Raw genomic sequence first — 72,089 nt, forward strand, 5'->3', positions numbered from 1 at the left:
GAAAACTACGTTCTTTCATAAAAACATCCAAGGCCAACTTTGAGAGAAAAATCGCTAAGGACACTAAAGATAACCATAAAGCCTTCTTCAGCTATGTTAGAAACCTGGGCGGAAACCCTCAGATATGCTCAGAGTTGGTTCACAACAACAAAAAATACACTGAACCCACAGATATTGCCAACATTCTGGCTGACAGGTTCAGTGCAAATTTCTCCCCTCCTTCACCCCCAAAAGGAGAAATACTTATCCCAGCTGAATGTAATCTCCCTGTCATCTCAGATGTCCAAGTGAGAACCACCCTAAACAAAGCAAAAAACACAGCATCAATGGGACCTGACGGTATCCCGGGTTGCGTGTTACGTGAACTCCAAGAGGAGCTAAACCCACACATAAAAATGCTATTTTAACCTTAGCCTTACTTCGGGATATGTACCTGAACACTGGCGTACAGCAACAGTGGTCCCACTCCACAGGGGGGGGTGCCTCTACAGACCCTGGAAATTACCGCCCCATAAGCTTAACCAGCCTGGTCTGCAAAGCTATTGAAAGAATCATTATGGAACTCATAAACAGAGACATAGGGGACCTACAGACACTTGACCCCACCCAGTTCGGCTTTGTAAAGGGCAGATCCTGCCTTTTAAACCTGGTGGACTTTTTCGAAACAGTCACTAGAGCCATTGATGAGGGCAAAGCAGTCCATACAGCATACCTGGACTTGGCTAAGGCCTTCGACACAATACCCCACTCAGGCATCATAGATAAGCTCAACAGCTTAAAAGTAAACCCTTATGTCACTAGATGGTTGCAAACTGGCTAAAGGACAGAACCCATAAAGTTAAAATCGCTGGAGCAATGTCAGACTCAAAGCCAGTCACAAGTGGTGTCCCACAGGGATCTGTCCTGGGACCCCTCTTGTTCGGCATTTATTTCTCAGATGTTAAAGCAAACATGGGAAGGCTGTGGCTGACAAAGTTCGCAGATGACTGCAAACTAGGTGCCATAGTCGATACACCAGCAGACACACACATCCTACAAAAAGGCCTCACAGAAATGGACAACTGGTGCCGGAGCCACGGCCTTAAACTCAATGCCAAAAAATGTATAGTCATCCCCTTTGGGAAAAACAAAGTACCCACACATTATCACATAGACAGCAACCCACTGAGTATGGAAAAAGTAATCAGAGACCCAGGGACCCAAGTCGACAGCGACCTCTCATTTGACACCCACGTTGCCAAAGTGGTTAGAAAAACATTCTACCTTGCACACCTCATCATGAAGGGATTCACATCCAGATCCAAGGATGTCATTGTACCCCTATATTCCTCCCTCATCAGACCCATGATTGAGTAAAATGCCCCATTTGGTATGTACCTCACCCGGCATTTGCAACAGCTGGAGAGACCACAAAAGTACCTCACCAAGAGGATCAAGGGTCTCCAACATATGTCTTATTCTGCCAGACTAAAGAAACTTCTGCTCTATTCAGTAGCATACTGCCTGCTCAGAGGTGATCTCTGCCTGACGTACAAGGCCATGTCCAATCAGGATCTGATGGACATGCTCCACCTCAAAAAATCCAAATCCATCAGGACCATGAGAGCTAAAGACTTAAACCTCGGCACAAGTATGAATAGGACATGCTGGAGGGATAGATTCATAACCCAGAGGCTTCCCATGCTTTGGAACAAGATCCCAGTTCATATTAGGCAGAGCCCCTCACTGACTCTCTTCAAGAGAAATCTTGATGAGTGGATGGGAGATCGTAAGTTTACCCCAGGGGTCACATCTGTGTCACTGCTAGACAGGGGCACAGTAAACTAATTCTATTATATAAGGGGACCTTCATTGTGTCACTACTAGACAGAGGCACAGTATTCTAAATTTATTCTGTACATTTTTTGTACCATTTCATGGGGTGGCAAAAGCCACATCACTATGGCTAGGCTTACAAATGCCCCAGGGCAGATAGCCTAGTACTATACTATGAAACTATACTATGTCCTGTGCTTGAAGGGAGGGAGAGAGGTTGCTTGGTGGTAATGTTCCTTGTGGAAGTGAGGGACCACTAGAGCAGATAGCCAATTGCATGTCCTCTGCTGGTTCCACATGACAAGCATTTACAGGAATGTTAGGGCTTTGAACCACTCCCTAATGGCTGTCTAAATGATGGCCCTTCCTAATTGGCACTCACCTAAAATATTGGAGCACAAATGAGTTAATTGGCAAGGAGAGGATTGATGGTCAATAGGCAGTGAGGGCAAAGAGAAAAAAAAAACATACCTCATGTTACCATGACCCACTGTCACTATTTCAAACTAGCAGTATGAAACCATTACCCTACTGGTGGACGGAGACTGAATACTCAAGCTTCAGTTGCCCAAAGTTCAACTGTTAGTGAGTTGTGCCAGCAGTGATTCCCTTCTTGGGGGAATTTCCCCCCTTTCTGAGATGGTGTGACCGTGGAGTTGGTATATGTACGTTCAGGGGGTGTGGAGACCTGCCCCCCTGCTGCACCAGCAAAACACTTAAATGTTTTTTGGCAGGTTTTTTTTCAGCAAATGCAGTTTGGAGATTCCAGTTTTTGGTGCATTTGCTTTCATCCTCACAGATGAAGCATATGAAATTATTCATCATATGCCATTGAATAGTCATGGGCTTTTGGCTTTTGGTCCCAGTGAATCATAACAGAAAGCTGTGGTTATTTAGACTGGGTCATCCTGAGCTGAAAAGGATCACCAGCTCATGCTGCATATGCAGAAAAAGTTGGTACCATGAGTATATTCAGGTAAATACTCACACTGTCTGTCATTTAATATTTTTTTAATTAAAACGGAAAACAACTTAAAGATTATGTTCAGCATGTAAGCTATCTAAAATAAGTTAGCAGTGACTTTACATAAGAAAAAAATTAAAAATAAAATAATTTTCTTGGATAGCCATGGCCTCCCCCTGAAGCTGTGAGATTTGGACAGCCACGTGAATCACTACTATTATGATCTACCGGTGGAAGGGAGACCAGAAAGTAGCTCACAAGCTTTATTGAGTCCTTCCCCATTTTGGGGAGTAAAGTTATCACAGAACTAGTGAATGAAAGATTCCCCTTGAAACCCTGAAATAACATCAGCAGAGGGTGGGCCACTACTTACTTTACTACCTGGTATAGATCAGCATTAAGGCCATTGGGCTCTGAAGCTTTACCCTTAGACATTTTCAAAATGGCCATGTGTACCTCAGCCATAGACATTGGCACTGTCAATAAGTCAATTTATGACTCAGAAAGGAACAGAAAGTTGCATTTTGATAAGATCTCATCATTATGACATATCCAGTCTATACTGTCTTTTAAGTGGATCATGTTGACTCATTTCATTTGGTTAAGCTCTTTTGACTGGGTTAGTCCCACTGGGCCAGCATCCTCTTTTCATGACACACCTGAGGTGATATTCGTGCTAACTAGGGGGAAACTAGTCAGGACATCATGGAAATTCCCCTGCACTTTCACTTCCAGCATGGAGGTTGTTGAGAAGGATGCTGGAAGACCTAGTATAAAGCTACAACTGCTGTGGAGGAATATTCAAAAGGTTAAAAAAAAAAAAAAACATTTTCCTGGACAGTGTATCTCCAGGATATAAAGGCTTGTTGAGTGAAGTAGACATGGTAACCATTCAGTCAAGAGAGTTACTAGATGATGTACTTCAGGAAATAATGCTTTAAACTGAGCCAATAAACAACTCAATAGCATTGTGGAGAGATGCAATGGAGAGGCTCAGAGATGGTTAATAAGAAAGAGACAGTGGATCAGGAACACAAACTGAAAAGAGGCAATGATACCAGTGAAACGGTGAAGGACAAATGAGAAGTTGCAGAAAGTGTGGCAGTAAAAGAAAGAAAAAATGTGTCAGTGGCAACACAAACAGTAAATAGAAAAGAGATTGTGGCAAATGAAAGGCTTATTATACAGCGAAGGAAGAAGCTGTTGGCAACAACAAAATCAAAACTTAATGTTCCATTGTCAGTATGTGATATTTGGAACAATGTTATTATATAGGGCTCTGAATTTAAGGACATGTATCCTTCTGGGTAAGAAGTCTTTTTACATTTCTTTTAAAACTTTAAGGGAATAGAACAGTTTTTGAGGAATGTGAGAAAAAGAAAGATTGTTACCCCTGGAATAATTGCCTTTTCAACACAAAATATGTTTGATAAAAAGAAGATAACAATACAATTCTGATCTGATGACGTTGAGCATGAAGAACTGGAAAATTAATTAAAAACTGTATGTAAGAATGTAAACAGCTTTAAAAAGATAAAAGATGAAAGAGAGATGTGTACTGGGGTGGGAAGCAATGGCAATTTTAAAAAAGAAAGAAGGAGAAGTGAGGCATATGCCAAGTGCAATTACTGTTGCAGGTTGCAGATGAGTACTAAGATATTGGGAACAGATGAAAACGTGTTTGTGAATGTGTGTGCGTATTGTAACATTTGATTAGTGAATGTAACAAAAGGACTTGTGCACAGAGAATCAATCCCATACAGTAAAATGTATGTCACAATGTCATAAATACAAAAAGACAGGGCATTTTAGGATGGATTGTCAGAAAAAGGGAAGAATGAAATATAGAAGGCAAATAATGAAGTAAATGTTGAACAACTGTTAACTGTTGTTAATAACGATGAAAATGATGGCCATGATGATGACGAATCTGAGATGTTTGCTGAAGGAGGGGAGATTGAAACAAATGAAAATGATGATTTTGTGCAAGAAGGATACAGCTGAGAATGGTGGGGGGGTTAATGTGAATTTGTTGCAAAATAGGTTTAGTAACTTGCAGACTGAGGATAGTGATAAATAAAAAGAAGTGAAGGATTTCAGTAGGTAAAATGATTAGAGATAGAAAAAGGGTATTTAAAATCCCAGCCTTTAGATAAATAAAAAGAAAAAAGGGAATAATTAATAAAAAAAAAGTAGTATCTGTAAATGTAACGTCAGTATTCTGATGTTCGAGATTTTGACTTTTTGAAATTACATAGTGGACGCGAACTGTAATATAAGGAAGATAGAGCATAATATATCAAAATATGCGGTCAGAATGACAACGTTTAAAAGTTAGGGCAATTAGAAATTGGAAAAAAAAGGAAATTGACATATAAAAGAGCAATTTATAAAGCAGAAATTGATTATGCATATTTTTCAAATACATTATTAGAAATATAAATGTGGACATTGTAGGCATTTGTTCTTATCACTGTACATTATGGACACGTAAGAAGAAATGATGCTGTTATAAGTCAAGGGAAATGTATTAAGAAATAAAATAGGAAAAATTGTGACAATAATATATTAGAAAGAAAAATGACACATTATGGGAAGATCATACGCTGATGAGTTCTTATAGAACATAGTCTGAGTGATGGATTGAATACAAGAAAAAGTATAAATAAGTTTATATGGAAGTTGTGAAGGACTGCATAAAGAAAAGACAACAGTACAATTAATTAAGAAAATATGAATTAATTAGAAGGAAGGGGAGAGCTATATACAATAAGGAAAGGAAAATGTATGAAGAAAATAAAAAAGAATAGAATATTTAATAGCAAATATTAATAATGTGTATTTGCCCTATGCCTAACTCTGTGCCTTACCTTAGAAAAATCCTTTCCTTAACACTGCCACCATTCAAACTAATGATGTCTGCATTTGTGATGGGGATTTGGTGAGCAGATCACAAAAGGAACTGTTCCCTCCCAGTTCAGAAATATCAAGATACAGCATTACGGTCTGTCACTTTAGTAGAAGGTATATCACCCAGCCTGGCGTAAGATAAGTCCTTAGAGGCTAGACAATAATCAATATGGCTAGAATGACCTAAACTTGTAGTCTTAAAAGCAAAGCCTGAGTCTTCTAGAGGGAGGGCCCTCCATATATTCCACAACCCATAACCTTCAACCCCTGTAATACAGATGCTTGTGATTTAATCTGTCTTTCTGCAGTGAGAGTCATTATGTCTATCACTGAATTCAGAGTAAGGTTAAAATCCCCTCACACTACTATTGGAACATTGGGCCCCTAATGCATCATAAACTGCCAAAGCACCACAAACATTGTGAACGGCTATGTGGAGTCAGAATTATGGCTATGTTACTGCTTGGCCTCTCTGTGTCTTACAACTTGTCCAGGTTGCTGTTTCTTCTCTATCATATGCTAAAGATGGTTGTACAAAAGTACAAAAATGGCAACTCCAACTTTGACTTCTTATGCAGAGTTTTAACATAGTGACCATCCCAGAACCTCACCTGTCCAGATTTTTGCCTCATAATGTTGGTCTGTTCCTTATAAAACATGTAGTTTTCTGCCAAATCACTAAAGATTGAAGTCAATAAATAATGACAAACATTGGAGTTTAATCCAGAAAAAGAAGTGAATTCTGCTAAAGAACACTCAGCAGAACAAAAACAATGTAAATATTGGAAGAGTGTTGCACCACAAGTATTAGTATTTCATGTGAGTATTCAAAACTTGCTAAACAACCAAAATGGCGAAAAGACAGCTTCAAAACAATAGTTTCAATAACAAGCTTTTACCATGTTGAATCCACAATATATGAAATATAGAGCTTTGCTGTTGTAAAAGTCAAGTGGCGTTGTAATTCCACAGCTTTAAAACATGTGGATGTCATAAAAACAGATCCTACTTGGATCTGAAGAAGGCTTGAAAAAGCTGAAAGCGCTTGTCCATTGTTTACATCAGAAGGTTCTTCACTTTTATGTTTGTTTTTTTCTGTTTTTATGACATCCACATGTTTTAAAGCTGTGGAATTACAACGCCACTTGTCTTTTTGCCATTTTGGTTGTTTAGCAAGTTTTGAATACTCAGATGAAATACTAATACTTGTGGTGCAATGCTCTTCCAAACACTGGAGTTTCAGACTTCATATCCTTCCGAAAATCCATACTTAATGCAAAATATGTTATTATATCAACTTTCTAAGTTTATAAGAGCAACATGTAAAATCTGCCACTGATTTTTGGCCTTCATCTCCAATTATGTTTGACTTTGTCCAGATTGCTTATAGGTTCATAGGTAGGTACTAGGCTATCTGCCTGAAGGCATTTATAAGCCTAGCCAGAATGTGTAGGCTTACGCCACCCCCTTACATTAGTTCCCTGTGCCTCTGTCCAGAAGTGCCACTGAAGTGATCCCCGGGGTAAACTTTGTTTCCCATCCACTCGTCAAGGTTTCTCTTGAAGAGTGTTAGTGAGGAGCTCTGCCTAATGTAGATTGGAATCTTGTTCCAAAGCATGGGAAGTCTCTGGGACAGGAATCTATCCCTCCAGCACATCCTATTTATTGTTGTGGTAAGGTTTACATCCCTAGAGTGTGTGGCTCAAAGGGATATGGTTTTCTTTAGGTGGAGCATGTCCATCAATTCTGGGTTGGACATGGCCTTGTATGTCAGGCAGAGATCACCTCTGAGTAGGTGGTATGCAGCCGAGTACAGCTGGAGTTTCTTCAGTCAAGCTGCATAGGGCATCTGTTTGAGGCCAGTGATCCTCTTGGTGAGGTACTTCTGTGGTCTTTCCAGCTGTTGCAGGTGTCTTGTAAGGTACATCCCAAATGGGGCATTGTACTATATGATGGGTCTGATGAGTGATGAGTAGAAGGGCACAATGACCTCTTTTGATCTGGATGTGAACCCTTTTGTGAGTAGGTGGGCCACATAGAAGGATTTTCTAACCACTTTGGCAATGTTATTATCAAAGGAGAGATTACTATCTTCTTGGGTCCCCAGATCCCTTATTACGTCTTCCGTATTTAGGGGACTATCACCTATGTGGTAGTTTGTGGGTACATTGTTTTTTCCAAAGGGGATGACTATGCACTTTTTGGGATTTAGCTTGAGGCCATGATTTTGACACCAGGTATCTGTCTCAGTGAGACCCTTTTGATGGATGTTTGTCTCAGCCGGAGAGTCAATTATAGCCCCTAGTTTGCAGTTATCTGTGAACTTGGTCAGCCAAAGTCCTCCTGTGCTTGCCTGCACCTCTGAGAAGTATATGCCGAACAGGAGGTGTCCTAGGACTGAGCCCTGGGGAATGCCACTTGTAACCGGTTTAGAGTCGGACCTAGATCCCACAACTCTCATTATGTGGGTTCTGTCTATGAGCCAATTGGCAACCCATCTTGTGACGTAGGGGTTTATGTTCAGGCTGGTGAGCTTGTCTATAATACCAGAATGGGGAATGGTGATGAAGGCCATTTCATGGTCTAGGAAGGCTGTGTGTACCACCTTTTCCTTGTCTATAGCCTTGGTAACTGTCTCAAAAAAGTCCACCAGGTTTTGGAGGCATGATCTTTCCTTAACAAAGCTGAACTGGGTAGGGTCCAGTGTTTGGAGGTTCCCAATGTCTCTGTTAATGAGTTCCATGATGATGCGCTCCATAGCCTTGCAGACCAAGCTAGTAAGGTTTATAGGGCGATAGTTCCCAGGGTCTGTTGTGGCTCCACCTTTGTGGAGCAGAATAACTGCTGCTGTGTGCCACTCTATGGGTATGTAGCCTGCGGAGAGGCTGAGTTGGAACAGTGTGTTTAGGTGAGGGGTTAGTTTGTCTTTGAGCTCGATAGGGACGCAGCCTGGGACACCATCTGGTCCCATTGATGTGGTGTTTTTGGCTTTGGATAGGGCTGTTTTAACCTGAGTGTCTGTGGTTTCAGGGGCTCTACATTCTTTTGGTATGGTTATGAGCCCTTTTGGGGGGTGAGAGGGAGGTGAAGTTTGCACTGAACCTGTCTGCCAAGATGTTGGCAATATCGGTCGGTTCAGTGTATTTTGTGCCATTCTGCACTAACTCTGAGCAGATCTGAACATTGCCACTTAGATTCTTGACATAGCTAAAGAATACCTTGTGGTTATCTTTGGAGTCCTTGGTAATTTTTTTTCGAAGCTCGCCTTGGATGATTTTATGAGGGATCATAGTTTTTTTGCTGATACTGATCAGGGATGTTTTCCCTTCTTGGGATTTTACTCTTTTCTGTACTAGTTTCATCCTTCTATTGTATAGTTTGTTTATGGCAGGAGTCCACCAGACTGGTTTCCTTTTCTTGGAGGAGTGAGTCTTGGTTTTGCCTGGGATAGCATGATCCATGCATTCTTGTAGGTGCCTGCAGAATGCATTAGTAAAGGATTTTGCACAGCGTTATCCTTTAGCATGGGGGCTTTGAAACTTTCCACCTCGGTCTTAAGTAATGTGAAATTTGCTTCTGAAAAGTTTTTCATGGTGGTTTCCTTGTCCAGGGGTGGGGGTGGAATGTGAATATCCAAAGTGATTTGTTTATGGTCAGATCTAACCAGCAAGGGGTTGACCTCCAGTGTGGAACACCGGTCGCCCATGTTGGTCATGACCAGGTCCAATATGTTGTCACCTCTGGTGGGAGTGTTGACCAGTTGATCCAGGGTGTTTGAGTTTATAAATTCTAGGAAATGTTGGGCAAGGGAGTTAGTACTTGAGTAGTTCTCCCAGTTAATGTTTGGGTAGTTGAAATCACCCAATATTAGGGTGTTTGGTAGGACCTTCATGTTTCCCAGTGTTTCCAGAAACATGGAATGGGAGTCACTGGGACATGGTGTGTGATCTGTAGCAAGCTACAATTTGAATTGCAGTTTTGCCCATTGTTAGTTGCACGTGGATGATCTCTGAAGCTTCATGCTCTGCTACTAACCTGGAGGTGTGGGTACCCTTGATGAATATGGATACGCCCCAGCCTTTTATATTTCGGTCTGGGTTCTGTGGCCGAAATGTATGGTATGAGTTGCAGCCTGAGAGTGCTGGGGTGCTCTCTGGTGCCTTAAACCAGGTTTCTGTTACTGCACATATATCAATTATCTCCATACTGAGGAGTGCCTCGAGTGCGTGTATTTTGAGGTTTAGACTTCTGGCATTGAGCAGCATTACCCTCAGTTTTTTGTTACTCGTGCTATTTATGGCGGTGGATTTGTCTTTTGAGCCTTGTCTAAAAAAGGCACTATGGAGGTGGCAAGATCCTTGGCCAGTATTCAAAAACCTAAGGGTGACAGGTGCAAGCCATCTCTAGCGAAGCAGCGTGGCTTGTCGAGCACGTCATCCCAGGTGGACAGACACTGGACCCCCTTTAAATGACACCAGAAACTTAGCCAGTTATTGAAATTGATAATTTTTTCTTTATACCGTGGTATCATTCTTGGTGAGGGCAGGATGCTACTCAGGGTCAGGGTCATACCGGACTGGGCTACGTGATCAGAGAGCTCTTCCATGTCTCTTTTCATGAAGTCCAGGAAGGTACAGCTCAGGTCATTCACACCAACACGGACAATGACAGAGTCATATTTGTACTTGTTCTGGAGTGACCTGAGTGCTTGTGTTATGTGGCAGATCCTGGCACCCACAGGCAGCTAACAGTAACCTTCTCCTTATTCAGCCTAGTGAGAGGGACATCAGTGTGCCTGACTATAGAGTCACCTATTACTGGTATGTTGGGTATGTTATTTTGCTTTAATGGCTGTGATTGCGTGTCACACTGGTTTTATGAAGTATGTGTTTCATGGTTTGAGTTTTGGGGTGGAGATTGCTTGGATGTCTGCTTTGTAGGTCTCTGTTGCTTTTGCAGAATTTTATTTAGAGCTTCCGAGTATGTTTTTGTGTATTTATGTGTGTTTTTTGCCGGTGCTGGTTTGATGGGTCTATGTGAGACTGTTGGTGTGATGCAAGTATTTCCCTTCTGCACTTGACTGTCTGGTCCAGTCTTGGGTTGAGAGAGCTTAGACTCCAGTTTGGCTGTATAATTGCATCTCTCGCATGTATTAGTGTTTGGTGGTAGGAGGAAAGGGTTGTCTGTGCATGAGGCAGTTGTAACATTGCCTCAAAATGCCCAGATTCCCCAGTTGGACTGGAGAGTACATCTGAAACTGCCCTTTGGACATGCCTGGATAGGTACAGTGAACTGTTTTACTGAATGGCTGGTAAGGACGAATAGATAGCCTCGTCCTTCTGTACAGTATAGGGTGGTCTAGTGCTAGGGTTTATAAGTGCTTGCTATGTGTTTTGAGCAAGTATCGGGCTGAGAAATGAATGGCTTTAGTGATTAAGTTGAAAGTTTGTCTAGTTCCAAGGGAAAAATTGAAGAGGAGACTTTGTGGAGCTGGGAATAGTTATATCCTAACTAACCGGTGCTGCCCGGCATGCAAAACCAGGCAAATGCAGTTTTTATAGCAGGGAAATGAAAGAGATAGAAATTAGCCCAAAATGGCCAATAAACTACTAATTTCTGAGCTGAAACCACTCCTCCAGGGACAGATAGGCTGCTCAAAGCTCCCCCCTCTCTCGCAGGTGAACAGAGAAACTTCCTTCTATCCAAGTAAGGTATGGGCAAACACAGAGATTTGTAACACAGCCCTGAATTCAGCACTATCCTGAAAACTGGACTATACTAGCTTAGAAAGGTGGGGAACAAGTATATATATATATATATATATATATATATATATATATATTTTTTTTTTTTTTTTTTGAACAAAAAGCAGATACAATCAAAAAAAAACTTTAAATGCACAGAAAAGGATACTTATTGTTATATATCTCAGATCAGAGTTGTAGTCAATGCCCCTAGTAATAAAGTAGGAAGAAACACAAATACAGTGAAAGCAGATGAATAAAGTGCAATATATATATATATATATATATATATATATATATATATATATATATATATATATAGATAGATAGATAGATAAACAATAGAAAATGAACAGACTGATTTAAACAAGTTACCCAATTAACTAGAAAAAAGCTCAAAACTGAGCCCTGTTCCAGCAGTCTTCAATCAGACAAGTTCTAACTGCACACCTCTGCTACTAGGGTGCAGGGGAACCTTCTCCAAAAAAAGATGGGCTGGATCAGTGCTCAAGTTATACAAACAAAGCTAGATTCAGCAGGCCTGAATCTGGTCTATGCTACAGCAACAAGCTGCACCAATTTCAGAAAGAAACAGTTCAAATAAGCAGGCACAATAAGCCTGTGACCAGAAATTCCCAGTTTAGAAGGGCAGAATCCAGCCTCTCCTCCCACAAGAGTGCAGGCCACAAACCTTCTTAATGTAGAATAACTGGCCTGAAACCCAAGTGCTTAAACCAGAACTAATATACTATTAGAATAGCAGACACTGAGACTTCAATCAGCATTTCCAAGCTTAGAAGGATGTAAGCTACCTGTCCTGCCACAACAGTGCAGACCACAAAACTTCTTAATGTAAAACAACTGATATGAAGCCCAAGTGCTTAAACCAAAAGATTTAGAATAACAGTTGCAATTTAATCAGGCTGCTACCAAACAGTAATAAATGCAGCAGAATAAATAAAAATGAGTACTTTTAAGAAGAGGCAAAAGCCAAATAAAGTAGGAGGAAACACAAATACAGTAAAAGCAGATGAATAAATGCATTTTTTTGTTAGTAAAGTGCAAGGAGAGAGGAAGGAAAAACCTAAGTGGGTTGGCCTTCTCAAATCTTCTCTCTGTATTAAGTAGAGTGAACACTAGACTCAGGATATGATCTCATTGTACACGGTTAAGTGAGCAATGAGATGGACCCAGGAGGAGTGTTCAATTACAGGCTTACAGGAGGGGTGGGCAATTCTAGAGCCACTAACACCAAGACAAGAACAGGGAGGGTAGGTGGGGAACTAACTGCAGAGAGACACACAGCACACTATTCTGTGAAAACAATTCGGTAACAGAAAAAAATGAAATACCGTACTTTTAAAACTGCAAGTTTGTACTTAACAGAAGATTAAAATGCAATACTGCAAGTTTGCACTTAACTTCAGCTTCTTTTTTTTTTAAAACAAGTTTATTGTTTTTAACATACAAAATTAACTTCGGCTACTAATGCACATGACTGTAGCCAAGCAAGTCTCTCAGAAGTTGAGCATAAAGTGAATTCTCAAACTTTGTGGTTACCACTTAAAGTACAGAGGAAGCCCTCTAGGCTAACAGTTAAATATCAGATAACAAAGAAGTGAGAAGACCACCACCCCCTCTTATAGCAGAGAGACATACAGCACACTATTCTGTGAAAACAATTCGGTAACAGAGAAAATGAAATACAGTACTTTTAAAACTGCAAGTTTCTATTTAACAGAAGGCTAAAATACAATACTGCAAGTTTGCACTTAACTTCAGCTTCTAGTGCAGATGATTGTAGCCAAGCAAGTCTCTCAGAAGTTGACCATAAAATGAATTCTCAAACTTTGTGGCTAGCACTTAAAGTACAGAGGAAGCCCTCTAGGCTAACAGTTAAATATCAGATAACAAAGAAGTGAAAAGATCACCACCCCCTCTTATAGCAGAGAGACACACAGCAAACTATTCTTTGAAAACAATTAGGTAACAGAAAAACATGAAATACAGTACTTTTAAAACTGCAAGTTTGTACTTAACAGAAGACTAAAATACAATACTGCAAGTTTGCACTTAACTTCAGCTTAGAGTTTGGGAGGTATGCTCCAGAAACCCTTATGTATTGTAATGTTTACCTATTTTACATTCCTGTAAACATACCATTTCTATTTTCCTCTTTTTTCAGCCACTGCTTTAAATGTTTCTTTTTACTAGGAGATTTAAAGCCAATAACATTGAGCAAATAGCTTAACACTATAGCTAACTGATATATTAATTCCAGGTTAAACAGACTAGAGAAAGAACAGAATGCCAGCAGGTGTTGCTAGGCAAAAGAGTAAGCATGCTACAGTACATGTGCCAAAAAGTTAAGTGAGTGGATTCAGCGCTACCAGTTTCATGATTGCCTATTGTAGGATAACAGAGAAAGCAACAAATGCGATGTATACTCTCACACGTTATGCTTTTTGCCTTTAACAACTTTCATAGGTCTGCTGTCACCTTTGTTTGGATCAGAGCCAATGAACTATTCTCTGTTTTGTGTCTCAATGACAGGAGAGGAGAGCCTTTATATAGACTTTGCTTTGGCTGTCTTCATCTTGGTGTTCAGCTGCCTTATTGTCTGGGGTTGTGTCCATTTCTTCAGTACTTGGCAGCAATTACATTTGCTCAGGAATATTGGCTGAGGCATCCTCTGGGAATAGCTGACAGGGTGAAATCTTCTACTTTCTGGATTTAGGATTAGCAATGTGTGCTTCAACATTTTTGCTCATTGATGAGCTGAACTGACAATGGCAAATATGCTGAGACCACAGATCCTCTTGGAGCAATCTCCCCCCTTTTTGCCAGAGCAAAGGACTGATGCCCCTCCCCCTTTCCTGGACCAGGACAAAGGGCTACTTTGGTTAAAGAGAATTGTTCAGGACTTGCTTGTGCAGTGGGTTATTCCTTAGGAAACTGACTGCTGCCTTGGATGTATTAAATATGTTTGTTCATCTTGCCTTCATAGCAAATGAATGGATCAGCTAGATATTTAAAGTAAGAAGCCAGATTATTTTTAAAATGCAGCAATATTATTGAGGCAAAGGGTGTCTATTGATTGTACCAGGGGAAAAGTCAATGACCAAATATACTTTTTTAACTACACAGCAAGAAAGGGCTACTTCTCTATATAGTCTACAAAATTGTCCACCTTTTTCACAAAGTTCAGCAGCTTAAATATAACCTGCTTGAGGAGGACCTAGCTGGCCTTGAGGCTTATGAGCTCCCTATTCTTTGTCTGTAAAGGGGGAAACATGAGTGACTGGTACTCAAAGCATTCAACAATTGCTCCTATGAGAAAGCATTCAATTCACTACCTTCTATAATTCAACTAATCTCATTAGGCACAAGTTATTCCTCTTCTGACAATTTTCCAGTTACTCCAAGTTTCCTTTGGGTATCTCTGATGTCTATAGTCTCTTTATCTGAGCAGAGCTGCCTCACACCTGAGTAGCTTGCATGTTCACAGCTGATTCCAGGAATGTTGTCTTGGTCATTAATACCTCCAGTGGCTCTTTGCAAAGGGAATTTTCTGCCTTTATTACAGTGGCGTCATCTAGCATTCTGGCTACAAAAGATTTCAGGCTATTTAGTTTGTCTATTTCAATTAATGGTGTGAGGAGCACGAGCTCACCGGTATTGCTGTTTGTGTCCATATGACCTGATCTTGCAGCTGATGCTAGAATAGTTCAATGCTTGGTCACCGAAAAGGCCATGAGAAGAAGCTGGTCACTAGCCATTTCTAATTCATACTGTCTTCAGTACATCCAAACCTCATCAAAAAGGCATTTTAACTTTTAAAACTAGACCACAGAAGGAGCTCATAGAAGGCATTCATGACCCCCCTTTCCATATCCAAGCTCTAACTCTCCATCTGTATCACTGCTTAATTTATCCTTTGATGCCAACATAAAAACACACATAAATTAGCGCACACGTTTATATCTTACTGCAACTGTGAACCACTTAACCAAGTGTTGTCCTATTTATGCTATTATCACATGATGCCCCCACAAACTTTCCTAAAAGGAAGAGCCCACAGTTCAGCTATGTCAGTAATAAAGGGTTATTTTCTATCTTGTTTCAGTAGGGTATATTATTTCCTATCATACATTAGTCAGCTGCTGATGAACCATATTAAATGCCAGTTGCAAATCCCCTATTCCTCAGACCTATATATGTCTGATACAAAGTCATACTCATCCAGATAATACACAAATTACTAGTGTTTGTTTTAAGTGAGTACAGTCAAAACTTCATAAGTCCCATAAACAAAACAGGCCAAAAGAGAGACAATATTGCATGTTCTATAGGTTTCTGCTGCTGGCCATAGCATTCTCCTGGCAAGCTGGAATTTTTTAAGTGTTTCATGGGTTTTGAACCTTGAAGTGTTACCATTCCCATGTTTAATTCTAGTTCTAATGAGCTGAAAGTATTATTTTCTAGTGTGTTAAAATTGCAAAAGGCATGCAGATGATAAGCTATCCTGCAACAAATGTGTGCAAGAAAGTTTATGGTTAACAAAATGTGTGATTTGCTAATCAAATGCTATCTGCCTCCCCAAGTCCCCACCAACAAACATAGGCGTGCGCTCACGCTTACACACACACACACACACACACACACACACACACACACACACACACACACACACACACACACACACACACACACTGTCACCACTAAATGGCTATGTATTTTTATTTTCTACCGCTTTTGTTTTCGCAGTCCATTACAACCAGTATTCTATCCATCTTAACAAATACAACCATGATCCATAAATAAACTGAATTACAAAGCAAATCTGCACACAGTTCTAAGGCAACATGTTCTGTACATTTTGTACTATTTCTCCTTTGGGAAATATCTAGCAACAGTAGGCTTTTTCTAAGAAGTTACTTTGATATAGGTCAGTTTGTCACACAGCAGCGAAAACAAGTTAATATTTGACCACATCTTCCCTTACTGATCTATGTCAGATGCCTTTTATTTCATTCTGGAGCTAAAATGTTAACTGTCAACTGTTATTTACAAATGTGATCTGTTAAAGCTTTTACCACCTTATATTGCACTAGAAATTGTATGCATATGGCTATGCGCAGCTGAAGAATTATCCAAAGAGCCCAAACTTACATTAGCAAACATATTTACATCCTTAGTAGGAAATAAACTTTTAGGATTTTTTTTTTTTTACAAAGCACTATCGCTTTAAGCAAATTACAAAATTATCATTATTTGTTACTTGTTAACCAGTACTATATAATTTACCTTGCTTATCTCTCTCTCATGAGTGTTTAATCTTCATTTTTATTTTCACTGAACCTTGTGTCAGAATCATAAACACTAATGTTTTAGGAAGTAATGTGAACTTTTCAGGCACAAGTAAACTTCACAGCACAGTTGCTGTTTAATTACATTCTGTGGTGCATAATGCTATTAGAACAAGGAAGAATCCAGATCAAAATGCTAGGCAGGCATTTGTCAGCCCAGACTATGGACAAAGGGTACATTGTGATTTTTAAATGTAAGAAATGTCTTGAGCCATCTCCTTGGGAACCGACCCTCTGTTGCACATGATTATCTGATGCAGACAGAACAAGTGAAGCTTGCATGATTGCGGTGGCTTGATAATTAATTACGTTAGTGCAAATAAAAGAGTTCATAGACACAAATCACACAGTTTTTCCAACAGTGCATCATTAACATGGGCCTCCTCTGTGCTGGTATTCTGTCCTGCTATAGAATATTATATTCTGCATATATTTTTTTTTTATGAAAAGAAGCCGATCTCCAGCGCTGAAGTGCATAAATCTTTGTAGTGAATGAAGATTTCAGTATTAGCATAGTCACTGGCTGACAGTATTTCTCCAAGATAAAGTTACATGAGGCTTTCCAAGGCCATAGCATTTAAATGTCAGCACGAACGTTGGCTAACAGCGTGTCCTGATAAAGTTACATGAAGTTTTGGGGCAACATTCATGAATAACAAACACTTGAAAAAAATGGACAGCCATAGTCTAATTAAACTGCATGCATTGTAAATAGAGAACTGCACCTGACGAAGTTGTTAACTTTTGTTAACTTTCCCCAATTTTCATTAATTAAGAATTTCATACAAAACTATCCCCTCTTTGAAAATGGGCCTTTATCGAAAAGGTTAATCCATTTAAAAGCATACATAACATAAAATAAAATTAATTTAAGGTTGGGTGAGGTGGGTTCATAACAGTGCAGACTGTAAAAAGAAACACTGAAACCAAAACCACAAAAAAAAAAAAAAAAAAAAAAAAAAAAAACATACAAAGTATTACAAAATATAATGAAATGTACAAAACAATGATCCCAAACAGACCAAGCCACCTTTAAAACCAAAGGAATAGGTTTCAGCACCCTACACTAGGATTACTGCAGGCAGTCTCAGCAAACATATTTCAAGGAAGTGTATCTCCTGTTGCTGACTAGAAAGCTACTGAATATAATTTAGAAGTCAGAGTTGATTGGCAACACATTTTTATGACTATCCTTTGTTAACAGAATTTTGGGCAAAATTTCAATTTTTTGGTCAAGCATTGTGGTCAGATAAAGTTCAGCTAGTTTAACATTTAATCATATTCATTTCATCTCCTTATGTATTAGTATAAATCAATTACCATTTACTTTGTGCCTCTTAGCTGTTGCATTTAAAACAATAATTAAGAGTTGGAAAATGCATTTCACCTTTTTTTTCTGAATTTTTGAACATAACCACTATCATTTAAGCACATTAAATTAATGCTACTGCAGTTATAAATTTTAGGTTAAGGATATAATTTCTCTGTGATAATACTGTTGAAATATAAATATTTTTTCATAAATACATTTTAAAAAATCATAACAAAAAGTTTGTGCAAGACTTCTGGCAGAGAAGAGCCCATAGGAAAGATATTTGTTTGATTGCTCTGTCTCCACTTTACAAGATAAAACAAAACAGCTAGTAAAAAGGTCACACAGAAAAACCTCATAAGCAAAAATACCAAGTGGGCTCTGACAAATCAGAAACTTTACTATGTATAATACCTTAAACCTCCTTTGACAGACACCTATGGGAAATATACTAATTACACCTAAGGACATACAGGTGTTTCACCTGCATGGTTTCTGAACATTCCTGACATCTTCAAAACAATAAGGTAGCATATAAAGTGCAGTAACAAAACAAACTTCAAAATCACATTCCTGACATCTTATTTTTTCAAGTCTTTATTAAGGCATTCAGTCCAATAAAGCCAGAACAACAGGCTGTAGGCATGACACATTTTATCCCTTTTCATGGGCTTGTTAGTACAGCATATGTGGATTGTTTGGCCATTATCTGAAAACAATCAGTTTTAATAAAGCCTTCTATTGGGAATTCTTGCCACCTTCTAAGCATTGATTCACTACTTTTTGAATAAAAGTCGTTAATCACTTGAAGTGTTTCATTTTATGGTAGCTGATGTGTAGTTGTATTATATATGCAGATAAAGATGCATAGTAAGAAAGGGTTGACAACTTGCACTAGTGTCCCTAAGCCAGATGAATCCCCTGCTTCATTACAGATTGGAAAAGAAAAGCTATTGAAACTGAACACTGAAATGGAGCCTGATGCCACATAGCAAACAGACATTAACACAAATAGCCTCAATATTTACTAGGCCTGAGGCAAAAGTTGACATGTCTATCACAATGTATAATACAACTCCATGGTGCAGAGGGATAAACCCTCACTGTGACCCAGACAATCCATGTTCTACCAGCTGCACTGAAGCTGGATGGGGTGTATGGGGAGGGTGGGAGTGAGTGACCAATGTCAACTCAACTATCTGTGGGGGTGGTGGCAGCCAAGGCTCACTGTCATAGCAGCATTAATAGACTGTTGAGGTCCATGCTGCAAGTGGGTAAACCACTTAGCTGGAGGTTGTAGAAGTACACATGGACCTACTGATGCAGCAGTTACAGTGCACTCAAGGTTGCTGAGGGGCAGTGTGGGGCAGGACACACTGCCTGACCTCAGCAGCAATATGATGTTGCACCAGCATCTTCAATATACTCACCAGACCTGGATATGTGTTCCGTTGATCCTGGAGAGGCTAAAGCAGGTCCTGTAGGCCCGGTGAATGAGGAGATGAGCTGAGCTGATGGTTGTTGGTGCTCAGTTGCAGGGAAGTAAAAATATATCACAGTAGATGAGTTGAGCTAGAGAAAGTGCTTTTTGCCCACTCTGATGACATTCTTATCCTGCAAGGAAAAATATAGGATGTCAAAAGCTCCATCATTGAAAAACAGGCAAAAATTGAAGACTTGAAACAGAAAATCACAGAGCCTGAGGACAGATCCCATAGGAAAACTTGCGTTTCTTGGGCATTCTTGAAAACAAGAAGGGAAATGATTGTGCCAGTTTCATTCTAGCACAGCCAACCAACCATCTTGATAGAAGGGGCTCATAGAGTCTCAGAGGATCAGGTTCCATGTTATCCCAACAAATTATCAATAGCTTTGTCAGTTTTGCTCTCAGGTAGGAAATTCTGTCATTATTATGAAAGCTGAGTCTTTTCATGCAATATAATGGCAAAATAACTTATTGGGAGCAAGGCTTAGTACCAGGAGAAGGTGCAATGCATTTATGCCACTGCTGGGGATGTTTGGCATGCTTAAGCTGAAGTTCAAAATACTGCACCTAGCATTTTCAAAGTTTATCACTGGCATTGGCCATTCGGTCCTACATTCCCCTTACAGCCCATCCAACTTCAGTACTTCTATTCAAGCATCTGGGTTACAGTAAGGGCTTTATCCCTCTACAGGAGTTAATATATTTCTCAGCCTTGGCAAGGCTAAAAGGGAGAAAGCAGAGTGAATCAGATGATGACTAGCAGATGATCAACCAAATGAGAGAGAAGTGAAAGAAAAGCCACAGGGTCAAAGACAAGTGGAAAAGTCCTATGACCTCTCTCCCAGAGGAGAATGGCAGCTTGTGAAGAACACTCTGAGTGAAGTTGCATAGTAATAAGTTAGTAGCATTGCAAATATATGTGCAAGATTAATGGAAAAAGTCATTTGAGTTAGAAGTGCCTGCTTAAGTACACAATGATGGAGTTTCTCTAAAAGTTGTCTGTCATGATGTGAGAAGCTGACTGACTTCAAATACTTCATGTTACCTTACTACACTAAGTAAACATTCTGTCCTAAATGGTACATACCAGGAATTGTACCGTTAGGTTGGGCAAAGGGGGATGCTTAAGAAAATTGTGAAGTCTCAAATGAGACAAAGAAAAGTTGATTGGTAAGTTAGACACATGCAGCTTATCACTCCTTAGAGCTTCCTTACTAAAGGTGGAGTGTCAGATGGGTTTAGGGACATGGTTAAACAGGACCCTCACATGAAGCACTGGAGTAACTTGTTAGATGATGATGATTTTATGCCATTTTATGTCATGGGTAGAGAAGTTTGTCATTCCAGAGAGGGACTACTTAATTTATGAAACATGAGGGCGAAGTACAAAAATCTTACTAAGAAAGTGAGTGGACTGCTGGTTTGGGTGCACCTATTATATTATGATAGTATATAAAGGGGATCAAACCTTATCAAGGTTGATAAGGTAGCTTTCCTAAAGAGTAGTGATGAGACAGCATAAGACAATAAACATAGTCAGGAGTAAAGGAGAGGAAATATAACGTGCAACAGCAAGCTGAGTGATGGAAAAAAGTTTGTTTAATCCATAGTTTTGTGACAAAATTGAGACATTTTAAGATATTCACTTGGAAATGTTTCCAGAATTATTTTATACTCCCATGCAGCTAGCTGGGACTTTCCCAGATATTCCCAATACAGACTGGAGATGTCAAAATTTGGAGGTACAAAAATTGTGAGAGCACATTTTTTTCTTCTTTTTCTTAATAGTAATTCTCAAGTAGATACCTGCATCTGTTTTAATTCTCAGTGAGTTTCACAGCATATCATGGCTAAATGTTAATACAGATAAAACAGAACTCTTCCCAGTAAATCCATGAAAACAGATATGTAGTGTTATGCACTCTTCCCTTTGGATTGTACCTGATTTCCCTCAATACCCTAGTATACATTTTGTCCTCTTCTCCAACAGATTGTTGAAGATGAACCTTGAGCCTCTGTAGGAGTTTTTGAAAGGTGCACACATGGAGACACTTGCATCCGAGCCTGCTGGACAAAATTAACACCCTTAAAATGGTCTTTGTTCCCACTTGATATGTAAACTAGGCATATTCCTACCCCTATTCCTATTCCATAGGTCAAATGAAATTCTCAGGCTATCTTTAAACTTTATATGATAAAAGATGTAAAACCGCCTCCTCAGTTATGTTTTGTTTGCAGTGAGACAAGAGTTTGAATTTCGTATATGTCAAGCTGTTTCTCCTGTTATTCACTAATTGTCAATACTTGAAAGTTAAAAGTGGCTCACCCTTTCTATGGGTGCAGCTTGAAGACAATATTCTTTGAGGTAATTCCTTGCACCATACTGTCTTCTCTCTGGTATGAGCAGTTGCTTCATCAACATATTAAGCAATGGCATACATTGCAGTGTACAGTTATGGCCACAAAATTCAACTTTCCAGAATTTTGCAGGATGTATATATTTTGTCTTATACGTTTGGCCTCTTCCTTAAAAGAATTTGTGATTTTCAGGCAAATCTTTGAAGACTGAAGTCACCGAATAATGGCAGACATTTGAGTTTCATACTTAATAACATTTAGAAAAAGCATGCCAACACAAAACCTGTTATTATAAGAATTTTCTAGGTTTACAAGAGCAGTATTTAACATTTTTACCTGGCTTTTGGCCTTTGTCCCCACCACTCATTATTTTTGGCTTGTCCAGAATTCTTGTGCTAAGAGGTTGAGGGGTATGGTTATGGCTAAGAATGCTTTGAAGAGATGAGCTAATGGTTCAAATCTTTTAGGAGCTTTCACCCCTTTATTTAATCTCCTACCTTTTTAATAGACAATGAGAATGATGATCAGATTGGGTGGTGAAGGAAACAGTGATGCTCTTAGACTTTCGGGAGCCTACACATGGAGGTGGCACACCCACTATTTGATAAACTCATCGATTAAATATTGATTTCTATAAATGTCTGCCATTATAATACTGCAGCTTTCAAGTCATCTTTAATCTGTCTGTCTCAGGCTCAGCTGCTAGAGTAAGTTGCAACAAAATTATGAGGCAAAAGTTGTCAGACTGCCAAATGAAGCCACACACACTGTTGTAATGAATTTCTTAAACCCTGCATAACAGATGCTCTGAGGAAGCACTGTGAAACATACTTTATACTCAGTGTTGAATGTGCCGTCCCCATTCTGGGCCAGTAATCAAGGAGCCTGAATCCTCACCACTGACACTGAAGAGGGACATTCACTTGGAATACAAATGGACATATTCAGTATTTCCAGACGCAGACCTCTCTGCATCAAGCACAATTTCCCTTAAGAGCACATAGGGAACACAATTGGCCCAGGGTCTGGGTTTCTCTCTCTTTCACTCCCCAGTTCTGTAATAAGACTCCCCACTGGCACAGCTGCAGAGTTGCATCCTCTGCCAAGTGCTGAATGCACAAGCCAACTCATCCACTCTCTCTCTCTGTGAGACCAGTGCTTCATGTCCCTGCTCCAAGTAACTGACATACACACACTGTGAGATTTGATTTTCACACACACACACACACACACACACACACACACACACACACACACACACACCTGGGAAAGGCTGGCACAGATTTACCTACTGTGCCTCTTTCTGCCCAGACTATAAGGCAGTTATCACTGCCACCAAGCACTACAAAGCCAGCTACCTAAGGCTCTTACAAGGGTACCCAATTATACTGAGTGAAATTAATATTAATACAAATTGTAAAGCTGACCAAACAGCCAGGCTTCAGGAGTGGCCAGAGTTATCGCCAAATAAATATATGCAAATGCACTCAAAACTTAAATATTTTCTAAAAGGTCCAGTCACAATAAAAAGTTTAAATATATTTCATAATAAATAATAAAAGAACATGAAAATACTAAATATCTACAGTAAACACCAGAGTTTCAAACACAAGAAATATTAACAATAACACAGGTGGACAGGTTCACACAGTTACAGAAAAACAATACTTAACTAATCTCACTGTATTTTTCTGACTGATCTAATAAATACTATTCCCTGGTCACTTACTGGAGCAAGGCAAGATGAAGTAGGTGAGGGATCCTTCTATGTCAGGTTTCCAAAACACAGTGATAGGCTCTAGGCACTACTAACTGTTGTATTACCTCACACTGTAGCCCTCCCTCAGAGGTCCACTCTCCATACAGTAAACTTTTCTTCCAGTATACAGATTCCTCCTTTCCTTGAGAATTGGGTGCCTCCTTAGCTGCCTCTCCCAAGCCTTGTAATGTAGGGTTTAAGAGCTGAACCTATCTCAGCTCCACTTTTGTGACTATTCTCAGCTCCCCTTCCACAGGAAGTCTGGTATCTTCTGACAGTGATGCCTCACTGTCAGCCTGGGTACTACCACTCACCTCTGCCCTTGCAATCACTCTGTCCAAGGGAACATTAGAAGCTACCAGCAGCTGTGGCTCACCTTCAGGCTCACAGCTACAGGACAGCTCCCTCCCTGAAATAGTCACCTCAACAGTCCTGGCTTCAGGTGTGAGGTCTGTCTTGGTGTCCCCCAGGCTACCAAACCCACATGCCTGTCTCCAAGCTTGACTGAGTGTAACTACATGCACACAAGGTACGGCATTATCAAAATCATTCCCAATCAGGACATCTGCAGGGATATCCTCAAACATACCTACTTGCTTGCTTCCTTTTCAATCCTTCCAGTCAAGGTGAATTCTGGCCAAAGACATTTGGAATGGGGTCCCTCCTAATGCTGTAACTGGAGTGGACTGCCCAAGCAAGTACTGCTCCTATTTAATCACTGCAGGCATCACAATGGTTATGTCACAGGCTGTGTCTTTCTTAGTAGTGGCCTGTTTTCCATCCACTAAGACAGGCTATAACCTCTTGTGATAGTTTGGTACACCTGTTGTCTCCAGGCAACTCACCACTGGCATACTGTTATTCCCACTTTCTGGCTCCCCCACCTTTTTTTCTCCACCTTGCCTCAGTGGACATCTGTATTATACATGGCCCCACTGGCTACATTTAAAACTCTTAATCCTTGATCCTGGCTGTGTACCTGAACTAATGGCTTCTACTGTTACTGGTGGACTTTTGGGGGTGGTTTAGGCTGCCTACCATGGGTTCCCTTATATCCATGTGCAGCACTGGGTATCCTCTTCCTGTGGAGTGATGCCCAGCTTGCTATGTAATGATCCCCTTTTTCCCCAGCTCATCTGCAGAGTTACATTCTTAGTCTGCCAATCAGATTTTCATGACCTCAGGCAAAGTGCCAAGGGTTGTTCTCTCACCAAAAGGTCTACCAGCCCTTCAAAAGTGGTGACCTGACACCCAGTAATTCACCTATGAAAAAAGTGCTTAACTCAGTAATATAATCACACACACACACTTTCATCTGCCTTGTATCTATGCTCACAAAACTTTTTCCTGTAAGTTTCAGGTGTTAACATAAATCATTCAAATAAACAACATTTGATTTTATCATAATTTAAACAATCAATATCAGACAACTTAGAAACAGCAATTACAACTTTACCATAGAATATGGGGGTCAAGAGCCATACCTAGACACCTTGGTCAACATTATACTGTATGTATACCCTTTCAAAATTATCAACCTCTGTAAATTGTGGAAGAAATTTATTGACCTGTGTTGCTTCTGGGGTTTGGTTATTCCCTTCCCTATTACCTCCATGTCCCTGGTGAACAGTCAGCATCTCCCTCTCATGTTGATGCTGCTTCCCATTTTCTTCAGTCTCCAAATGCCACAGGCTCTGTGCTGATTCTAATTCCCATCTGTCTGTCCTTTTCTTCAGCCTCCAAATGCCACAGTCTCTGCTGATTCTAGTTTCAAATGTTTGGCCTCCAGTTCAAGTCTCTTTAACTCAAGATGGACTTTTAGGTCCTCTAAGGAAAAGGTGAACTGTCCTGTTTCTAAGGGTTGCAAATCCCCATCACCAAACTGGATTTCCTCCTGGTTGCTGATCTGAGTTGCGACCCAGCTGAAATAATTTCCTCTTTAGTCAGGTTGGCATACACCAGACCTTTGGCTTCACATACATTGACCAACTGGTTCTTTGTCAGCTTGCCATAATCCTCTGTTGACATCTTTGTCTGCTTTCCCTGACTAAACTAAACTAACAAAAATAAAGAAATCACATTGTGATAGGAAACTCATGTTTACCATGTGGCTGCTGAGAGAATGCACACCTTTAGTAACAGCTGCCTATAGGCAACAAACGTTCAATTAATATCCACACCACTGCTCACCAATATGTGATATCCCCACTCTAGGCCAGTAAGCAAGGAGCCTAAATCCTCACCACTGACACTGGAAAGGGACATTCACTTAGAATACAGATGGACACTCTCAGTATTTCTAGATGCAGACCTCTTTGCAATAAGCACAATTTCCCTTAGGAGCACACAGGGAACACATTTAGCCCAGGGTCTAGGTTTCTCTCTCTCTCCCCAGGTCTCCAGTAAGGCTCACAACTGGCACAGCTGCAGAGTTAAGTCCTCAGCCAAGTGCCCATGCCAAGTCCTCCACCACTCTCTCTGTGCAGCCAGTGCTTCCTGTTCCTGCTCCAAGTAGCTGACACACATGCACACACACTTACACACACACACACACACACACACACACACACACACACACACACACACACACACACACACACACGCACACACGCACACTGTGAAATTTGATTTTCACAAACACACACACACACACACACACACACACACACACCCAGCTACCTAAGGCGTGATGTTTAAATATATTTAATAATAGATAATAAAATAAGATGAAAATGCTAAATATCTAGTTACAGAAAACAGCACAGTTTCAAATATAAGAAATATTAAAAACAACAAAGCTGGACAGGTTCACACATTTACAGAAAAACAATACTTAACTAATCTCACTATATTTTCCTGTCTGAATATTATTCCCTGGTCACTTACTGGAGCAAGGCAAGATGAAGTAAGTGAGGGATCCTTCTATGTCAGATTTCCAAAACAAAGTGCTAAGTCTGACTGAGAGACTTCTCAATATAATATCTAAATATTATTTCTGGGATAGCTTATAGAATGACATCGCATCTGGTCATCTGACTACACTATCCGTAACACTAGAAGCTGCTAGGATTTCAGCACCAGTGCATTACCATACACACAGACAAAACTTTGCTCAGATCTGCTGCAGCTCCTGGAAGTTATAAACAATTACAAAACTCTATGCTTCCAGAGTAGCAATTAACCCCTTGCTAGAGACAATAAAGACGGTTTCCTAATAGTTGGTTTCCCAGATATTTTGTCTCTGGCTGCAACCAGAACTGTAAGATACAGTCTATATGGCCTAATTTAATTTCAACAATTTTTCAAAGTTAGCTGGGACTGTGATTAATCTCTTTTCTTCCAGCATCCTGTGTAAAAACATACATTTAAACAGTTGCAATAATGCATGTACATTTATTTTCTTTCCAACAGGACACACTGTTGATACATTTTTAACACAAGCAACTTTACAAATACACTTTTCAACACAAGCATCTGTACAAATCAGTTTGATATACAAATGACAAATAATTATTTACAAATTTCCAGCTAGCTGTGCTGGCATATGTTACACATCCACTGCCCTACTTCTCCTGACATAGCTGGCAGTACATCCTATCATCACAGTGACAAAGCTAGTTTTCCAGAAAAAAAATAATTAACCTAAAGTGCACTCCTCTCTTCAGAAATGTTGGTATTGCTCCACTTCAATGGGTAAGGGTTACCTGATGATAATACAACAATCATAAACTTGATTGAAATGTGAGGGCTTGAAGTTTTTTGTCCTTCCACTAGATGCATGTTTTGAGATTCTCCATTAAGTATAAGCCTTTGGAGTTCCCTTCTAGTTTATTTTCTAGGGCACTGAGCTGTCATGTAATCAGCTCACCTGAGGTGTGGCTCAACTTGGCCAGCTTATGATTGCAACATGTTTATATTCATAAGAAAAGCTTGTTAAGGTGCAACTGCAAGAACTGTCACTGTATAGCACAGGTCTGAAAACACCAAAGCAAACTCTCACTCATGTTGCTGAAGGAAGCCATAGCAGCAAAGTTACTAGATTCATTATCTAAGAAGTGCCATTTATAATTCTGTGTTGAGGGGGCTAACTCCATTTGCATTTTTATGGCACAGTTTGTTTAACTCCATGTCTAAACCTCATGTTATGTTGGATCCCTTCCATTCTCTTCCCTTCTCCTCCTCCCCATCTTACCTTTACCTTACTCTCGCCTCTCCATTTTTTGTCATTCACTGTTTCAAATATCATGCATCAGCAAGTCTTAGAATTTACTTTAATGTTAGGACTTTATAATAGCTGTGTATGTTTAGCAACTGTTCTTTGGCGGATGAGATGTTAAACCTAGACTTTCAGTTTTATCTGCTTGAGTTGCTGGTAGCTCAGGTGGCTGTAAAAAATAACTACTCTTATTTTCAACATATTTACATATTTACAAATATTTACAAATGTACAAATATACAGGTATACAGGTATATTTACACACATTCATCATTTCCTTATAATCATACTACATTTTCATCCCTATTAGACCGCCACTCCTTTTTCAATAACCATCTGATTTTACTTAATATTGTTACTAAAATCCATTTTCTATTAAACATAATTTAATTTATCCTTTCATTCCATATAACTCATATGACATAAAATAACTTTTTAACTATTCATTTAACGTATTTACTTCTGTTTTTATAATATCTATATTTAATCATAACCATGTTTATTTTATCCACTTCTTTTATATCTTCGAACAAAATTGTCTTTACATAGTTTTCTCCATAACATTTGTTGCTCTTATACATTTCAAAAACACATCTTCAGCAGTTTCTTCTTCTTGGCAATGTGAACATATTCTATCACTTTTCTTTTCATATGGCATCTTTCCTTTTACTGGTAATTAATCTATTACCAGTCTCCACAAAAATCTTGACATTCTACTTTCTTATTACATGATTTTCTTCATATTTTTATATCTTTTATTTTTTCATCTATCAGATTTTCCCATGGTTTTACATAGTAATGTTTTATCATTACATTATTTTACCGTGCTTGTATTTCCTGTTCTATATCATCAGTTTTTATTTTCCACAAAAATATTTTTTGTTGGTAACATTTTATTTCTTCATTTATACACTACTTTTCTCTATTACTCTTTTACCATACCCCAAATTTTATAATGCTTATATTTATATACTTTTTCTACTAATCTCTCATCTTTTTGATTTATCCAGGTATAAAATTTGGCACAATGTACAAATGTAATAAAGCAGCATATACCACTTGGTTAATTAACCACAACCCCCTTCCTTTTTATTTAAATACAAAACTCCTCTTTTTACTGGGTTTAATCTAGAATCCCATATAAATGAAAAATGTCTGCAACAATTCCTTTTCAAATACTGTTGGCAATATAAATGTACTTGCTAAATATGGTATTTTCCCATCAGTACTGAATTTATCAAATAAGCTTTTTTTTTCTGAATGATAATTTATATGTTCTCCAGAAAAGACAAGTTTGTTTTATTTTTTCTATTGAATTCTACATACATCTTTATTCCCAAATTTTATACCTAACACAGACATTTCATTTGTTGTAAAATATTTACCCTCTATCTTTAGTACATCACCTAAGCCTTTACTTTTCTCTTTATTTAAAGCTAATCCTATCACCTCTAAATGCTCATTTGTGCAAATTATTACTTCTTTGATCCAAATTATGTTTTTGTAGTTATTACAATGCCATCTGCGTATATTAAAATGACTGGAATTTTTAACCCTTCAGGTGTTATATACCCTGCCTCCTTCATTTTATAATTTATTTCATATGCTATCACAGTCATAACTAATGCAAAGAATATACAGCTCATTCGGCATCACTGTCTTGCACCACCCTTCATATGCACCTCTTGGCTTAAACAATAATTTACAAGTATTTTACTTTATTATTACTATTCACTGACAAACATAATTTCCTAACTTTCTCACTTATATTCTTTCATTATAACCCATAAGATGTTATGTCCAGTTGTATCAAATGCCTTATTAAGATCTCCTGCCATTATTTTCACTTCTTCTATTCTATTTATAATATCAGGTCTATGTTACATTGTTGAATGATGAAAAGAGAGACTGCTGTTTCATCAAACTGTAAAAGTCGACAGCACTAAACAGTGAAGACATGGAACATCGATTTTTTTTTTTCCAGGGGAAAAAATTGGTGGGCCGTCTTCGGGACTTTGCCATTTCCTTCACTATGGAGCCATCTTGGAGTTGGTATATTTAAGTAGGGGTGGTGTGGGGGGAACAGCCACATTGGGGGTGTGGGGGGGTCAAACCCCCCACTTTATTTTGTGTTCAAAATTTTTTTCTTTTTCTGCAGAGCAGTGATTTTTTTTCCCTGGAAAAAAAATCGCTGTTCCATGTCTTCGCTGTTTAGTGGTGTTGACCTTTCAAGTTTGATGAAAGAGCTTTCGCTCTTTTCATTGTTCCATAACGTAACATAGACCCATAATATCATCCACAGTTTCTCTATCATTAATAATTTTAACAACCCTTCCCCTTTATACTATATAAACTATCGTCTATAATATTTTCTGTTTTAGTTTCAAATCACTTTTGTATTATTTTCATAAAGATGTTATAATCATTCTTATTCAATACTATCAATCTCCATTTTTTTAACTGTCTTCTATATTCCCTCTTCTGTATGAATTTAAATATTCTACTACATAATTATTTATACATAAAATCTTCATTAAACCATTCATTCCAAATCTTTAAAAAATATTTTTTGCCCATCCATTATAATTTTGTACATTTCACACCCTATTCCAGCTGGTCCTGTAGTTGAATCTACATTTACTTGTCCTGATACTTTATCTAGCTCATATAAAGAAATTTCATTTTCCAACTCTTTATTCTCTTTTCCTGTTAACTTTTTTAAATTCTATGTCATTTTTTGCTACCTTTTTTCTTTAAACATTTCTTGTACATATTGTACTACACTATTCATGATCTTTTCCCAAGTTCTTTCAACTTTTCATTTTATATTTTTTTATTTCTCTCATTAAGCTACCATCTTCCTTTACTAATCTTCTTAAGTAACTCAATACTTCTTTTTTCTTTGCTTAAATAACAGTTCTTGTATTTTGTCTTTATTTCTTTTATACAATTATTTTTCTTTGTCAAAGTACTTTCTATCATTATGTTCTAAACTGTCCAATGTATTGTTACATGTTCTTTTAAATTTTTCTTTACTTTTCTCACATCATATTGGCACTGCAAAACACCTTTTTTATATTTTTCCTTAAATGTCATCCACCATTTAGAACTATTTTTATAAAATGTTCTCATAGTAATATGATTGTTCTGTAACTGTATCAATCTGTTTCCTTCTTTATTCCATGCTTTCTCATTTATAATTTTTATTCCTTTGCCTATTTTTTATTTATCCCTTGTTTTCCTTTAGCTCTAGCCATACTGTAAGATGATCAGAAAATCCTGTTTCAATTACCTCACCTTATTCTATAACTAAACCTTCTGATACCATAAAATAATCTATTTCAGTTCTATACATAACCTTTTTGTAAGTCCATGTATTTTTGTAACAAAGTTTTAACTTATGACATTTTTCTTATATAATTTTCTTTCTCTTTACTCTTGCCTGCTAAATCACAACTAAACTCTCCTGTTATTATACTATTCATATTTATCATTACATAGTCTAAAATCTGATGAAATAAGTCTTCCCTTTCTTTATAATTAGTATAAGCATATAATGTTTTAATTTTATATAAATGTTCTTTGTATTTTAAGTTTACAACAGTTAATCTTCCCATTTTCATTAAAGTTACATCTAATATTTTTACCATATTTTAACAGAATATGGTTATTCCAGAACATCACTCATTTCCCAAATTCCAAATTATTTTTACTTCCCATAGTTTATATGTTTGTAATCTTTCTTCATTTGTTAAAAACGTCATGTCTTCTAATATAATTACATCTATATCACATGCATCACACCACTCCACAATCCATATTCTTCTTTCAATATTCTTAATACTATTCACAGTTAAAATCTTTATTTTCCCTTTCCCTTAGATTCATGGTTTCATCGGTTCATGACTAATTACGAGGCTAGCTGCCTTAATGGGACATTCTAAGCTTCACTAATTTCCCTCCCAAAGGTGAGAATCCAACACTGTACCTTGTGTCTGTGAGCTAAACACATTAACCATTATACCAACCCCAACCATTCCCTGTATATATTTTCTTTCATCCATTTCCATTCTTTGTTTCCTTTGTACTTGCCCCTTTGAATTTTTTTCTTCTGTCCTTTCTCTTTTACTATCTCCCAATTTATGTCTTCGTCACTTATTTCAGAGCCTTCTTCTATGTCATCGTCATTATTTTCAATCATTTTTGTCTTCTATTTGTACTTCTAAAAGTTCTTCTCTTTGTTCATTTTAGTCTCTTTCATTTTCCTTTTCCTTATTTTCATTGTTACAATCCATCCATAAATGTTCAATTGTGTTACATTCATAACATTTCAATTCACATTTTTGAAATCATTTTCCATTTCTCCACAAAAATGACATTTTCTTTTATCACAGTTACTTATCAAATGTCCTTCTTTTCCACAAAAAAAAAAAAAAAAAACATGTTTTGGGTTGTCTCCAGTATTTTATGATGCCTCATTCTCTTCCACATTTATCATGCTTAGTATATGTATATTTTTTCTCTTTCTATTTTTAACACAGTTGTACAATCCCATCTGCCAGTCCATAACCCCCTTTTATTATAAACGTTTGCAATGTCCAGTGCTTCTTTACATAAAGTTTTCAAATGTCCTTTCAAAGTCTTCTTTCCACCTCTATTCAAAATTGTACATGAATTTTCTGTTTCCTTGTTAAATGCTTTTATCATATACAGTGGATATAAAAAGTGTACACACCACTGTTAAAATGCCAGGTTTTTGTGAGATAAAAAAATTAGACCACAATAAATCATTTAAAAACTTTTCCAACCTTTAATGTGACCTATTACCTGTACAATTCAATTGAAAAACAAATCTGTTAGTTATATTTTTTCCCCTAACAGATGTTTGTTTTTCATTTGACTTTACTGGTTATAGGTCATATTAAAGGTGGGAAAAGTTTTGAAATGATTTATTGTGATTTCATTTTTTATATCACAAAAACCTAGCATTTTAACAGGGGTGTGTACACTTTTTATAACCACTGTAAAGCTTAAAGGGCTTACAGTCTTTTTTCATATTCAAGAAGAACATTTTCCATTGAAAAAAATGGTTTCAAATATAATGTCACAAAATATCTCTGTTAATAAGAATAAATGCTCTTACCTCAAGTACTCTTACACCTAAAGGAAATATTAAATTGCCCCACACTTCATACCTGGCCATTTCTTTTTCTTCTTTACTTAGAATCACTACCACATATTTCATTTTTCATTTTCTGCTACTTACCTTTTGCCTTCTTTTACTTTCTCTGCATATGACTTCTTTTCCATCTCACCACTATTCTTCATGATTGTATCTACATCTTCCTTTTATATTTTCTGCATAATATCCCCCCAGGAAACTTCTTCATTTTACTGACTCTGCATCACCATTTCTTTAAGCATATCATGGGTTGAGAGGGTGGCCTAATGGTTAAGGTGCTTGCCTTACAAACGCAAGGTGCAGGGTTCGAGTCTCACAAGGGATAATTGGCTAGGCTTAAAATGACTCGCAAGAGCAGTTAGCTTAGCACTAACCTATGAACCTAATCCCACAATACTCCCGACTGGAGGGCTGTAATTATACATGCATCTTTTGCCGACTCATCTCCATTAAACAGATTTCTTTGAAACATCTCCTAAGACTCCTGCACACATTCTCTGGTCTTGATATTTGTTTTATCCTCAACTTCTCTTAAAGTTCCATTGCATAGCTCTCAAATAATCAGGGACATATTTCAACACAATCAGGACATTTTTAAAATATTAATACTATTAACATGAGACATTGGCAGAATAAAATAATGTTAATTACTATACATTTTGTGAAATAAAAGAAATCTATAACTCTTACTTACTGCCATTATTTATTGAGTATAACTCACCACCTTTCCTCAACGAGTCACAAGTCTTAGAAGGTTTTAAGAGGGACAGAGCTACATTTTGGAGCCAAAATCAGGGATATCCCTGGAAATCAGGGACAGTTGAAAGGTATGCTCCATTGTCATCATCCCTCTCCATCTGCCTCCCTGTTTCTTCAGACAGCCTTTGTGCCTGGAATGAAAACAGGAAGTGCTCATGCAAAATGGGTCCCACTTGCAACAACAATGAGTAAGAGAAGTTTCCCAGTGAGCTACCCAAATTTCTCCTAGTCAGTATGAATACCATCTTGGGTCTCCCCTAAAAGCAGGTCATTAGTGTAGTTGAGCTAATATGGTCAACAAAGTGTAAGTAAGTAAATTGTTATACTTAATACCATTTTACAGGCACTCTTGTTAAAGGTAGCAGTAAGATGACTTCCTTATGAAATCTTTATTAGTCAGTTATGTACTATTTGTTGTTCTTTAATTGTCATATCACCTATCACTCAGTTCAACATTACCAGCTCATCTGCAACTATAAGTTAATTTTTTGCACTCATTTAGCATCAGGCACATTTTTACCACTGCAAGATATTTTTAAATGCATGTTTTCTACGTGGTTTCCATAAAAATATGATTTTTAACCAGATACAAAAGTAATTTTCCCAAAGTACTATTGTTATGATATTTATGTTAGCTGTTACATTCTGTAAGCATTTAACATTCAGTACATATTTTTAGAACTTGGCTGCTGGATTATTTAACTGATGTTTATATTCTTTCCCGTTTAAAAGTTTTTTTTTTGATGTGTATGTGATTTTTGTGACTTCATATGTTGAAAATCCATGTGTGTCCTATAGGTTATACCAAGAACAAAACAGAGAAAGTAAATGAAGTATACAACATTGCAATAATCCAGATCTGTGGACACTAATGTATTGCCAAAGCTTGTAGGGAGAAAGTGAGGTAATGAAGACAAACAGAGTTTCAGAATCAGGATTATGGACAGATGAAATCAAAGCCATGAGCAAATTCAACATGTCAAAAGCAGGTAAAAGTGTTCTAGGGGGCTGTGGGCAAAAGCAGTTATCAGTGAAACCATCTAAATAACAGATCACAATAGAGGTAAAATGTCCTGACAGACCAAAGGCCTATTGGTATGAGTCAGTGGTCCTGACAAAGCAGAAGCAAATAGGGTGGTATGACAGCATGGTGCAGCTTCTGTAGAGGAACTGGATAATGATGAAACAACTTGAGGTGTGCAAGGCCTTCACACACACACACACACACACACACACACACACACACACACACACACACACACACACACACACACACACACACACACATCACTTCAAATCATTTACACAAGTCACAACAGGCCAAGTACGCATGCATCCGTAAAGGTTTATGTTACAAAATACATCAAAGATATCAGTAGCTGTCTACAATAGTATAAAAAGAAAATAACATAAAATTAATCTTAGTGACATTTCATTAGTACAAGCATTTCCTAACTGCATACTCATACACACTGCCATCTCCAGCCTGTACATACATTTACCTACTACATGCTCATATATACTACAGTGATCAATCACTACATGGATTTACTTAATACAAGCTCATGCACACTTGTGACCAGCCATTGCAAGCATTTACTTATTTCATACTCACACATTACTGTGTCTAGCATGTACATGCCTTTGTTTTCTACATACCTGTACACACCACCATTTCCAGTTTGTTTGTGTCTTTCGGCTTTTCCTGGTTAGGGGTTGCCACAGTGGAACTCTGGTCCACTAATGATTGGCAGTAGATTTTTTTACGTGCCGAGTTTGCCAGCCCTGATGCACAACCTTCAACGAAGGTACGCCCATTCACGCATGTCTCCACACAGAAGACGCTCTAGCTGAGAATCGAATGGCACAACGTCTTGCTGTGAGGTGACAACACTACCGCAGCACCACCACCACAGTATATACACACCACCATTTCCAGTACTTAAATGTATTTATTACATACTCGTAAATAATGCAGTGTCTAGTCAGAACATTCAGTTACTTGCTGCATACTAATACACACTGCTGTGTCCAGTCAGTCAGTGCATTTGCTTTCTACATACTTGTGCAGACTATTGTATAGAGACAGTAAATAAATGTACTAATTATATACTCATGCATCCATACTACAGTGATCAGTCAGTACACACATTTGCTTACTACATACTCATATACTGCAAAATGCACTGTTGTGTCTAGTCAGTAGAAACACTAACTTTCTACATGTTCACACACATACACACACACACACACACACACACACACACACACACACACACACACACACACACACACACACATACACACACACACACACACACACACACACACACACACACACTCACATACACATGCAAACACACACACATGCAAACACACACACACACACACACACACACACACACACACACACACACACACACACACACACACACACACACACTGCAGTGTCCATCCTGTACATGTTTTTGCTTACTAAGTACTTGTATAGATTGCTGTATCCAGCCAGTACTTACATTTATACTTACTACATGTTTGTACACACTGCTGGATTCAGCCGGTACATGCATTACTACATACTTGTACACATTGTCATGTTAAGCCAGTAGATGTGCTTTCTAATAATGTTTGTCATTGATACTCACACTTGCACATGTGTCCTACCAATGCACACATTGCCTACTACATACTCCTACACACGGCCATATCCAACCAGGACATTCACCTACCTACTACATATTCATATGCACTGTGATTTATTTTTTTAAAACATGTTTATTAGTTTTAACATACAATAAATAAAACATAGTAATTTATACTAGCAGTTAACAAACAGAAAATTTTAACATTCATAAAACAACAAAAGTATTTACAAAGACATCCACAGGTTAATACATCATCTAATATAACTATAATACATTATAAAGGTTCCAAGTCTTTTTTTTCATAAACTTTGTAAAGTATCCCACATATTATAAATGGTTGTTTTCCTAGAAGTTCTTTATTTAATAGTCATTATTTCCATTTGGCATACCTTTATCAAAACATTTTTAAACTCATTAAAAGAAGGAGGGGTATCTGATATCCAATTTCTAGTTATAATCTTTCTAGCCACTGCTAGAATTGACCATAATAGGGGAAGTTTCATCTTTTTAACACATTTTGATATTGGGGTATTGAAGAGGATTACTGATTTAGATATTGTAAAATTATCTGTAAAAACAGCCTGTAGAAAATTGTTAATTGATGTCTAATATTCCTTCAGTTTTATACAGTCATGAAACATATGTGCCCAGTTAGCGTTTATTTCTGTGGTACATCTCTGACATATGTTATCTTTTTTATTAATTTTGCTCATTATTAGAGGGGTGTAGAAGGGCCTGTGTAAGAATTTCCAGGCATAAAGTTTCCATTTAATTGAGGAAGTTGTTTTAGAAGCAGATTCCAGTATATGACTTTTATCTTGTTGTTCTGGGGGTTCTCTATTTATGGAATTGAAGAAGTTCCAATAATTTCTGGACAATTGAAGGTTTCATCTCTAATAATTTTGTGTATGTGAGAAAGCTTGCCTTTATCTGAAACCTTCTGTTGTAGATTTAGTATCATGTAATCTATCAGTATTAGAACAGATTTTTTAGTTATCGGTGATATCAAGTCTAGTTTATTAGAAAGATATTGTCTGAAAGCCTTCATCTCTAGCCAACACATTTCATCCAAATCAAATTCTTGGGTTAAAAAATCTAGATTTTTAACTTTATTATCCTGCAGCATCCAATGCCAGTACAATAAATTATTTTGCCTGAATATTAAAGTTTTATCAGAGTTAGATGGTAAGAGTATACCTTGTGTATAAGTTATGGGAAATAAAATGAAGATCCATTCTTATATTTGGGATGCTTATATATAAAGTTACGAAAAGTAATAATAATATTTATTGATTAATTTGATGTGTGTCTCGGTGTTATGGGTACAGTGCAAAATTCTTTGAGTATCCATAATATGGGATTATTTATAATAATATTTTTGTGTGTTAGTGGTATACTAGTTAATTCCATGCCTATTAATTCCCAGTATTTTTTCCACATCGCAACATATGAATTACCAATTAGTAGAGCTACGGTTTTGATAATAGAGGATATGGAGTATAGGTCAAAATCAGGAAAGGCTATACCTCCTTGGGACCGATTATTGATATGTGTCCTTAATGCCAATCTAGGTCTATGAGGTGCCCAAAAGAATTTCAACATTAATGTGTTTAATTTTTTAATGATTGTTTTGGTAGGTGGGAGTAGTATTGACTGTATTACATATAATATCTTTGGGAATATAATCATTTTTATAATTGTAAGTCTTTCTTCCATGGAAAATAGCATATTATTCCAACTTTTAAACAGGGTTTGTATGTTTTCAAGACATTTATTATAGTTATATTGAATAATTTATTTAATATATCTTGCTAAGATAATTCCTAGATAAGTTATATGACCTGAATTGGGTATATATTTATGATAAGCTTTTTTAAAAATATTTTTTCCTAAATGTATTGGCAGAATCTTTGTTTTTCCTTCATTAAACGTCAGACCTGAGATTTTCCTAAAGTCTGCCATTGTGTCAGATAATGACTGTATAGAATAGTTGTTTCCTGTTGATATAATTAATGCATCATCAGCGAAAAGCTGAATTTTAGATATTGCATTTTCATTTATTTTAAATCCTTCTATGTCATTATTGTTTCTAATTAAATTGGCCCAGGGCTCCATTATTAGGGTAAATAATAAAGGGGAGAGTGGACATCCCTGTTTAGTTCCTTTCAATATGGGTATCTTTAGAGAGACATATGTGCCAATTTTTTATGTATGCCACTGCTCCTTTATATAGATTTTCAATCAGATTTATGAATGCATCAGAGAATTTTGTATACCTTAGCAAGATAAACAAGTAGTCGCATTTCACAGAGTCAAAGGCTGAGTTTATATCAAGGCTAATTAGTGTCAGAGCCTTCTTATTTTTATTTGCATAATCTATTAAAGTTAATGTTCTTCTTATGTTGTCAAAAGTATTTCCATTTATAATAAAGCCTGTTTGATCTATGCCAATAATGTTTGGAAGAATTATCTTTAATCTGTCAGCAAATATGTTCATAAACATCTTGTAGTCAACATTGAGCAGTGAGATGGGCCTATATGATGAGCATCTTGTAGGGCCTTTATTGGATTTCAGATCTGGTGAGATAAAAGTGTATTTCCAAGATGGGGGAATAGTAAATTCAGTCTGAGCTGCCAGGAAAATATTATGTATTAATGTGTGGACATTTTTAGAGAATATTTTGTAAATTTCAGGAATTATACCATCATTACCCGGTGCTTTGTTTAACTTGAATTTATTTATTTGAGTGACAATGTCTGTATATGAGGTGCTCTTATCCAATGACTCAAGCTGTTGTTTATTCATTTTTTTGTTAATGTATGTGGTAATGAATTTCTTTATTTTATCTTTTGGGTCCATATTAACTCTGTCTTTGTTTATTTTATGAAAGTAATCTTTAAACTCATCTAGAATTTCTGAAACAGCCCCCTCCCCGAGGAAAAAAAATCTTGATATGATTTTGTTTGTTAAGTCTTTTTGTTTTATTTTTAAGTTTATTTAAATATTTGGGAGTAATTGAATATGTTAGGAATTTATATTTCTCTAGGGTTATTTTGATTTTGTGATTTAAAATTTATTTATAATTCTCATTTAATTTATTTATTTTTTTTATAATATTTTTATTTGTGATATCTCCCTTACTATTGAGCTTAAAAGTGTCTAGCTTATTCTGTATGTCTAGAAGATCTTTGTCCCATGTTTTCCTTTTATTATTATACCATCTTATACTTTGTCCATATAGATATGATTTCAGAGCATCCCATATAGATATATATATATATATATATATATATATATATATAAATTCGAAATATCTGGTGTAGTGTTTATTCCTAGGAAGTTTTGTGTCTCCTTATTTATAAATTCTTTAAAGTCTTTTAGTTGAGTTAAGTAGGCAGGAATTCTTCTAATCTGGGTATTGTGTGTTACATTTGCCATAAGTTCAAAAGTGATAGAATTATGGTCTGATATTGGGCAGGAAATGACCATATATTTAGATAAATCTTTTACAAGTTGGTTAGAGATCAGAACTCTATTCTAGAGTAAGACTTGTGTCTATTGGAAAGAAAGTATATGGTGACTTAGTATCAGCTTGATTATTATTGTCATTCAAATGATATAAGTTAATAAAGTATTGTAGATGTTTTGTGCTAGCTGTAATTTTCCTCTTCCCAAGGGTAGTAGTATCATTATCACACGGAGTAAAATTGAAATCACCTGCTAATATGATGTCTCCCTTAGAGTGGAGTATTATTTGATTGAAATGCTGTTTCACTGTGGTAATACCTATGTCTGGTATGCAATATATGTTGATAAATGTAAAAATCTTTCTATTAATTTGAACTGTAACCATGCAAAACATTCCCTTGTCATTCTTGTATGCCTTAATAATTTTGGGAATAGGCATGGATTTGTTCCACAGGATAGCTACCCCCTTTTTTTCTGTGTATGTTCCAAGCTGACTAAAGTAATGCACTTGTTGGTTTCTTGTTTATCTATGTCTTTTTTTAAGAAGATGAGTTTCTTGAAGAAATATTAGGTTAGATATATGCAGGTTAAGATAACTGATTAAACTTCTCCTCTTACATGGGTTATTTAACCCATTAATGTTTAGGGAGATCCCTCTCAAGGTTGCCATTTGACATATATAGCATAAGGCAAAATATGTTTAGTTTATCATTTTTTATACAGATTAGTAAGCTATTCCCTCCTATAGATGTTAAATTAATCAAGGCTTTGACTTGTGAAGTATCTGTAAGAATATGTGGAACTTTAATTTTTATTAGAAATAAAAATGTGATTATGAGATATGATGTGGATGTCAGAACCGTAATCATACTATAACAATAATCAAATAAAATAGTGTTAGGATTCGCACCCAGCCTGGAGTTATAAACTCCGAATTCGAGTAGTTACAACTACTCAAGTTACCTCTCTATGAGCTACTCACGTTACCTCTCTAACTATAACAGCAAAACTCTAGGTACCACCTAATGTCATATATATATTAAAACTTTCAAAACCAAAGTTAATCTCATCTGTATTACTATGTATTATAAAAGAAATTGTACAATTTATACACTTATTTCTTAGTATGTGTCAAGATTTCATTAAAGACTTCTTGATATATCCTTATAACAGTTTAAGCTAACAGTAACATTGTATATATCAGAATGATAGATCATTGAAGCTTTTCATTGACTTGTTTGTATGAACATATATAAATAATAGAAACAGAGACTTTAACTAATACATTTTTATATAGACTATATAAATTCAACTTGAAAATTTCAACTGATGTAGAGGATATGTATTAATAACTAGAATAGCTTATTAACAATAGGAACATTACTAAGTAAACTGCACATTTTGAAACATTTTAAAGGAATTGGGATATAACAGGAGATCCAATTCTTAAGAAAGTAAATAGCTCAAATCATGTGTATGAGCAAAACCAATCTGACCTATTATTAAGCAGAATTAAACATTTTTAGCCAGATAAATGAGCATCTATTATGTATAACTGTTTTATATAAAAACCTAGTAATAACTGCAACACAACTTGGAAGGGGAATGAGAAAAGAAGAAAAAAAAAAATATATATATATATATATATATATATATATATATATATATATATATATATATAATAAATATAGGTGCTTTGTGTATACATAGCTTCCCTGAACTTAGAAATAATGCTTCTGTGAGACAATATTTTACTCAGATCAAATTATTCATTACAGTTGTTATGAAGGTAGTAATGTAAATGATTTAAACATATGCAGCCATAGAGATATACATAAATGTATTATCTGCTTGTTCATGAAGCTATTATAGGAGAATTAATTACCAAAGCAAAAGCAGAATAGTAAGAAACATTGCTTTAATCAAAGGGAAGTCATTACATTATATAGAAATCAGTATGCAATGGCTTCCTATATGGTATACATTACATATATATATTACATACTAGCTTAAAAAAGTATCAAACAACTCTAGTTCTGAATTAAAAAAGTTAAAAATATAAGATTATCATACACTGGTAGCAAAAGCATGTTGTAGTATGTGCATTGAAACAACAATTGCAATACTGCTTTTTGTGTAAAGCACCTTTAAGAACATTCTAACTAATATACTACTGAATTCAGCTGCTGCACATTACAAAACTTCAGTAAATGGGTTAGACAGTAAGATAATGCTTTAAAATGTGCTGTAGCTTTACTAAACATAAATTATATCAATAAAGTCCTATTATAATGATAAAAACTCACATTTTTGAGTTAAAAAGTCCATTTTCATCATATTTCCGCATTTGCGACTGTTCTGCGTCCTGGAACTGGCTTACTTTGCAGCATTACGTCATGTGCGAGTGAAATCAGAGGTCAAAGTTCATGATGGCTGCTTTCTTCAACTCAGATGAACAGTTAGAACATGAAGGTTTAGAAAACGGCCTGTGAGCGCTATTCTCGAGGTTGCCAGTGTCGAAAGTTGTCTCTTGAGGGATTCCAGCGGGAAATTTGATGAAAGTAAGTGAAAATAATACATTTTGAGTGTAATAAGGCTCTGTGTAGTGTAGAGACAGCTCGAGGTGTTCCACAATTCTTGGGAATCAAAGCCTCAGTAATATCAGGCCATAGAAAACACTATAAGTCTATTTACAACATATATGAACCCTATAGCATTTCCTAAGCTACACAATGTTATAAGCACATACATACCAAAACTGTAAGGGTGTAACTGTTTCCCCAAAAAAAAGATGCATGCTTATACTATGTCATTCATCTATTACTATATCAAGGAATACAGTGGTTCATATATTGATCATTCATCTGCTAATGTATCTAAGCATAAAATACTGCATTTATATTTATTTTGTTTAGTCAGCTGTTTATAATTCATAATATGTTTGTTAGTTGTAATGAGTTTAAACTGTCTCAGTTTTGTAATGTTAAGCAATTATAACTAAACAGTACTAAACATAGTAATATTTTGAATAGATTAAAAAAAGAAATAATAATAAAAATAAAATAAAAATAAAAATAAATAAATAAATAAATAAAAAGGGGAAATATTTTTTAGTAAAATTAAATGAATGTAATTTGTTACTAACCTTTGATCTCACAAAGAGAGATTAAAAAAGCAACAAGTAAAAATTGTATCTGGTTACTTGTTCCTTGGGAAGAAAATTTGTTAGTGTAACAAGTTGCATATTTTAAGGACTTTAGAAGCTTTGTGGTGATCTTATGTTGTTTGTGGATTACATGAAAGAACAAGGAAGTTTACATAAAATAATCAGAATGCTGTAAAGCAAGTCATTCATTTATTTTTTAGTCTTTTTTGCTTGTCTGTTGTCTTCCAAGTTGTGCCTGATGCCAGTATTTTCAATGAAGGGCTTGCCCATTCCATTTCTTCTATCTTGTCCAATATTTTATGTTTTTTAATATAAGCCAAAGCAGTGTCCAAATCCTCAAACATTTTAGGACCATCAGGTAAGAAGATTTTTAGTCTGGCAGGGAACAAAATATGTGTTTTTAGTTATGCCTTTTTTAGTTCTCTTATCAGTGGCAAGAAGGTTTTCCTTTTAGATATCACCAGAGTGGAATAATCATTATTAAAGCGCACTACTGCATCATTAAATTTTAAAGGTGCTTTTGCCTGTGCTGATTTTAACACCATCTCTTTATCAAATGAAGATATAAATTTTACTATAACTGATCTAGGAATGTTCTTGTTTGTGGCAGAGGAAGATAGAGATCTATGGGCTCTCTCTATACCAAAAGAAAATGTCTCAGATAGATCTAGAGTTTTTGGTAGCCAAATGTTTAAAGAAGTTATAATGTTATTACCTTCTATGACTTCTGGTAGTCCAAAGATCCTTATGTTATTATGTCGAGATCTGTTTTCCAAATCATCCAATTTAGACTGGAGATGAGCGTTTTGTTCGAGTAAAAATTCAATGTTCACTTCTCCTTCTTTAATTCTATTGTCCATGTCATTGAGAGCATCCTCAATACCAGAAATCTGTTTTTTTTGCTGTTGTAAGTCTTCATGTAATATATCCATTTGTTTGGTAGTTTTTTTCTTTGAAGTTGTCTATTTTAGAATCAATTCTATCTATTTTAGTTGTCAGTTCCTGCATGTTAAGTAGTAATGCCTGAAGTTCTTTCTTAAGGGTAGAATCCTGGTTGTTAGCTTTCCTGTAGCTCATTCTGAGGAGTTGAGATGAGTGAGAAACTTCCAAGAAGATTTCTGACAGCAAAAATCAGTCAAGTTTTCTTTCTTTTTTGGATATTATTGTAGAAATTGATATTCCAAATGATTTTATGAAAAAATAAATTCCATTAGACAAGTTTTGATGGTAAATTTCCCTGTTTATGATGTTGTCTTGGTGAAGCTGCAGAATTCTGCTGCTATTCTGTGTTCATCCTTGGCCACGCCCCAAAGTAAATCTTTTGAATGCCCTTGAGAATTACTTTTTTAAATTTCTTATTCCTGTTTGTTTCTCACTTTTTGACTGCCTTGCATATACAATTTTCACCAGTATTGCTGTAGTTTGACTTTAAGCTATGTGCTATCCCTTATGCACTGTGATTTCTAACCAGTCCATGCATTTTCTTACTGCATACTCATATCACTGCGATGGCCGACCAGTACATGCATTTACTTACTACATACTTATACATACTACAGTGACCGGTCAGTACATGGATTTACTTATTACATACTCATATGTACTACAGTGACCAGTCAGTACATGGATTTACTTATTACATACTCATACGTACTACAGTGACCAGTCAGTACATGGATTTACTTATTACATACTCATGCACACTCTTGTGTCCAGCCAGTACAAACATTTACTTACTTCATACTCATACACATTACTGTGTCCATCCAATTAAGTTTACAGAGTGGGGTATTCACTTAATACATACTGACACACACACTACTATTTCCTGTCTATACATGCATTAGCTTACTACATACTCACACACTACTTTTTCCTAAGAGCACACATATTAACATACCACATACACACACTACTTTTCCTGCCAGTACATTAGCTTACTACATAATCACACAGACTACTTTGCCCTGCCAATACATACATTAGCTTACTACATACATTGCCATGCCCAAACAGTACATGCACCTACCTATGATATACTCATATGCATTGCTATTTCTAACCAGTACGTGCATTTAGTTACTACATACTGATACACACATACATTTTTTTTTCTGAACACTTGTATCACTGTGATGGCCAATCACTATATGTATTTACTACATACTCACCCTCACTCCTGTTTCCTGTCAGTACATACATTAGTTTATTACATACTCACACACTACTTTTTCTTGCCAGTGCACACATTAAGTAACCACAGACACACTACTGCTTCCTGGCAGTACATACATTAGCTTCCTACATACTCATATGTACTGCCAAAACCAACCAGTACATGAATTTATTCACAACATACCCATACACACTGCTATGTAAAGCCATATGTGTTTTCAAAATTCAAACTCACATGGTTTGCTTGTTCAGCCAGTAAATGTATTTACTTACTACATACTTGTATGCAGTGCCATGTCCAGTCAGTAGAAGCATTTATGTACTACATACTCATAAGCCCTGCAGTTTCAAACCAGTACATGCATTTGCTAAGTACTGTTATGCACAGCCATGTCCAACTAGTAACTACATTGTTGTGTCCAGCCAGTGCATGGATTTTCATGTCTTAAATGGCTACTAAGAGAACTAATTAAGTTCAACAAAGCAAATTTTGAGGTAAAGATAGCATTCCAGGCCAAGGACAACCATAAGGCCTTCCTTAGCTATGTTCAAAACCTTAACAGCAGCATACAACAGAGTGCCAAACTGTTGGTAAAGGGATCCATGTTCACAGAATTGGGAGATACAGCAAATCTTCTGGCTGAGAAATTCAGCTCCAACTTTACCTGCCTCTCACCCCAGCCACTCCCCAGGAAATACCATCTAAAATAATCACTCCAACTACCAGTAGGGAGCAGGTCTGAGATGCGCTCTCTAAGACTACGAATACAGCTTCAGTGGACCCTAATAATATTCCAGGATGCCTCCTAAATAGCCTGAAATATGACCAATGTGTTATTATTTAACCAAAGCCTCCACACAGGCTTCATGCCATATAAATAGAAGGCTGCAATAGTCATCCCTCTGCACAAGTGTAGACCAACAATGGATTCCAGGAAATACAGACCCATTAGTATGACTCGTCTCATATATAAATTATCATGGAAATGATTATCATCATTATCAATGAGTTGGAATTCATTTTGAATTTTATATTCGTCTGTGATCCAAAAGTCAAAGTGTTTGTACTCAAATCACAGTACAGTGGGGATCAAGGAATTTGCCCTTTCCCCCTTGTAGTGTGATCCCAGAGTGGGTATATATAACTTGCAGATGGGTGGGGTGAGGTGGGGGGATGCCCCCCCCCACTGCAAAAACACAGATTTTATTTTATTTGCACTGTTCAACTATTCGGAAAGTCTCATAAGGTCTCGACCAGATGAGGTTTGACATTGCCGAAAAGTTAAACTTCTATTAAAAACCCATATGTATAGATACAGGTAGATGCAGATGCAGAAATAGATATGTGTGTGTAATAGAAAACTAGAAAAAAATTAACATGAGGTCCCAGCAAACAAGTTTCTTGAAGGCCAGTAGCTTATAGGCTTAATGATAAGACTTATGAACCTTACTTGTAATTAATTCATTCAATCATTTATTTAAGTTTGTTGACTGGAGCAGTGTGCTGATCCACAGAGGACCCATACCGGCTACAGCCCAAGAGAAAACAGAGTAACATAAAATAATACAGAGTAATAATGCAACATAACAGCAAAACAAAGGTACATGCACATTCAATGAACGTAATATACTTTCAACAGAAAACATTATTAATGAAGTGGAAAGTTTGCTCATGTGTATGTGTGTGTGTGTGTGTGTGTGTGTGTGTGTGTGTGTGTGTGTGTGTGTGTGTGTGTGTGTGTGTGTACATGTACAGTGGATATAAAAAGTTTACACACCCCTGTTAAAATGCCAGGTTTTTGTGATATAAAAAAATGAGACCACAATAAATCATTTCAAAACTTTTCCCACCTTTAATGTGACTTATAACCTGTACAATTCAATTGAAAAGCAAACAAATCTGTTAGGGGAAAAAATATAAAAAAATAAAAAACATACAATATACTGGTTGCATAAGTGTGCACACCCTTAAACTAATATTTTCTTGTGTGTGCACACTCTTAAACTAATACTTTGTCGAAGCCCCTTTTGATTTAATTACCGCACTCAGTCTTCTTGGGTACACACCTGCCATTAATTAAAGAGACATTAACCCCAAAGAAAGTTCAACTCTCCTAGTAGGATTTTCCTGACATTTACTCAGTTGCCTGCTACAGCAAAAGCCATGGCTCGCAAAGAGCTTACAAAGCATCAAAGGGATCTCACTGTTGAAAGATATCAGTCAGGAGAAGGGTACAAAAAAATGTCCACAGCATTGGATACACCATGGAACACAGTGAATACAGTCATCAGAAAGTGCAGAAAATATGGGACAACAGGGATGTTGCAAAGAACTGGACATTCCTCCAAAATTGATGAAAAGATAAGACGAAAACTAGTCAGAGAGACTGCCAAGAGACCTACAGCAACACTGAAGGAGCTGCAGGAATTTCTGGCAAGTACTGGTTGTGTACTACATATGACAACAATCTCTCGTATTCTCCATATATCTGGACTATGGGATAGGGTTGCAAGACGGAAACCTTTTCTTACACAGAAAACCATCCAGGCCTGGCTAAAATTTGCAAAACAATATGTCAGGTCTCCCAAAAGCATGTGGGAAAATGTGTTATGGACTGATGAGACCATGGTTGAACGTTTTGGCCACAATTCCAGAAGTTATATTTGGTACAAAAACACTTCTCATCACCAAAAGAGCACCATCCCCACGGTGAAGCATGGTGGTGGTAGTATCATGCTTTGGAGTTGCTTTTCTTCAGCTGGAACTGGGGCTTTAGTCAAGGTGGATGGAATTATGAACAGTTCCAAATACCAGTCACTTTTGGCCCAAAACCTTCAAGTGTCTGCTAGAAAGCTGAAGATGAAAAGGAATTTCACCTTTCAACACGACAATGACCCCAAGCATACATACAAATCAACAAAAGATTGGCTTCACCAGAAGAAAATTAAAGTTTTGGAATGGCCCAGCCAGAGCCCAGACCTACATCCAATAGAAAATCTGTGGGTTGACCTGAAGAGGGCTGTGCACAAGAGATGCCCTTTCAATCTGACAGATTTGGAGTGCTTTTGCAAGGAAGAGTGGGCAAATATTTCCAAGTCAAGATGTGTCATGCTGACAGACTCCTACCCAAGAAGACTGAATGTTGTAATTAAATATTTGTATATATATAAATATATATAATTATATAATATATAAATATATATTATTATATAATATTTATAACTAATAAGTATTAGTTTAAGGGTGTGCACACACAACAAAGTATTAGTTTAATGGTGTACACACTTATGCAACCAGCGTATTGTACGTTTTTTATTTTTTTATATTTTTCCCCTAACAGATTTGTTTTTCAATTGAATTGTACAGGTTATAGGTCACATTAAAGGTGGGAAAAGTTTTGAAATGATTTATTGTGGTCTCATTTTTTTTATATCACAAACACACAAACACCTGGCATTTTAACAGAGAGAGATATTCATATGTACACACACACATATATACATATATATATATATATATATATATATATATATATATATATATATATATATATATGTGTGTGTGTGTGTGTGTGTGTGTGTGTGTGTGTGTTTGTGTGTAGATGAATTGTTCGGTTTAAAGGAAAAATGGCTCACATTATTTATTTATTTACTGTAAAATAATCTGATCTGTTTTTTCCTTTGGAACAATGTTTTGCTGTTTTATTGGTCTTTTTCTTTCTTTTTTATTTGTTTGGTTTAAAGGCTAAGGTCAAATCATTTTAACAAGTTTGATTCTTTGACAGAATGTCTTTAGCTGTCTGAATAAATAGTTCTGCTTAACTTTAATGTATTGGCTTTACCAAAGTTTTACCTTAACAGTTCTTCTAAGAACTATTGTTCTAATGAGATTTATGAATTAGTGTTTTTCAAAGTTTCTAGGCTTTTTTTTTGTCTAAAAACATTTTTTGTAAACCAAGATAACTTTAAACCAGCTACACTACAGTTGATGGCAGGGAATGATGTGCCATGAGTATGAAACTACATTTTATTTACAAACAGCTGCTGGTACGTCATTCATACTGTACACAATGTCCTAGTTTATGACAGTAAGAGTGTAGGGCAGATCATTTTTCTCTGTGGGAAGGGTCTGTCTGTAGGAATGACTGGTAAAGTCTAAAACTGATAACAGAGGGTAACAGTCATTCACTAAATTAGGAATAATGACTTCCCTAATATATATGCCCACAGGATCACTAGGGACAGGCTGCTAAAAAGAACTGTAGGTTCTTAGGTTATTATTAGGCAGTTAATCTTGGCAAGATCATTGGAAGCCTGACAAAGCACTACATGTTAGCCCTTTCCATACGTATCTGAAGGGTCAGCCCAGGGATGTATTTGTACCTTTCTACCCATTCATCCAGGTAGTGTATAAAAGTGAGTTATGAAGCAAAGTTGTTTAAAATGTAGGAAAAAATCTATTCTACAAGACAGGGATTCTTTGCGAGAGGTCTGTATCCTGCCAGCAGGTTTTGTTTATGTTACAGTGGAAGTGTATCTCTAGCATATGTATTTATGGTGCTACATGCTTTGTTAATGTTTAGAAGAATACACAGAATGGGGTCACTTGAGGCTTTGTAAGCTAGGTAGAGGTCATCAAACAGGAGTCTGTATAAGACTGAGATCTTAGTGAGGAAGCTTGGGTTCTTGCAAGGTGGATCATGTGTTTGGCCAAGTAAATGCTGAAGGGGACATTACATTCAATTATGGGTCTAATGAGGGAGGAATGCCAGTTAAAGTCTAATCCTACCAATTAAACTGTTATTACTCATTTTACAGGACATGACAGATCATGTAATTTAAGTTTCAGTTTTAAGGCGGAGGCGATGGCAATTTTTGCAGAAATTGGTGCACATTCTCAAATGCGTATGTTTGCACATATGTGAATCCATCTGCAGCACACTTCAATGTAGGTCATGCAGCAGTTCTCCTCATGAAATCTCTCCGTAGTCTGATGTGTCCTTATTCAGGAATATGTTGAAAACAAGTGGCCAAAACTGGACACAATAAGAAACCTCTCCTAACCAGTTGCAATTACCGTCATAAAGTTACTTTTGCATATCAACTTTTAGATGACATGTTTTTCATACCCCTTTATGCTGCATTCTCTGATAACCACAGTTATGAACAAAAGATGCATATCTGTATTTTTTAACTGTTTAATTTAACTTTTTACTCATTCATCCAGGTAGCACAGCCACTTTATAACAGAAGTAAGACTTTTCAGGACATACCTTTGGGGTAAAGTAAACATGATTTTCAAGTTTATTCATTAGCACTATTTTGCATTATATGATTAATTATGCACCTGCCAAGGGTTGTGGTCCTATTATAACATGTACTTTGTATTACACATTTAATTTTACATAACATTTATAAAGGTCTAGACTGCATAAATGCCACTTGGCCAACCCAGGCTGCAACTACCCTGGTCAGTGTGGATAAAGCTGACTCTGTAAAGGAGCTTAAATATTATTTCTTTCTACTTACTTGTAAGACTATCTTTGTCCCATGGCATGTTAACTCTCTACCTTCTACAGAAGGCTGTTTTATATATCCACCACAACCCTTTCTATCAAAAATGCTTTCTCACATTACCTATGATTCACAAATCCCCCTCAACTTTTAAATCATGCTGTCTCCATATTGTGCAGTTCTTCTATTCAGCAATTTTTTGATTACTACTTTATTAATTCTTTGTAATACTTGACCATTTATGTTATGTCTCTACTCTGTAGTATTCTTTACACAAGGGTGTATATGTTAAGTTCCTGTAATTTCTATTCATATGGATTCTGGTGCAGAACCTATTCCATTTGGTTTGCTGTTTGTCTCTACAGTGACGTGACACCCAGAAGTGCACAAAGGGCTCAAGAAGGTTCTTCCTCAATCTTCTACAGTGAGACAATATAGCTTCCCCCTTTCTAATTTTAATACTTCACCTTATACATCCCAGAATTACAGAATATTTATAGTTCTCTTTACAGCTTTTTTGTTTTACATTGTGGTTAATGTGATTACTTCAAAGCTTTACTCCTCTTTCTCTCTCAACAATACTTATTTTCTGAATATGCACTTTTTCCTGGACTTCTAGTACCCCCAACCCCAACCTGCATAGTTGTAAGCTTTAATTACTGCTCTGCTTTTTTATTTGTATTTCATCTTCTTTGATAGCCCTTGTGCCTTCCAATATGCGATACAAAGAAACATATTTGACCCTGTTGTTCATGGAACAAATAAAATGTGTTTCTAAGAAAATAAATGCATATGTACTTAGGATAGACTGGGCAGGCAGAGTTCATCTGATTAGTTTCCTCGAATCCCCGTAGGTTATTGCAGAATGCTACTTGCTCTAAAGAATGCCAGTTCTGTTTCATACGAATTTGAGAGATTATAGTTTGCATTCCAAAGGTTTCCACTTTAAACCCAGAAGGCATATCTGCAGTGTGTGATTAACTGAGCTGGTAGAACTGCCAGACCAAGTGTCATAACACACAAAGACAGATACTCCATCCGCTCACACAGCTGTGAGGGCCTGAAATTAGTTGGAAGCGGAGGAGAATGAACAGAAAAGCAAGTTCCATGGTGTATTCTAATTAGTTACTTACAACTGACTAAAAAAGAGCTTTTGAGTGAAAGCGTCAGAAGGTCACTGGGGTGAAACAGGTTAAATAACTTTCTAAAGCACTATTCCCCATGGCAGAGGCAAGCTAAGGCAACACATAATTGGGGGAGGGCAGTGTAAAAGCTGCTATGTAATTCAAATTGTCTTTCATTAGATCCAGTGCACTTGCTTGCCTGGAATAGTTCTGGTCAAACACCAGTGTCCCAGAACAACAGAAATGATGCACAAAACGAATGGTGGCATTTCTGAATTACAATAGAGCCCTTGAAATGTTTTGTTTGCAGCTCACTAAAAGGAAATTAACCCAAGGAATCTGCCTTCTCCTACTGTGGAATACTTGTGATTCTTTTGGGGTAATTAATGGAATGAGTTGTGATACCAAATAACATGCAAATTTAGTCTAATAAAAGAAACCCACAGTGCAGTGGATGGGAGGGTGGAATGAAGGAAGTTTAGTAAATGGCATCAAGTCAGAAAAGAAACCTAGTGGTTGCAGTCACACACATCATTAAACATCCTGGTCTCTAATAAAGTATTTGGCACATTGGCTTTGCTAACATCTTTAGATACAGTGGGGAAAACTGAATAGTAGATGCAAATAAATAATATTGCCATCGTATATTCTCCATGCTATGGACCCTTCACACATCAGGTGCCCACACTGGAGCCCCAGATGTGCAAGAAGACAAAAGTGGACAGGCAGGTAAAGAACAGATCAGTACAGACTGTAGTGGTGTCTATAAAGGGAAGAGTTGTATAGACCAGACTGTTTAAAGCATCAACTGTAGTGCATAGAATCCTCTAAATAGGAAAACATGGATCACAGACTGTGTGCTGTGTCAAAGTTAGCCACTCAACAGTGTAAAAATCTGCTCTAGGAGATTGTCACATTGAGTGTGTGTGTGTGTGTGTGTGTGTGTGTGTGTGTGTGTGTGTGTGTGTGTGTGTGTGTGTGTGTGTGTGTGTGTGTGTCTTTCGGCTTTTCCTGGTTAGGGGTCGCCACAGCGGAACTCCGGTCCGCTTATGATTGGCAGTTGATTTTTTTTACGTGCCGAGTTGCCAGCCCTGATGCACAACATTCAACGAAGGTACGCCCATTCGCGCATGTCTCCACACAGAAGACACTCTAGCTGAGAATTGAACGGGACAACGTCTTGCTGTGAGGCGACAACGCTACCGCAGCACCACCACCGTGGATAGATTGTCACATTGACTAATGTTGCTAAAAATGGGGATGGGTATTTGCCTGTGATAAGTGGGATGAGGACCAGGCCTACACTGACCTACTCCATAGATCCATGCTTACAGTGGGAGGGGTATATATATGCCTTTACTGGGCAGTGTGTGTCTGACATAAAGCCTGGTACTGACCACTGTCCAGTTTCCCAACTTGGGTTTTCTAGGATATCTCAGCTGAGTGAAAACTGGAAGTAAAAACAATCAACCTGCTAAACCTAAACTAAGGATTACTACAGCCAGTATAGATCACTGACAAGATACATCTTGGACTAGATGATGATGATGGTAAGGAAGAGGCTGGGCATCCTCTCTATCTAGGAGACAAGAGAGAAAGCAGTGCAGCAAAGCCACTTTTAGGGCAGGACTGAGTAGAAATAGTGTGTGAATTGTGATGAGGGAGAGGCTTCAGAAGACAATGAGGGATGTTATCAGAATTAGTGACAGACTCATGGCAATCAGACTCCAGTGTAAGGATAGGGCAGCATTCATAATCTCAGCCTATAACACCACAACAGAGTGCATTCAGGCAGCAGTTACAGGACCTGCAATAGAAAGCAGAACAACATGAATTGGTGTTGATAATGGGAGAACTAAACACTCATATCAGGACAGACAGATAGGATATGAAGACTGCATGGATCCTCATGGGTGGGATAACAGGAATAAAGGAGAAGCCATGCTAGACTTTTGCCTGGCAAATGACTAAATGGTGGCCAACACATGGTTCAGCATGACAGACAGTCACAAGATCACATACAAGAGTGGCCAGCATGCATCTCAGGTAGACGTCCTACAAGTAAGGAAAGGGTAATGAGGCAGAATCAGTGATGCTAAAGTTATCCCCAGTGAAACAGTCTACCCACAGCATAAATTACTAGTGACTGCAATCACTGCAGGCAGTGAACAGAGAAGGCTTTAAGGTCAAAACAGACTGGGCTGTAGACCTGGAAGTTAACTGGAGCAAACGCACAAGAGTTCAAGGAAATAATCAGGGCTGTAGCACATCAGGAAGGAGAGGAAATAGGTGCAGTTGAAGAATGGCAGCATCTCAAAGCAGCATGTGTGTGGTCTATAAAAGAGGTATGTAGCCGAACCATGTATGGAAGTAAGGCACATAAGGAAAGCTGCCGGTGAATTACAGAAGTCCAGGAAGTCAGCAAAAGAAAGAAGGAATGCAGGAAAAAGTGGGAGACAGAAAAGACAGATCAGGCTATGAAGAAATACTGGTTGGCTTACAAAAAGACTAAGAGAGCAATTGCAATAGCAAATAAGAAGACATCAAAGGAAATCTACTAACATCTGGAAAATGACAAAGCAGATGGCACAAAGAAACTCTTATCAGGCTGCAAGGCAAAGACAGAAAGATAAAGAAGATAGTTATCAGACACTGTTCATAAGGCATGTCAGCAACATCCTACTCATCCGTCCACAGGAAGATGATGGCACCCTGACTTTATGTACAAAATGGGAAAAGGGGGGGGGGTTGATGATGATGATGATGATCCAAAGGTTAGAACACATTGTAAATAGATAAAGAAAGAAAAGGAAAGGTATGAACCAAAAGAGAAATAGTACCATTTTCATTATAACCCTTAGAATGGAGGTAAAAAAGAAAGGCCTGGCTAGAATGATTGGAGAGTCAGGGTTCTTAGAGGATCCTAAGAAAAATGTATTTATTTATTTATTATTATTTTTTTATTTTACATTTGTTGACCGGGAATGTCTGACTGAGCCAGAGCCCTTTTTCAGCAGAGTCCCGGGGAGAAAAGCTCCATAATAATACAAACAATATAAGCTAAAATTATACAAGCAAGTTTAAAAGACTTAATATGGTGATTCAAGACTATATTCTGTATACGTGACATTAATAAAGTCAAAAGAAAAAGGAAACAACAGAACTAATAAAATAAATATTATATAGTAACTGAAACAATAACAATGTCTAAAGAGGTTATTACAGAGAAGGTTAAGAAACGGAAAGTGTAGAGGTGATAGGAGGCAGGAAGAAGAAAGGAGTAGGCTAAAGGAAGTGGAGGTAGGTAGAAGGGGAGACAGTGGAGAGTGGAGAGAAAGAGGTAAGTAAGTCAGATGGTTGTATTCAGGGAGGGTGAGAGCAATAGCAAATCCATAGTTGTTTAAAATACTCTTTTATGGCCAACTTAAATTGTTTGGGATGCTTCAGATTTCTGATTTCAAGAGGGAGTTTGTTCCATGCAATAGAAGGGTGGTAGCTGTATATGTTTTGACCTGATTTAGATTTGGGTTTATAAATATGTAATAGATCAAGGGATGAATTCCTGAGATTTCATGTAGGGGAGTAGTGAGAGATGAGAGAAGACAAGGCTGGGCAATAGGCTGGTTGATACAGAATTGAGTGTATGCTTTGGAGCTGAGAGAGGAGGAGTATGTGGGGTACTTCAAGCCAGTTTGTGTTTCAGGGATAGACAGTGGTGGGATTTATGGGTTTGTTGAGCATCAAATCTAGCTATATTGTGGTATGCTGACTCAAGCTTAGTTTGCAGAGAGGAGTTTAGATTACTGAGAATTTGGGAGCAATATGTTAGACAGGGTAGAAGGTAAGCGTGTGTAAGTGTGATTCTAGCTTCATAGGTGAGATATTTTTTGTTTCTGTATAAGAGTCCTAATTTCTGGTGAGTTTTCTTGATGCAGTTATGTGATGAAGAAAACCAATTGCTGCTGAAACAAAACCACCAAAGAGAAAAACAGGAACTGGATGCACTCGAGTTTATTCTGGTACCTCGGCTTACACAGCCTTCAAAGGAATAACCTTCCACAGCAAATGCATCTATTTTTATACAAAATTCCTTAATTAATTAATTGAATAATTGTGCAATTACAACATTCACATTGTTTTAGAAAAAGGGACCATACATTTAAATGCTGATATATAGACAGAAGGGAATATTAGTACTGAGACAAAGTATATAATACACAAAAACACAGTTTTTTTAAAAAATATATACTAATGCCTCACAATTCAAATAGTCAAGTTCATTTCCAAATTTAAGCCTTTTGGTTTTAAGGTACCAAAATTTAAAATGAACATACTTTCCAATTTTAACAATTTATGTAAAAAATTCCCAGTATTATAAGTATCAGGTCTGGCCAATGCACAGAAAAACAACGTATCCAATTCGCCATTGTGTGTATTGTTGAAATGCTCAGAAACTGGGCTTTCCATCCTACCATTTCTAATGTCACCCATGTGTTCCATAATCCTAAGCTTTAACTGACGTTTAGTTTGCCCTATATAATATTTAGGTGGATTGCACCCACAACCAATTAAATAAACAACCCCACAAGATTTACAATTGAAAGTTTCCAAAGCCTGATATTTTATGCCATTTATGCAACTACCGTTCAAATTCATGACTTTTGAACAAATTCTACATTTACCACACTTGAACATACCTTTTTGGGATAAAATCCCATACTGCATGTTCATCCTAGCTTTTGATTTAAACTTCAGCTTTTCTTTTAAATTAGCATACCTACCAAATGAAAAGCATACTCTATTGGGAAATAGATGGCCTATTTCGTCACTCTGACAAACAATCGGCCAAAGAAAGTCTACTATATCCTTCAAGATAGGAGAGAATAACGAATACTTGTTAACTAGAAAAATTCTGCTCTCATCATTCAAAAGGAATTTATTCACCCTATTATCAAAAGTTTTATGCTTATTCCTTAAGAATGAATCAGGATTGAGTAGTCTGTCCATGCTATTCTTAATAGAAATCTCAGAATAACCTCTTTCCAAAAGCCTATTTCCAACCATCTTAAATTCAGATTCCAAAAGCTTACTATCTGAAGTATGCTCAAAAATGCGTTTAAACTCCCCATAGGGAAGTGCTTCAATCAGATGTATTGGGTGAGCACTGGTTGCATGAAGAAAGTTGTTAGTTGCAGTGACTTTTCTGTAAGGTCTATATTGCACTTTATTATTCGTATCCACATATAATAGAATATCTAAGAACTGAATAGTACTTTTATTCAAAACATAAGTAAATTCAAGACCAAATCTATTATTATGTAAACTGGCAACAAAACCATCAAATTCCATAATATTGCCAGTACGTACAAAAATCAGATCGTCAATATATCTATAATAAAGTGCAACATTTTTCTGAAAGAATTCCAGCCTATACAGAAAGTTAATTTCAAAAAAGGACATAAATAATATCGCATAACTTGGGGCAAAATTAGCCCCCATTGCGGTGCCTTCTTTTTGCAGGAATATCTTGTCCTCACAACAAAAATAATTATGAGTCAATGCAAATTCTAACAATAAAATGATAAATGAAGTACGTGGGCCCTCCCCCAAAATATTATGAATAGCCTCCAAACCAAAGCTAGTTCTAATACTTGTATAAAGGGCCTTAACGTCCACAGTAGCCCAGTAGCAGTTGTTATCCCATTGCATATTCTTGACCTTTGTACAAAAATCATTTGTGTTCCTGATGTGTGAAGATACATTGGCCAATTCTTTCTTAAGAAGACTATCCAACAGTATCCCAATATGTTCAAGAAACCCTCCACAGCAGGATACTATAGGGCGACCAGGAGGATCACAGAGATTCTTGTGTATCTTGGGTAGGGCATAAAAACTAGGATCTCTTGGGTTAACAATGTAAAGTCTTTTCACATCTTTATTAGTAAGAAAGCCTAGTCTCTCGCCCCTCTCTAATAATTCCAAAAGGGCTCTGTTAAATTCTGAAACTGGATTACTCGGTAGCTCAACATAGACTTGTTCATCTGATAGTAAATCATACACCATCTTTAAGTAGTGTGCTCTATCCATAATCACCCAGTTCCCTCCTTGTCTGCCTGACAAAAAGCATACTTATCACATACAAGTTGCATAGCTTTCAAAGCACCCCATTCATTTTTCGTGAGATTGAAAGCAAAATACTTCTCCATAAATATTCTGTATTCAGTTTCTACTTTCTTAAGTAGAACATTCTCAAAAGCTTTCAAAATAACAGAATTTTTGGGTGGACAAAAGGAACTATGGGTTGGTAAAACAGGAACATTAAGTCTACCATAACCTGTCATAAACCGCCCAGAATCAGCTGCACAAGACTCTGAATCAAATTCAGATACACTCATGTCCCCCTCCAGTAGAGCAAAAGTGTCTAAATCATAATCGTATACAGAAAGGTCAAGCAAAGGATCATCAGAAGCAGTACAATAATCAATACAATTATCAGAAGTATTCACAATATTAGTTTCAGCATTGTTCAAGTTACTAACTGTGTCAGTAATGTGACATTTCTTTTTTTCAAAAAAAGCTTTTAAATACAATTTCCTACAAAAACGCTTTATATCAATTAATAAATCAGAAAGAGCTGGTATTTTTGTAGGCACAAACTTGCTTCCCTTTAACAAAACCTGCTCCATATCTGAAGTGACCAAAAAATCACTTAAATTGACAATATGTGTAGGACTATGTAAAGCATTTGAAAAATCAGAGTGTCCCAACCTGAAAGTCTCTCTAAACACAGTCGAAACATGCCCTCTTTCAATATCTTCTGTTGCGACCCTTGCTTCTTGATTTACGTTTACTGCCTTGACGAAAATTCCAATTCACTTGCTCTTCGATCTCTGACTGACCGCTGGCATCTTCCGTGTTCTCCATTCTTTCAAACGATACACTTTTCCTACTAGTACCCGTATCAGAAGATGAAACAGACGAATCTCTCACAGATCAATGGTAACACTGAGGAGTTTAGTGCTGGATTCATCTACAATGGGGTATTGTTAAGTGACATTATAGAAAATGAAGATTTTATATGGTTAACTGTTTTGGGGAGAAACAGTAGTAGTTTTGTTTTTTTTAGGGTTGAGAATGAGCTGATTGTTGAAGAGACATGTCTCTACTGAATTAAAAGAAGATTGGGTAGCAGATAAGAGTTCAGAGGAAGAATCATCTATGGTTATGACTGTAGAGTCATCAGCATATTGGACTATAGAAGAATGTGGACAGGAGAAATAGAGTAGGTTGGTGAAGATATTAAAAAGTAGTGGTCCAAGAATGGATCCTTGAGGGACACCCATTTTTATTGGAAGGGGAGTAGATAGTATAGAGTGTCATCTGACTGATTGCAGTCTGTCTGTGAGATAGCTAGAGAACCATGCTACAGTGTCAGAGGAGAAATTAAGACAAATTAAGTTTGTTCAGTAGCAGAGAATGAGAAACAGTATCAAAGGCCTTTGAGAGATCAAGGAATAGACAGGAGATAAGTTTGTGATCATCTCTGGCTAAAGAAATAGTGTTAAGGAGAGAAGGGCAGTAGTGGTGCTATGTTTTGGCCGGAGTCCATGCTGTGTAGGCATGAGTAGTTTTTCCTGTAAGAAATGTTGTATAACTTGTGTGTGTATCCATTTCTCTAAGACTTTAGAGAGAGGGAAGAAAATAGCAATAAGTCTGAAATTTGAGATTTCAGAGGAGTTACCTCCTTTGTGAATAGGTAGGGTATAGAATTGCTTCCAGATACATGGGACTTTAGATTCAGAGGTAGAGCAATTGATGATGATAGATACAGGCAGGGCAAGAGAGTGAGCAGCTATCTGGAGAAAGTATGATGGGATATTGTCAGCGGATACTGAGCATGGTTTTAGCGTAGAGAGCAGAGTTTTTATGTAGGAAGTGGGAAGAGGTTTAAGGGAGAAAGTTAGCAGTAGAGGAAGTCTCAGGGCAGTTGGGAGCAGTAGTGTTAGAGAGGTTGGGATTAAATAGTTTGGATACTGATTCTATGAAGTAGGTATTGAAGGTGCTGACAGTTTCATCAGGTGATTTGTCAGGACATGGGTTGAGTGAGGTAGGATTGCCAGGATGTAGTATTTGGTTTATTGCATTCCAGAATTTTTTTGGATCTGATTTTAGAGTGATTGGGGGGTTTGTAGTAGAATTCTTTTTTGTCTTTATTGATGAGTTGTTTAACCTGATTTCTTTGTTCTTTGTATCTTTGTAGGTATATACGGTCTTTAGATTGTAACCATGTTTTCCAGGCCCTATCTCTGGCTTTCATAAGGGTGTGAGTAGTTTTTTGATAGCCAGGGAGATATGTTTGCTTTTATCCTTATTTTTCTGAGAGGTGCTGTTGAGTTTAGGATATCAAGGAAAGTTTTGTTGAAAGTTTGGACAGCTTCATCAAAAAGGTGAGAAAAATAGGGGTAAATTGAAAAGACACAATTGGAAAGAAAAGAAAGGTCATATAACTCAAGAAGAAAGGAAAAGAGCTGTGGCAATATGACAGTCAAAGGAGAGGCAGAGATATGGTGGCAGATGTAGCAGGCGATGGGCAAGTAACAGATAGAGAACCTTCCCACAGAACTGAAGGGGCTGCAGAGCCCAGGCTTCAAATGGAAAGAAAGGAACAGGTACAGGGGGATTTGTGGGTCCTGCTGGGACAAACAGTTATGCTGTTGAACAGTATGGGAGTGAAGGCAGCATGCAGAAGATACGGCACAGATAGGTGAAGGCAAGGTAGAGACTGCTGGCAAGGAGAACTAGCAGGCCATCAGGAAAGCCATGGGGTGATGCAGATGGTCACCCATCAGTCATTAGGGACATTGACCCATGACCAACCAAAGGGGATCCATTTGTCAGCAAGTGTGAAGGGCAAATCTCCAGAGGGGAATATGTCAGCATTTTCTCATTAGAGAAAAACAGTCACAGACAGAGTAGGGCAAAAAACAAGGGAACGGGGTAGGAAGGAGGATCACGACAGTTATTTATAGAACTTGAGAAAATTGAATAACAGAGTTTTCCATATATGCAGCAGTGATGGAGGAATACTACCCAAACAGGGCAGTGGGAATATGGACTTATTTTACCACATATTTGTGATACTATGCAAAAACCTGAGGAGATGAGTATTGTCAGAATAATAAGGAGCACAGAAAGGCCCATCAACAGTACTCAGACCCCTCATGGTCATAGAAGAATATGAGTTTACTATGGCTGGTAAACACAATAAGTAAGTAGATTGCAGGTTAAGATTCAGGCAGATATGGGCAAGAAAAAAAGACACAGGGATTTGGGAGTCCAAAAGGCAGGAGGCCTGACGTTTGATAACAGAGGGCAAATGCTTTTGCATATAATTCAGGTCAGTGCACATACATCAGTTATAGATAATAGCATCAATGCATAGTGTGGGAGGAGTATGACCATGGGTTGTGAGCAGGCTTTAGGATGGAAGCACAAACAGTCGGGTGACATCACTCCTTTTCAGGGCCTGAAGGCTGCAATCCTGGTATTGCCAACACCAACAAAACAGAAAAATTTAATCCCATAACTAGACGGATACCCTAATAAATCACCATCAACAAAGCTGGGAATGGGGTTCACACATAGCTTTAGAAGACCGGGTAGTGCCCTAAGGAAGGAAAAGGAACCCAAGAACCTAAAGTCAGCCAGGGAATAACGTAGCACAGTCATGACAAAGCACCAGAGGGAGATGGAATTTGAATGTTTGCTAGGACTTTTCTCAACTCCCCTACAACAAAACTTCAAGGTGTTTTATATAGGGTTAGTTCCCAAGAAGCAACTAGGTAAGTTTTGGTTAATCCACTCAAAGGGCCAGTTGGTCAATAATTTCAAATGTGAGGCAAATTTTTCTATAACATATGCCTAATCTAATAAGTGAGAAAAAATGAAGAAAGCACGATTAGCAAAGTAAATAAAGACTCAACCTTTAGACTCTTAGTGGTACATCCAGCAGATCATGGCATATTTGGACTGAAATTCAAAGATGTGTACTATATAGAGAGGTGCATGCCTGTGTGGCTTAGATATCTAATGATACAGATTACACTCTTTTAGAACTGAGGCAGCAGAGCATCGCCAGAGACCAGGGTAATGCTAGAGAATATAAAAAGTTTGGGGCGCAGGAATTCAGCTGCTTGCAAAGTACATTTGTGTAGTCGGGTGACTCACTAATGTTTTCCTGTTATAGCTTGTCCTTTGCCATTTGAATGTATAGAGCTTGCAAGAGATTCTTCTATCAAGACAGTATGAAGAAGCAAGCTACTGAAATGTCAATGAATGAAATTATCAGGAATAAGAAGACGGTACCAACTGATGGTAAAACCGGACTAGCATGTTAAATTGTCAGTGACCCAGCTGTTTTGTTTTTGCATGTGGAAGGCAGTGACTTAGAGCAAGAAGCCTATAAAAAGTTTGGCAATGGTTACAGGTACAGATCACTATTAAGGAAACATAGCCATGGTTCAGGTAAGGTTAATGTGGTCACAGGCTGTGCGGACACTGAAGTGACACACAGACATTTCAATGTCATTGTAAGTGTGACAAATAAGTTTAAGTAATGTTGCAGATAAGGTAATGAGGATTTATGCAGACACATTCATACTTCATCCTTACATAAAAGTGAAATGGAGTGAGTTGTACCACGAGTTGCTGTTTATTTGTGTAACCTGAACATGTGGTTATATGCTGAGGACTCATTGGGGGCAGCATTAAAGGATGCCTGTCCCCACCCTAAAAGATGTGCTTGGAATAAAAGGAGGGTTGTTAGTTTCCTGCATTGTTTTGTGGCAAAAGAGAGGTACACCAGGGGAAGACTATCAATGTGGGAGAGAGGAATCAAGAGTCTGGTCCTCACCAAGGTGGGGATTTCCCTGGGGGAGGTATGGAATTCTTCAGCTAGCATCTCTCAGCAGACAGTAAGGTAGCCCAGATAGTGATTATACTTAAAAAAATAGTATGAGTTATGTTAAGCGGAACAATGTTTGAATATCAATGTGCAACCCACCTTGGGAAGGGGAATTAAAACTCCTTTTGGAATTCTGCCTGGTGCACATCTCTTTTGAAATTTAGAGTTGGCTGATTCATTTATTGAATACTAATGAAAGTTAAGTTAGTTGGACTAATTGGCTTAATAATAACATAGCTCTGGCCATTTAAATTATATCTTCTCTTTCTGTTTCTCCCTCTATTTCCCTCATTCAGTACTACAAATGTCATGTTATGAGGAGAAATGGATTTGAATGATCATCATGAATAAAGACAAAAGGAAAAAGACTTGGAGATATTTCTTTTTAATACAGTTTAAAGTAAGTTATTAGTATGATCAATTCCATTAGTGGCAAGCCAGCCTAGTTCGAAAGGCATATGGGATTGTTTCACTGCTCAAAGAAACCTATTGTTCCAGTTATAGACCACACCAGAAAAATCTCAGCACTGAAATTACAGATCAAAAAAACTCCTCAAACAAAGCAACTCTCCGTGGTGAAAAAGTGGTGAGGGGAGGAGACAGAAGCATACCGATGACTATCCTTTGATTCTTCACTGAACTGGCCACTTGATGACAAAGCATGGAAAATCTCTGTAAACGTAACTTTCCAGTATGCTTTTTTAACAAGTCGAGCCGCTAAGTGTAAATATTCCTTAAAACTGTCTATGCAGTTATATCCTAAGGATGCCTTTAAAAAAGTTATAGACTGGCTACTTGAAAATTTTAAGCAATGTGATAAATCTGTCTTTTCTAAGCATAATGCAAACACAGATATTGTGTGTAAAGGTATGTTAAAATATTTTCAATACATGCTGCACCAACCCGCAGTTCCACCATCACCCACTGCAGTAGTCCCTGTACGTGTTATCACACAGCAGGGTAAACAAGGTGTCCAGACATTACAAACTAGTCAGCCAGTTTGACATTCCAGATTTGCCAGGTCGGTTTGATGCTTTCCCAAAAGCTATAAATGCTAATAAAGATAATACTAATGAAAGAAGAGAGACAATATACACAGTTTTTAAAGCACATACAAGATTTGATGCATGGATTTAAAGATGAAATAATAAATGTTTTACTGAGCTTAATGTTAGAAGCAGATGAGTCAGGAGAAGGAGGTTATGAATCTTCCTCAGCCTCACCCCATGGACACAGCAGATGACCATCATTAAAATGAGGTACACGTGTTTATGGATACATTTACCTATTAATTGCATTTTCAGCAGCAAAAGAGTTGTATCACAGATCAAAACTCTTACAAATCACGCCCAAATGGGATGATAAAAAAGATCTTTTTCATAAGTTAGTTATATTCAAAGACTGGCTAAACAGAACATCTCAAGAGGACTGGAGTAATTTATAAAACTTATGTCCACAAACCCATAAAAGAATACACAGAACAGCATAAGCTGGAGTTACAGAGCTCTATGGAACACTTATAGTCCAGAGTGCAGGCATTTACTCAAAAGATGCAGTTTGATTCACAGCTGCTTGATTACTTTAAAATCACTGACTATGATAATTTGTTAGAAAAAGCTAGATTATACAAGCAGGTATTTCAAGTAGTCCATGCATATGCCAATCCAAAACTGAGTTAACCAGATGTAGTATCAGACTTGGTAGAGACCTTTTTGCAACACATACAGGATGTAGACAATGCCATCAAGCTAAACATTGCAAGTAAGGCAAACTCTATAGAAGAAGCTACACAAATGAGTATTAAGCAAAACAAGTTACTGAGTACAGGTGAAATAAGGGGTCTGACTGGAGAGATGATAAAATCAGTAAGCAAAGGAGAAGTGGTATTGCTGGAATTGAATCCTCAAGTCTTGGTGAGTACTTTCATGAGGTGGTGAGTAGTTTCATGAAGTGGACACTGTTTTTACAAAATCTCAACAAGACGACACTAATATATAGACTGTATTTTATATAGCATATATCATGGACAAATGTAGGTTAAAAATAAAAAATGACAGTTGGGTGCACAAATACCAGGATAAAAAAGTACCCAATCCTGGTAGGTGCACTGGTACCAGGACTGAAAACAATGGCAGTAGACAATCCTCAAGACACAGAAGCATTCCTACAATGGGGTTAGACCAGGTTCAGGGGAAGAATGCCCCCCCCCCCAATTGTAGATGGAAGTAGTAGTCTACAAAAAAAAACACAACTGACAGACCAAAAAAATTCATAATGATGACAGAGTGGACTATTGAGGATAAAGAAAGAAATGATGTATTGTTACTATTATGCAAGAATCACAGAATTTCCAGATAGAAGATATACAAAAAGATTAAGAGAGAAATTAGAGTGAAGAAAAATATTTGTGCAAGAAAAACTTTCAAAATCTTCACATGCAAATTTGTGTTCACTAACACAACAGATTCATGAAAAACATTGTATAGACCACAAAACATTGGTCCATTTGAAAAAGAAGTGACCAAGAAAGTGCAAAAATATAAAGACCAAAATCTAAAGGTTTTCGAATGGTATAAAAAGAAACATGGACATTGGAAAGAAAGATCTGATATAGTGCAATATTTATGCAAAGGAGAAAGCCCAACTAATCAATACAAAAAAAAAATCATCTCCAAAGATATTTGAAAAGAAATACAGGCAAAGGCACCCAGATATGGAAAATTTCACAATACAAAAAAATATCTCAAAGGAGAAACACAGAACACAAGATTCGTAAAGCAGAAGTTAAACAAATGAAAGTTGAAGTTATGGAATACCTGTGAAGTGAAGGATTTAGTGAAAAAAGTCTGACACAGATTATGTCACAACATGATGAAACACTGAGTCCCAAAAGTTAGGAGAAACAGGAGGAATGGGAGACATCTGAAGAAGAAATGTGGACATGGGGAAGAACAAGATTTAATATGGTGCAATATTTACGCAAAAGAAGAAAGCAAAACTAATCAATACAAAAAAACAGCTCCAAAGATATGCAAAGAGAAATACAGGGAAAAGCATCCAGATATGGATAATTTTACAATACCTAAAATAAGAAAACGAGCGTGGAAAGTAGAAAAGAGGATTAGTAATGGCGAAGTTAAAAAAATAGAAACTGAAATTGTGGATTACCTGCAAAGTGAAGGATTTAGGGTAGAAAATCCAACTCTGGTAACATCATAACATGATAAAACAATGAATCCCCAAATTCAGGAGAAATTGGTGGAATGGGAAGCATCTGATCAGTTGACCATATGAAGATACTTTGGAGCTCTCAGTAGAAAACCAATACAAAAGTTCAGCTGGAGTTACATAACAAGGGAAGGAGCAGAAAATGGTGGCAACTCTGACACAGTCAATGCTGTGGAGTGATAGGCCAGTGAGCTCCCATATGAAACAGGAATGAATGACACAGGATGAAGCTGAAGAGAATATGTCACAGGAAAATGTTCTGGAACTTTCTGTAGAATGCCCACAGGAAAGGGAGAACAAAGAATGTGCCCTTAGTTTAAAAGAAAATTATCTAAGGGAAGAGTTCCTTGATTTAATATACATGGATAGACATATTAAGATCAATGAAAGAAACAGATAACAGAAAGTCAATAAGGCCCAAAATGTTATAAGTTTGCAAATGAATAGAGTAATCAAGACTGTTCACAGAAATTCATGTGATATAACAGAAGTTAATAGGATATATTACTGTGCAGCTAAATTAATAACAGATACATTTTTAACAAAAAATACAGGGCAATAAGGGAAAGGAAAGGAAGAAATCAAATACCATCATAGAAGAATCAAATAGGGAAAAGCGTAAAGCAATTAAGACAAGAGGTGTCACTGTTAGAGGAGTAAAGAAGAGGGAACAGATCAACAAAAATACTCAGAAAGATAGACGTGATAAAAGCAATGCACAGTATCAGAACAGAGCAGGTTCTATCATACACTACTTCAAATGATAAACTAAAGATGTCAGCACAAACAGAAAAGCTTAGAAGATATTCAGGTATATAGGAAAAGAACAAAATACGCAATTCATTGAAGATCCCAAAAAGTTTTATAGAGAATTGGGAAACAAGGCAAAAGGAATAAAATACCACCAAAAAAAAAAAAAGAAGAAGAAGAAACATACACATATTGGAGAAATATCTGTAAAGACCCTGTGGAACATAACAAAGGAAATGAAGGGATAGAAGGAGGAAAAGAAACAGTAAGAAGTTCAGCTGTACATGATATGTAATTGGCTTAAGTAATAGTCAGAGAAAATGAAAGAAAAAACACAAAGCTTTCTACAACTATGTCCTTAACCTCAGGGGAACTACACAACAAAGTGTAACTTTAACATTAAACTTTTAAACTTAAATTTAAATTTATTGCAAATTTTTTTACCATTAAACTTATTGTAAATGGCATCACCCATGCTGAACTGGAGGCCATTGCCAACCTTTTGGTTAACAGGTTCAGATTAAAAATTTCTCCCCCCACTCCCTTGTGAAAGTCCACAAGAAATACTGCATACCACAATCCACTCAACTATTACTAGGCAACAGGTTGTCAGTGCACTTTCCAAGCCCCAAACCACTGCATTTATGAGCCACAATAACATCCCTGGATGTTTAATAAATAGTATGAAACATGACCTCTCTGGTTCACTTAAATCACTTTTCAACTGGAGCCTTCAGCCACGTTTTGTTCCAAAATGGCTACAGTCATTCCCCTGCAGAAAGGAGGTCCAACCACTGATCCAGGTAACTACATGCCCATAACTCTTTTTGACAGGGTCACCAAAGCACAGGATGAAGGTAAGACTGTGCGCACAGTGTATCTTGACCTGGTCAAGGCTTTTGATACAATACCCCACTCAGGCATTATAGACAAGCTCACTAATTTAGGTATAAACCCTTTTATCATCCACTGGATAGTCAAATGGCTCACTGATAGGACCCAGGAGGTTAAAATAGGTCTCCTCCACCAAGATGCCAGTCCCTAACTGAATCCCCTAGGGCTCAGTACTGGGCCTGCTACTTTTTGGCATTTATTTCTCTGGAATGGAAGAAATGCTGAAAGTATACAACTGACTAAGTTTGCAGAGGATTGCAAGCTAGGGGTTATTATCAACTCCCTTGGAGACACTAGCATTCTTCAAGAAGGTCTATCTCTGACTAACAAATGGTGCCAAAGCCATGGTTTTAGGCTCAATGATAAGAAATTAATAACTGCATTCTTTGGGAAGTCAACCATGCTAGTTAAATACCATATTGATAATACGCCCCTAAGAGTTAACTTAGTAGACAGGGATCTAAGTATGCATGTAGACAGTAGCCTTACCTTTGACCACCATGTGGCCACAGTGATGAGGAAATCCTGTTCATGTTGTGCAACTTATAAGTAAGGGCATGGCATCTAGTTCCAAAGAGGTCATTATCCCACTGTAGTCTCCCCTTATCAGACCAATCATAGTGTACAGTGCTCCCTTTGGTATGTACCTGACCAGGCATATGCAGCAACTAGAGTAACCGCAGAGGTTCTTTACAAAAAGAACAGAAGGCATAACAAACCTGCTTTATGCAGAGTGTCTTAAAGCCCCTTCTCTCTACTCAGTCTCCTAAAGATTGCTGAGGGGCAATCTATGCCTGACATACAAGGTATTCTCAAACCTCACAATTATAAATCTCCTACATATTTATAAGTCAAAGAGTACCAGAAATACAAGGTATAGTGACCTGAATTTTGTCTGTGACTTAAACAGAACATGTTGGATAGGCAGATATGTGTCCCAGAGACTGCCCCTCCTATAGAACAGGCTTCCCATCCCTGTAAAGTTGAGTTTGTCTATTACACAGTTTAAGTGCAATCTAGTCCAATGGATGGGTAGTAGGAAATTTACACCAGGCCTGGCACCCTTGTCCCTTATGGACAGAGGTAGCTTATAAATACATGGCCCCAAATGTCCTATTTGGATACAGGAAATCATTATTCTTCTGGAAAAACTTGGCTAGGCTTAGAAAGATCCCCCCAGTCATTAGCCTAGTAACAATCTACGAATCTAAAATTAAGAAAAACTCCTAAATGGAAAACCCCAGACCCAAATGCAATACCTAACTTCTGGATAAAAGTATTAACATTTAAACATGAAGACTTACCCCTGAGTAAGAACAATTTATACGAGCAAGTTGAACAGACACAACAGCAGAAAAAATGATATTCCTCCTTAAGAGTGAAACTATAAACTATCCTAAAAACTATAGACAAATAACTTGCCTTCCGACGATGAATAAACTATATACTGGAAATTATGTTGCTGGAGTTTTTAGTCATTTAGAAGAAAACTCAATCATGGCAATAGAACAAAAGGGTAATAAAAAAGTCATATTGAACAAAGGGTCATTTGTTGTTAAATTAAGTCATAATGGAGAATTGTAAAAAAAGGAGAAGACTCTAAGTATGGCATGGATAGACTACAAAAAAACATCTGACAGTATCCCACATTCATGGATAATGAAGTACTTACAAATGTAAAAGATACACCCTACATTGATCAATTGCATTACAGTAACCCTGAAACAGTGGCATTCAACTCTGCAGCTAAGCCATGATAATGGACAAATTATTATCTCAGAGATAAAAACTCAAAGAGGATATTGATTCTTTGTCACAGCTACTCTTTTGTTTGCCCTTAACCCATTAAGCTGTCTATTTAACAGATTAGGTCATAGTTACTGTGATGATGTGAGGTAGTACCAGCTGTACTAGGCAGAGTAGGGCAGTGCATGTGTAACATATGCCAGCCTAGCTAGCTGGAGTTTTGTAAAAAATTATAAGTCATTTGAATATCAGACTGATTTGCACAGATGCTTGTGTTAAAAATGTATTAACAGTGGGTCCTGCTGGACAGAAAGAAATATATATGTATGTCGGACTGTATTGTTGTAACTGATTAAATGTATATAATTTAACAGAGGATACTGGAAGGGAAGGTGTTAAGCTCAGCCCAGCTAACCTTAAGAAAATAGCCTGAAATTAAATTACTTGGTTTAGGCTATAAAGATTTTATCTCACAGGTCAAATGCAGCCAGAGATACAATGTCTGTTAAAAGTCTTTCTTGCAGGAAGGGTGGAAGTGTTGAAATTGTTTTATAGTTTCCAGATGCTGTATTAAGCCTTAGCAAAGTTATATGTGTGTATTGTGACACATCTGTGCCAAATTCTGGCTTAGTTGCTACTGAGGGAGTAGTGTGGGAACCACAGAGTCAGGAACCAGATGTGATGTCATTCTTTAGCCAGCACTGAAATTGTATTTGAATACTAGTGGGAGATGTGATAGATTCTCTCTATTTTTGGAATCTGGCAGCAAAGAAACTCATTGACTTCATCTTGTCTTGCTCTAGCAAGTAAGTAGGGAACAGTAATTCTTCAGTCAGATAGGAAAATATAGTGAGATTAGCTATATGTTGTTTTTTTGTATCTAAGTCTTTCCATCTGTGTTGTTTTTTATAAGTCCTGTGATCAAAACTCTGCTGTTTATTGTAAATAGATTTTCATGTTTTCTATTTTATTATTTATTATTCAATATATCTATGTCTTTCATTGTGGCTGGTCATTTAGAAAATATGTACCTTTGAGAGTAATTGCATTTATTTAGTGGCACTGTGGGTCTACATTCTTGAAAGCCTTGCTGTTTGGTCAAATACTACCATTTGTATACGTATTAATTTTACTAAGAGTAATTGGGTACCCTGGTAAGAGCCTTAGAGTAGCTGCCTTTGGGTGCTCTTGTGGCAGTGTATCTACCTTATAGTATAGGGTGGAGGTGGCAAAGCAGGTAAGCTTGCAGGTAAGCAGGTATCTGTGCCAGCCTTTCCCAGGTGTGTGTGTGTGTGTGTGTGTGTGTGTGTGTGTGTGTGTGTGTGTGTGTGTGTGTGTGTATGTGTGTGGGTACATGTGAAAATCAGATCTCAAAGAGAGTGTGTGTCAGTGTGTCAGCTGCTTTGAACAGGGACAATAAGAGCACTGGTTTCACAGAGAGGGTGGTGGAGGACATGGCTTGGAACATCTGCCTAAGGACTCAGCTCTATAGCTGTGTCATTGGGGTCTTATTTTGGGCCTGGAGAGAAAGCCCAGCCCCAGGACTGGAATGTACATTCCCTATGTGCTTTTAAGGGAAATTGTACTTGGTGCAGAGAGCTGCATCTGAAAATACTGTCTATTTTTTTCACAGTGAACATTCCCACTGGTGAGGATTGAGGCTCCTTGATCACTGACCTAGAGGAGGCATGTCACAGTTACGATTTGGCTTCCAGAAAACAACAAAGTTAAAGACTTCTCATCTTCCTTTTATGGATGATTTAAAACTGTATAGTTCATTAGATGAAGAACTACAAGCGCAACTGCAAGTGGTCAAAACTTTCTCAGATGATATAAGAGTGTCATTTGGTCTTGACAAAATAGCAAGAAAGCTGCAGCAACAAGAAAAGATCAGTCTGGAACAGGCATGTGATACAAACGAACTTGAGCAGGAGGGAGTGTATAAATATTTGAGAACTGATGAGGACTGACAATAAAATATGAACAAATGCAAATAAAACTTAGGAAGGAATATTTTAGAAAACTAAAATTAATACTGAAAACAGCCCTGACATCTAGGAACAAAGTCCAAGCTATAAACAAGTTTGCTCTTCCTATTTGAACTTACAGTTTTGAGGTGATTGACTGGCTCCAAAAGGTAAAGGAAAATAAGGAAAATGCTTCATGCTTATCAAGTGATTTATAAAAATCAGTGTATAATTATATAATCCCCATTTTGAAGGATGTATTGGCCTCCTCAAAACTTAATTACATGTATAGATCTGCAGCTGTAGGACTGCATACATATCTGCTGACCTCACAAGATCCAAACAGAAGCATATCAGTGTCAAGCGGGAATGGAAATCACACCAAAAGTAGACAAAAATCAGGCAGCAACTGAATGTGCCAAAAAAAAAAAATGAAAGAAAGCATATAAGGTGAAAGATCACATGAAAAGGCAAAAAAATGTGCAAAAGGCATAAATAAAGCAAAACAGAGTGTGAGTTATGGCCTCACAATATAGAATGGCACCGTATCAGAAACAGTATGCAATTTCAAAGG

This window comes from Protopterus annectens, chromosome 11.part0 (assembly GCF_019279795.1).
Source record: "Protopterus annectens isolate FY-2018-M chromosome 11.part0, PAN1.0, whole genome shotgun sequence".
NCBI lineage: Eukaryota > Metazoa > Chordata > Ceratodontiformes > Protopteridae > Protopterus > Protopterus annectens.